Here is a 72,089-nt window from a genome sequence, read left to right as displayed (position 1 = left end):
TTCTTCCCACTACTTTTCTTCTCCACAGAGAAAACAATGGCACTAGTGTAACTCACTGTAGGTTATAATGAGTGAAACCTTTTTGTTAACTATTCTCTCACCCATCCATTTAAGGCCAGTGGTTTAATAAACTATATGACCTTACTGTATTAGCTGCTATCATCTTGAGGGATAATATGCCTGGCTCTTAACAAGATGTTAACAACTATATTCTCATTTTATCTATATCTTGCATGTCTAAACATTTCAATCTTGGCTTATGCATGAACTTGAATGGCAAGTTGTGAAATATCATGACAAGCTGTAAATGTTCCTTACCTGAAGAATACTGAGAGGAAATGCTGTATGAAGAGAAAAACAGGACAGAGAGTTAGAGAAGCATGAGCTATTATCCTGAATTGCAATGAAGCAGAAGTGCCAACCAAAAGGGAGAGTTGCTGATAAGAACGCTCCGATTACAATCTAATTACATCAACTTAGGGTGCATTAAGGTAGTTTGACACTACCACCATGGCTGAATGCTAGGGATCATGAGAGTTGTGATTTTACATGGATTTTAGCATTCTATTCCAAAGAATTCTGGAAACTCACCACATTACAAATACTGGGATACTATAGCATTGAGACATGGTAGTTAAAGTGATATCCAACCTCATAAATCCTACATAATAATAGTCAGAGTGCATTTCATAAAGCTCAGAAATAATAGAATGGGCGGATGGGACTAGGAGATTGCAATCTTGAACAAGAACTTGGCACTTCCAATGAGAAACATCGTCCCAAATATCTTTCAGAACACAAATCTTTATAATCGTGTAAACTTGATTTTTCAATAGTGATTCACTTTTACAGTTCCACCCACCCCAAACCCAGTGATCACTATAATTTACTTTCTTATTCACCAAAATTAACTAAAATAGCTGCTTTTATTTATTTTTAACAAAATAATCTGAGTGACTTCTATCCAGCAGCATGAGGATACCCTTCAAATTCGTGTGACCTCTACCACATGCCATAAATATATTATGGTGATGCTGCAAAAGGAGTGAAGGCATCCTTTGCTAGATGACATTTGCAATGTATTATAGTTGCACTTTCATCATTCATGGGAAATAAAATAATTCTAAAGAATTAGCTATTTCTAATTAATTATTTCTGAACTAAGAGATTTTCTCTTTTACAGACTTCTGCAACTCAACCTACTCCCTTACTACCCATTTCAGGACCAAGGATTCAACGCTCTCTACGTACTGGGCTTCCTCTCCCTCCAGCAGGCGGCGGTAGGTGGAAATCTCCTGTTCCAAGCGGGTCTTGACATCGAGAAGGATCTTGTATTCACTGTTCTGGCGCTCCATGTCACACCTAAGCTCAGCCAGCTGCTCTTCCACACTGGTGATCAGGGCCTGGAGTTGGTTGAGCTGGAGACCGTAGCGGGATTCTGTTTCAGCCAGGGTACCTTCCAATGATGATTTCTGGGAAACAAGAATTAGGTGGAGGGATCAAAATTAGTGGATTTTTTTAAGGGTGGAGGGATCTCATCCTCATTCTCTTTTTCTCTTCCTGCTGTGATCCCCCCAGTACTGGTAGTGTCAGCTCCAAAAGTGAGAACCAATGTGGTGTAGTGGTTTGAGGATTTGAGTAGAATGCTGGAGGCTAAGGTTTTATTCCAGCTGAGCCATTGGAAACCCATTGCGTGATCTTCAGAAAACCCTGTGATAGATTTGCCTTATGGTCACCATAAACTGAAAATGACCTTGAGACACTCAACAACAGAAGCATAGTAATCTGTCAGTTTTGCTTACTCAAAAATATTGTGGATCCTCGTCAATACTTAACAGAAACAAATGTATCACCCATCCCTGTGCTTGACTTGTGATGTCTCAAATCTGTTAGATTCAGAAGTCTCATGTCATTGCCATTAAAGAAAAAGAGCACTAGACCACGTATTTTCTTTCTGTCTGCCTGCCCTTCATCAGTAGGAAGGACCATTTTTCTTAAGGAAAGAAATGTTATCTTTTTCACAACAATGATATTTGATATGAAAAAACAAGGGTGATTCTGCAAAATAAATAGTTTGTACAATATGCAATGATTTTTGCATAAAATACCGGTTTTTGCACACACAAAAAACTTCGTGAAATTTTTGCAAAAATTCCCCAAACACAGAAAAAATGGAAAACTCCTGTACTCTTTCCCAGGGTAGAGAAATCTTTTGAAATGTTATATTCCTACATTCAAGAATGAGACAAGTGAAGACGTACATTCCCAAATGAAATCCTAGAAATACCCTTATTGTGTTGTGGTGCCCCTCTACAATGAGCAAATTAATTCCAGTGCCTGGATATATGTTATGCTATATTTTTACTTATTTGGTGGTAGAAGTCAGTAAAATTTGCCCTCCACATTTGCAGGTTTAACTTTTGCAGATTTAATTATTCATGGATTTGATTAAGATGCCCTTTCTATTTATTTATTTATTTATTTACTTACTTATTTTATTTTTATCCCAGCATTCTCCCAATATAGAGTTTCAAGGCTGTTTAGATCCTCCAGTGCACCTTTGTGCTCAACTTCCAACAGAAGATGACCATACAGTTGCACTGGAGGACCTATCCATTCCTAGAGAGAGGTTCTATTGGGTAAAAAAGAATATAGCATTCTAATTGCACATTTTTCCACTTAATGCAAGTCCGGTGCTCCTAGGCCCTATGAGGGCTTACTGTAATAGGAAGACTGTCAGAGTCCCATACCATGCTGAGCTGTGTCTGCAGCTCAATTTCCAAGCCTTGGAGGGTACGTCTCAGCTCTATAACTTCTGACTTTCCACTCTGCAATTGCTCCGTATTGATGGCAACTTCTTGGTTCAGCTCTTCGGTCTGTACAGAAATAAACACATGGTATCATAATGAGGCATAAAGCAAAAGATCTATCACTCTTCCCAGAAAGTGCATTCATCACAAGGAAGCCTCACCTTGCTGAAGAACCACTGTTCGGCATCTTTCCGGTTCTTCTCTGCCAAGTGCTCATACTGTTCACGCATCTCTGCCAGGATTTTGGTCAGATCCACCCCAGGAGCAGCATCCATTTCCACAGTGATTTCTCCACCCATCTGGCTTCGGAGAACTTTTAGTTCCTGTGATAAAGAGACAGGAAGGAAAGTAATCTAGTTTTCAGTAACTGTACCTTCTGTTTGGAATTTTTTGTTTTCTTTGTTCATCATTTTGATTTCTGAAAAACTGACCCATAAAAATTGCAACCTTTTTCTCATAATATATCTTCTATGAGGATCCCCACACCTTTTGCCTCCAATTTTCTCTTCTTTCTTTGAAACCATAAAATTCCTATTGTGAATGACTTGTAGTCTTGGATAAGTAAAAAATAAAACCAAAAATCCTTTGGAGAATGTTTATTTGACAAAAGAATAGTTGCTGTCCCTTCAGCTTCTACATCTAATCCTCAGACCTCAAGTTCTTTCATGGATTTGATGCTTCCCAATTTTCATCTAAGAAATGCTGGAAGGTATGCAGCACTCTCCTATTCACATTCCTCAGGCTCCCCAAATCCATTTGTTGATTCTGGGATCAGTATATAGCCCTCATAACTATCACCTATTGACAAGTCATCCTCCACGAATATGTCTAATTTACATAGCAAAGTATAAAGAATTACAGGTAGTGTGAAGAAAGTGGCTAGAATTATTTTCTTATATTTTTAGAATTTGAGATCTAGCACTAGATGGTGGGGCTTTCAGGATAACAAAAAGAGAAAAGAGAAAACTTCTTTGTACAGGCAGTCCCTAGGCTATGAACATCCAACTTACAAACAACCCATAGTTAAGAACTGGGATGAGACAACATGAAGTAAGAGAAATTATCCCTAGAAAAAGAAATGCATTCAAAAGAGTTATTATGGAGGAAAGGTGTCTCCATTGAAAAATGGCTATTGATGTGGTGCTAAACTGCTATAATTCTTCAATGTGGATATAGAAATGATTTGAAGGCACATAACAACATGTTAGCTATTCCAGTAAGTTTCTAAGAAATTATTCCAATGTCCATTCTGAACTCTTAAATATCATATCCTGTTGTGACTTACAAGTGTGAAAAAGCTGTGATAAAAATAGTGGACAAATACCTTTTTAGACATAGTACTTTTCAGTGAGATGGTCCACACACCAGAAAACTTATAATCAAGTACAGAATCTCAAGTGCAAACATGTCAAATGTTGAATATACATGGGAAAACTAGGCCCACATTTGTGATCTCATTTAGTATTAAATAAGTGCCAGGACTCCAATGCTAGAGATCTGTGTTAGGCTCAGTTCTCAAAGATATTTCAAAGACTGGTCATTTTGACATATAATAATCTGCCTTGTAAGCTATTTGTTTGATAAATAATACCAGAGAAAGTGATTGCTTGATGCATTCATCTTGACCTGCAAACTGGTTGCATGCTCATGTTCTCAATTTTAACAGTGTGCACCCATATGGGATGTAGACAGTTTGATGTCCTCACCTCCTCATGGTTCTTGTGCAGGTAAGCCAGTTCCTCCTTTAGATTTTCCAATTGCATTTCTAGGTCAGATCTGGTCAGAGTCAATTCATCCATGACTTTACGTAAGCCATGGATATCAGCCTCAACACTTGTACGAAGGGCATGTTCTGTTTCATATCTGGAAACACAAGAGAGAGGGTAAAGAAGTGAAATAGCAACTATTGGAACCATAATTGGCCATAATATTTCCATTTATGGTGTATTATATATATTTGGTCCATTATATACATTTGAGAGTGAAACTAAACTCACTTGGTTCTGAAGTCATCAGCAGTCAGCTTTGCATTATCAAGTTGCAGGAGGATGGTAGCATTCTGTACAGAGGCAGCTAGAATCTAGAAGGAAAATAGAAATTGGTGGCTTGAATATATTTTTACTCTCTTTTCTATGTTTAGCATGTAAGCTGGGATCTGCTTAAACTTGAGGTTTTGGCTGCTTCCTTTGAGCATACACAATGGGCTTTGATTTCATTGCTGTTAGAGTTATAATATGTCTTGCATTTCAGGATGTTCTTTCAGCACAGAGCTTGGAAATCAATACTCTTTTGTACTGCAACCACTCAATTTCAATATGGTCTCAAGTCAATGAATAGTGACTTTGGAATGACTTTGAAGTCATCACTGTTTTTGAACCTGCCTAAATAGCAGAGCTGAGCTGAGCAAATGTAGCCCTTCAGATATTCCTGGACTCCATCTCCCAGAAGTCCTATTCAGTAGAGCCAATGGTAAAGAATGTTGGAAGGTAGCAGTCTGGGAACATCTAGAGCAGTGGTTCTCAACCTGGGGTCCCCAGATGCTTTTGGCCTACAACTCCCATAAATCCCAACCAGTTTACCAGCTGTTAGGATTTCTGGGAGTTGAAAGCCAAAAACATCTGAGGACTACAGGTTGAAGACCACTGATCTAGAGGGTTGCTCTTTGCTCACATCTCCTCTAGAAAGTAGGGACAGTGATAATCCAATTGGATGAAAATGAATAAAAAATTATTACAAAGGATTGTACATACTGCCTGTGCTATAGTCGTGGAATAATGCACAAGCTGACTGTTTCCTGTATTTCTTATACCTTTAACGCTAGCTTGATCTGCAGATGATGACAGGTTTTTCTGGTTCATTTTAGCAAAATCTCTGAAGACTACTCTACTGTTAAAAGCTGAAGAGAAGATTACTTGTTTGTCTCTGATTCGTTGTCAGTGTTGACCAAAGAAGGATAAAGATGCAGAAGAGGTAACAGAACTGGGCAAATATAGACGTGTAATATTTAATGTCCATAATATTATATCATCTGTTTAAGATGCTGCTTAAAAAGCCTGCCATTTAGAAATTGACTATCTCTTATACACAGAAATAGTGGGACATTTCATTTTATTCTGGTCCATTTAACAAAAAGCTTTTAGAGATGTGGGGACTAATAGCAAGGAGGAAATGCATATTATTCCCCAGCCAACAATAATTCTCTGCTGTTAAATGCCAGCCCATGGCTTTTCTTAGCAAAAGAAATGAACCTGATGGCCCTTGTGGTCTTTCCACTTCTGTGATTCTATTAAATGGAAACATCGGGTCCTCTAGATGTTTTATTTTAGTTCCCAGAAAACCTAAGACAGCATTGCCAGGGTTTAGAGATCATGGGACTTGTGGTCCAAAAAATCTGAAGGTTCAAAATTCTCCCAGCCATATACCAGAACTTGTGCCCTTGATGATTATCATTAACTGTGCTGTGTCAGCTTTATACCCAAAGAGCTACGCTCTCCTTAGTTTCGAAGCCCACTGAGCAAGAAAAACTAGTTAGGGGAATTTCATATTGTTTCTGCATTCAAGAGGTTTTCTTTGGTTATTTGTCTTCTCCAGAGGTGGAAATCATGTGGTCGTCTAGACATTGATGGATTGCAACAGCTAACATTTCTCTCCAAGGGTGTTCTGATAGAGCTGCTAGGTCTTGCAGTCTGGTGGCAACTGGAGGACCCCCATATAATTCCCTCTGCTGGCCTACAGAATGGTTCTCACAGTATATAACATAATCTGGATTCATGCCCCCTGAATGGAAGGTGGCACTCTTCTCAGTTTGGTCTACTATACATGTTTTATTGATCTGCAAAGGAAGGTACTTGTAGCAAAAGTTCATATTGCAGTAGCTTCATGACTCAAGAAGTATTTTTTACTAAATATTCCCATTGCATTGTTTAAGCTGAAAGTGCTCATCTCACAACAATCCTATGATAAAGGCTAGACAAATGTGCTCAAAGCATTTCAGTAAACCAGATGAGATTAAACATCGATCAGTGATTTGCATTCCTAACCAGTGCTGGGAACAGTTATCTTTTGGATTACAGCTCCCAGAACCCCCCAGTTGGGATTCTTGGAGTTGCAGTCCAAAAAATAACTTTTCTGAGTTCAGTCCCTAAAATGTTTACTAAAGTGCACATGTGTGTATTATTCTGCCCTTTGTTTTATGATGCTTCACAGTCGGAATCAAATATCATCTTATATTTCTGAAGGCTGGTTGTTAAGAGAAAGAAACAAAAGAAAGCCAGTTTCACTGCTTTTGCTCACATTCACCTAGTTTGACCCTGCCTTCTCTCTCTCTTCATCTTCTCATCTCTCCTGCCATTGACTTTAATCTAAGGGTTTTTGGACACTGTTCAGTTTTACTGAATTTATCAGTTTTACTGATATTACAGTATGAAAAACTAGAGGTTTTATTTTTTTAAAAATCCCTGTGTTACATTAAAATGAGTAGTGTTTGTGGAAGTAGACATTTCATAGTATGGTGATGGTTATGGTAGTAGTAGCAATACTGGTAGTAATAATAGAATTAGTAACAACCTGTTCTGGAAACATAAATGCACAAGGAAGATAGCCCCATGAATCCAGAGGGAAAATAAAAACAGTGGACCCAAAAATATCCATAGTTTGCTTCCATTTCCATACAGGCCCAAAGCTTGAAGATGTTATTTTTTTTACACTGCAGCTTCCAAAATCCTCCAGCCAACCTAGCAACTATACATGCTGGTTGGAAGATTTGGGGAGCTATAGTCCAGAAAAGTAATTCTTCTGAGCTCCAGGGCCAAATTGTGTTCAATATTGGAATGGTGACTCCATGTATAAGACCAGTAATCATACATTTCTCAATAGCAATACTATGCTTGTATCAAACCTATGCCATCATAGGACAGAAACCCATATGGTTATTTCATTTAAGTCCACATAAAATAGAATAAATGTCTATGATAAATTTGAGTTCTGTGGTTTTCTGAGAGAGTTCTTCTTGAACTCTGGGTACTTTGAAGTCATGATTTGATCTTTATGGAATATGGGGATGATGAAAGAGCATGTTAGTTTAATGTCTGTTTATGAAATACTCTAGATCAAAATACAGGATGAACACTGCAATACATTCTTTTCTTTTTATGTGATTTAGGTGAGCCATAAATCTTGTTAAGAAAATATATTATCCCTCCATATTGTTCTCTTTTAGATCTGTCTCTGGACTTGTAACAGTCAAAGGATGAAAAATATATCTTTAGATTACAGCTTCCAAAATCCTTCTGTTGCCATGCTGGTGAAGGATTCTGGGAGTTGTGCTAAAAAACAAACCTAACTGTTCCAAGCTTAGCAGCTTCTGAAAGTCTCCCCACTGAGGTTGTCATCTCTTACCTTGCTTCTCAGATCCTCAATGGTCCTGAAGTATGAGCTGTAGTCACGTTGTGGACCAGGTCCTCTCTTCTGGTACCATTCCCTGATCTTAACCTCTAGCTCAGTGTTGGCATGCTCCAGGGCCCGCACCTTGTCCAGGTAGGTGGCCAAGCGGTCATTCAGGTTCTGCATGGTTTCCTTCTCACCCCCAGCCAGGAGGACATCACTGCCACCAGCAACAAAACTGCCACCACCAAAGCCACCACCAAAGCCTCCCCCAAAGCCACCACCATAGCTGCTGCAGTAGCTGCTACCCCCATAGCCACCACCCAAGGAACTGCCTACTCCAGATACATAGCGGGAAGAAGAAACAGAAATTCCCCCTAGCCCACCATGGATGCTGGAAGGTTGGTATCCTCCACCAACATGGACTGAAGAAGGCCGAGAAGAGCCCCCACCAAAGGACGACCCCTTCGCAGAGGAAGAAGAGGTGTATTGCCTGTAAGTGGTGGTAGTCATTTTGTTAGGCACCCCAGAGAAAAGTCCCTGCAATGTTCTAAGAAGCTGAGAAGGTTAACGGGCTCTCTCTTGCTCTGTGCTCCTTTTATTCCCTGAGGTTGGGGGCGTAGTTATGGTAAAGATCTTTTCTCTCCCTCGCATTCCCCCAGGCTTTCATCATCATGAACTTCAAAGACAACTTCCACAGTCCTCATTTGTCTACCCAGGTCTATTCACGCACTTGTCACATTCCAGCATATACACCTTGCCCTACAAAGGGCGGTTTTATGTTTCCTTTTCAGTTCCCATGTGAATAATTAGGTTTGATTCAGAAACAAGAAGGACTGTTGCTCAAGGGTAGAGTTTAAGATTGCCATATTTGCTGATGAAAAAAACACAACTAGGGAGAGACCATGAAACCTTGAGAGCATTAAAGTGGGAGGAGGGGCATTACATCACAAATGTGGAGATTATGCAAGAGTCTGGAGTCTGAAACACTGTAGATGTCTGCTTTGAGAAAAATATACGAGTGTGAAAGTTCTATGAGCTATTTCACAAACCATAAGTGTCAGCTTTCCATAAGCCTTTTCTCTGTAACTATATTACTGCTTCTTTTGTCCCCATTGTGGTGACTAGGCATTGGGACCTGTAGTACTATACAGTTAGAGGCTGCCTATTTGGAGAAGGCTATCCTGTTCCCATTGCATACATGTGCATGATGACACTTCATGTGTAATTTAGCTATTTGTCAATGGTGAGTAACATTCTGGGAAGTCAGAATTTGAATTCCTGCTTAGCCATAGAAATAAACTGGGTAACCTTGGGCAAGTCAACTACTCTCAAGCCCCATCTACGCTGCCATATAGTGCGGTGTAAGTCTCACATTAGGTTGGGGCATCTAAATAACATACCAAAGCTAATGTGGGTGAACCTTTTAATCTGGTTTACAAGTGTGTTTAAAAAACACCTGCAAAGATCCGGATCCTCCATAAAGATCTGAATCTCTACAGGTGCTAAGACAGTGAAGACTGCCATCTGGGATTGTCATCCACAATCCCAAGTGGCATCCCATAGCCATCCCATGCTCTCCAGGCTCAAGCAGCCTGGGGACACTCCCTGCCCACCCTCACCTCCCAAATTAAACAAAAGCCTCCCTACTCTTGCAAGAGGATCTCCATTCCTTGGATTGCACTCAATCCAGGGATTGAGTTGAATTGGTGATGCAATGGAGCTTTGGAGAGGGCACTACACTCAATAATAACATGACAGAGCTTTAGAGGGGGAAGTTCCCCTCCCCTCTCCAAAAATCTGGTGCATCATACTTAGCAAGGTCCAGGGAATGGAGAGCCTCCTGCAACAGTAAGGATGCTTTTGCTTCATTGGGGGGGGGGGGGGGGCAGGAGAATAGGAAGGCATTCCGCATGCCCAACTGTGCTTATCCAATGTTGTCACGGCTGGTCTGTATGGCCAGTCCCCCACTAATGAATTGGCTCTTTACCTGCCAAGATGTGGTGCCAAACTAGCATTTTTAATTCTGGTTCATCTCACATTTTGTGCCAGTGAACAAGGGCTCTCAGTCTCAGCCCAGAAAACCTTAGGGTAGAATTGCCATATGTTAGAGATGACTTGAAGGCACAAAGCAACAACAATGGCTGCCATTAAGAATTTGCTTCAAGCAGAAATAGTAGCACAAAAGATATTTTTATCGGGCCAGTACAAAACCTGGCCCAATAAAAATATTTAAATATTTTTAAAATAAAAATATTTAAATATTTAAATATTTGACCTGGTGGCGAAGTCGTTAAAGCACTGAGCTGGAGACCGAAGGGTCCCAGGTTCAAACCCCGGGAGTGGCCACTGTTAGCTCCAGCTCCTGCCAACCTAGCAGTTCGAAAACATGCCAATGTGAGTAGATCAATAGGTACCGCTCCGGCGAGAAGGTAACGGCGCTCAATGCAGTCATGCTGGCCATATGACCTTGGAGGTGTCTACGGACAACGCCGGCTCTTCAGCTTGGAAATGGAGCTGAGCACCAACCCTCAGAGTCAGGCATGACTGGACTTAACGTCAGGGGAAACCTTTACCTTTACCTTTACAAATCCTATATCTGCAGGACCAGTACTCATGGTTTCGCTTACCTACATCCAAAAATAGATGTTCGACATATTTTTGGTCCCCTGGTGTGATTCTATAGTATGCTTCCACCAGAAGTCATTTGTTTCAATAGGGTTTGCTATTGCTCATGGTTTGACATTTCCACTGTGAGTCCTGGAATGTATCCAGCACAGATATGAGGGACGTACTGTTTGGGATTCTACTCCCCTTCCTCATTTGCTGTGGTACTGCTTGCCCATCCCCCTGTGGCATTACCCCTTTGAAAAAATACACATAAAATGCAATAATGCTTGCAACATCAAGTCTAATTAGATTTACTTGGGGGTTTAATAACTATCTTCTGAATAGGTATGCTGCTCACTCCAGCAAGTTATTTATTCAAGTTAGACAGTCCCAAATTTAGAAGATCCTTCACTCTGGCCAGATTTAATGTGTTTCCATCAGCATTATTGCATGGTAGGTTTATGGGTACCCCATGCAAGGAGTGAGTATGTCCATGCAGTATGGAGAAAGTAGAAACTGCCAGACATGTCCTTCTATATTGTGACTTTTATAGAGATATTCAAGCTGTTTTTATTACTCCCATCATACAAAAGATACCTGGTAGAAATGACAACTGCTATCTAAAACAGTGGTTCCCAACCTTTGGGCCTCCAGGTGTTTTGGACTTCAGCTCCCACAGTTCCTAACAGCTGGTAAGCTGGCTGGGATTTCTGGGAGTTGAAGTCCAAAACACCTGGAGGCCCAAAGGTTGGGAACCACTGATCTAAAACATCTCATAGACAATAAAGAACCATCAATCATACTTAGGATGGCTAAGTCTTGTGCTGCCAACTCCACCAGTTTAGAGAATCCACTGATACAACCATCCCCGACTGTTGAGTTTCCAGATTCTGAAGGAATTTTCCAGATTCTTTCATGAAAGCAGCCACTATCTTCCAACTCCATTGTGAGACAGCTTGAACCATTCAGAAATTCTTCCTGATATTTAATCTAAATAATTTTTCTTGAAATCCTGCTCACTAGAATAACAGTATGTTATTCTATAATGGCGCTCCATGCAGTCGTGCTGGCCACCTGACCTTGGAGGTGTCTACGGACAACACCAGCTCTTCAGCTTAGAAATGGAGATGAGCACCAACCCTCAGAGTCAGACACGACTGGACTTAATGTCAGGGGAAACCTTTACCTTTACTTTTACTATTATAAGTATGTTCTTAACTATGTTCTTTCATCTTAAGTATGATAAGTATGTTCTTCCATCTTCAAATGTTTTGATAATGGCTATAATATTGCCATTATCCAAGTTAGATATTTAGAAGATCCTTCACCCTGGCCAAATTTAATGTGTTGACATGCTTCTTCTCTGGGCTAAAATTTGAAGTTTACCGAACTCCTTCAACCTTTTATCGAACTCCTCCAATGTTTCCTCACACGCATTGTTTTCTAGGCTTGCCACCATCTTTGTTTCAAGACACAGTGTACTGGATATGTTCCAGTTTTAACATCCCTTTCAAAGCTATGAGCTTCAAAATTAGCCACAGTATACAGTATTTTAACCACAGTAGAATAGAGTGGTTTTTCTTTTCTTTGTTTTTTTGGAATTGCCAGATTTAAAATGCTGGTCTGATTCATAAAACCGTAATAGTAGCCCTCGGGTTACCACTTGTTGGTGGTGCTCAAGAGCTGAACACGGAGAAAAATCCAAATAGTGAAAAAGAGTTTCAGTGAAAGGATTTGACAACTGCTAGAACCCCATGCTGATGAGGGATTTGGATATTTGTGGTCCAAAAGTAATCTTGCCAAGCTATAGGGAATCCACATTTGTGAAATGCCTGCTGATTGTGCAGCTCTTATGGCCCAAAGGAAGAAAAACTGCCAGACCAGGATTAATGATGCAAATTTATGAGAGCTTCCAGTAGCCACATGTATCAAGGGATTCCCATCATAATGATAATGAATTCTCATCTCAACCAGGTGAGTCACAACTGAAAGCTAAGGGGTTTCCTGACCTTGTTCACATCTTCCTTTCTATTATAGCAACATCTAGACTTCATGGTGCCTTTTTAGCAAGGAATGATTCAAGTCTCATTGAATCCTTATGTTCTCATTCCACTACAGTGGATTTGATCCTATGAACATGAAGGGGACTAAAAAAAGGTGTAGGTTTCTTTTCAAGGGCATAAAAGGTTTCATGGGAAAAATCCATGCATAATTGTCCTACATTGTTCAAAAGCTTTTCCAGATGATTTTTCCCTTCAATCCACCACGAGCGTAATAGTTTTTAAAAACAGGGAGTGTTTCATGAGGTGAACCCAATCAATCTAGAATTACATAAGCAGCATAATGGTACATTAAAATATAGCCAGTTTGGTCATGTTAAATAATTTTTCAAAGCTTTGCATTCAGCACAACAGATTTGGCAATATAAGTTTAGCACAAAGTCATATTAGAGTGAGGAAAGTGAATACTGCCCTTAATTTAATGGGATTTCCAGTTATGCCCAAGAACTAACTGTGCTGATAAAAAGACAGATTAGAATGATGGCAATGCAAGTATTCACAGTTGTTGTTTAAAAAACTAAAATGGCCTAGTCAGATAAAATATGTGAGACTGGGCTCTATCCGTTGAAGCAGAGTTTCATCATAGTTAAAACACCCAAATAAAACACATTACAATAAAATACATATATTAAAATATATTAAATATATAAAGAATATGAATATATTTAAATACATATTACAAAGATTAAAATATAATTCTAATAGAATGTAAGTTTAAGATTCAGAGTTTACAATTAATTTGGTAGGTCTTCTGGAAGAGATCGGTCTTTAATTGTGTTTTAATTCTGACAGCTCATTTAGCTGTCTGATCTGTTCCCAGCAGATAATTCCACAGTCTTGAAGCAACTGATGAAAAGCTCCTCTGGGTGACAGTCACCAGTTGGGTTCTGGGTAGTTGGAGTAAGTGTATCTCAGAGGATCTAAGTGTGGATTGTACAGGAAATGGTACTCCTTTAGGTAACATGGACCCAAATCATGTAACTGGAGTTTCTGAACATGGTACACAATTAGCCCAATGTATACCACATCGCAAATATGAGTAGATCAATAGGTACTGCTCCAGCGGAAGGGTAACGGCACTCCATGCAGTCATGCTGGCCGCATTACCTTGGAGGTGTCTATGGACTACACCAGCTTAGAAATGGATATGAGCACCAACCCCCAGAGTAGGACACGACTAGACTTAATGTCGGGGAAAACCCTTTACCTTTACCTATACCACATTGCAGAAGTCCAATCGAGCACATGCATTACCATCTTTATGTCCTACAGTTCTAAGAAGGGTGCAGGTGCAGTATCAACCAAAGCGGCTAGTAAGCACTTCTGACAGTTGCATCTATCTAAGTTGACCTTTGGAGAGATGGATTGAGAAGCACTTCCGATCTGCATACACAGAGTTTCATGGGGAGTGTAAACCCAACTGTTTGACACATCTCCTTTCTCAGGTTAGACCCTTAATGGCAAGCATCTCTGTCTTGGTTGGATTCAATTTCAATTTGGTTTTTTTCATCCACCCCATTACATCCTCCAGGCATGAGGAGACACATTATCCTTGGTGTTTGTAAAGTCATTTATTTGTGGAGGGAAACACCTCACCAGATCCGATCCCAGAGCTAGAATTTTATTTTGTTGTGTAATCTTTTCCAGAGCAAAAAAAAAAAACCCAAGCTTTTACTTTTTTGGAGAACAACCCCCGGAATCCTCCACTAGTATGGTCAGTGATCTTGATCTCTTACGATTTCATGTCAGTGATCTTGATATCTCAAAATTGTCCTTACAGTGAATGTAAGAGACCTACTTAATCAGACCAAAGGCCTAAACAGTCCAACATCCTGCTTGCTGCAGTAGCCAAAGGGATGTCTTGAGAAAACCTGCTAACATGGTGACTGATATTCAGAAGAATATTGCCTCAGATCCTGGATGTACTAGATAAAAATGGAAACGAATTTCATTTGGGTCTAGATTCTTGACAAAAGGATCCATTACATCTTCCTGTGATTTGTTGCAAGACAGTACCTGCCTTGCCTTGGAAATCTGCACATTGAAGTTTATGGCATGTTTCAGAGTAATAAAATATTTATAAGGCCATGTGTGCATTTATACATGCAAATGACTAAACAGACATACAATTGAAAAATAAGGGCACCCATTGCCTCATGAGAAGCAGCAGCAGCAAAGTTGAGTAAGCGGATCTAAAAGAATGGGGCAGGAATGGAGGTGAGAAACATGTTATCAAATCACAACTGAATGCTTTTCACTTTCTTAATAGCATGTAGTTATCACGTTATGTTATAACTTTATCCTTTGGAATTGTCTAATTGCCTTTCTAAAGCCACTAATTCTGGTGATTGTCATCACACCTTGTGATATTTCTCATAATTTAAATACAGAATGTTTAACTTTTATGGCTTTCACTGTTCACAGGTTTGAATAATATGTTCTCTGCAGAAATCTCTAGGTTCTTCATGAAGCCTCTATGGTCAACCTCTGGTTGAAGTAACAGTGGTACAAAAAAACAGTGGTTTGGGGGATGACACTATAAGTTACAGCACTGACACCAAGCCTAGTGATGCCATTGTCTTTAATATTATTTATTATTAGTAGGAAATGAAATGCTTATAAATACTATTAACACACACTGCTTTGGAGTTCTGAGAACCTGAGGAATGGCCTTCCTGGATCAGACCAGGGTACCATCTAGTTTCATATGATATTTTAAAAATCCACTGACCACTTACACCACTGAATGCTCAGAAACAAGCCCAGGTTTTTCAGGGAGCCATGTCTAAGCCCAGCCCTTGTTGAGGGAGGGCCAGGATGGGGGAAAGAAAATAAGCAGAAGAAAAAAGAGGAATAACTGAACTATAATGGAACAATATTGCACAAAACTATTATGTATTGCTGGGGTATAGGTAGACTGCAAGGTAGACTGCAACAATACATGGAGCGAGAGTTGCCAGATGTACAAGCTGGGTTTAGAAAAGGCAGAGGAACAAGAGACCAAACTGCCAATATCCGCTGGATGATGGAGGAAGCTAGGGAGTTTCAAAAAAAACATCTATTTCTGTTTTATTTACTATTCTAAAGCCTTCGACTGTGTGGATCATAATAAATTGTGGTAAGTTCTTGGTGGTATGGGGATACCAAGTCACTTTGTCTGTCTTCTGAGAAATCTGTATAACAACCAAGTAGCAGCGGTAAGAACAGACCACGGAGCAACAGATTGGTTCGAGATTGGGAAAGGAGTATGACAGGGCTGTATACTTTCACCCTCCCTATTTAACTTGTACGCAGAAAACATCATGCGACATGCGGGCTTGATGAACCCAAGGCTGGAGTTAAAATTGCTGGAAGAAACATTAACAACCTTAGATATGCAGATGATACCACTCTGATGGCTGAAAGCAAGGAGGAGCTGAGGAGCCTTATAACCAAGGTGAAAGAAGAAAGTACAAAAGCTGGGTTGCAGTTAAACATCAAGAAAACCAAGATTATGGCAACCAGACTGATTAATAACTGGCAAATAGAGGGAGAAAACATGGAGGCAGTGACAGACTTTATATTTCTAAGCACAAAGATTACTGCAGACACAGACTGCAGCCAGGAAATCAGAAGATGTTTACTTCTTGGGAAGAAAGCAATGACCCACCTCGATAAAATAGTGAAGGGTAGAGACATCACACTGGCAACGAAGGTCCGCAATATCAAGAGAAGGACTTGTGATGTGTGATTTGCTGCACACTTATTCCCAGAGGCAGGGGGTTCATTTGCCTCATCGGAGTTTGCCCCAAGGAGTCTCCCCCTTCCTATTCCATTTATAGAAACTGGTTATATTTGTTCGACAAATTGCCCTTGCTACACCAGAGGAAGACTGGCTCTTATTCTGTCAGCCTCTCTGAGAAACAACATACAGTCCTCTTTTTGAAAAACACAAATGGTAAAGTGAAGTCACTTCCACAATTTACTAGAGCTTTGTATGTGCCAAGGATCTTACAGGGTTCCATACCCTGCTCCTTCTTCTTGCATATGCTGGTGAAATCTAAAACATTGCCCTGTGCGAGCACAGTGTTGTCTGGCTGTCTTTGCTTTACCAGAAAGAAATTCATTTGCATCACAGACAAAGCCTGGGAGGTTATTACTTATGCAGGAAAACTGATCCTGATATACCCTGTTCCCACTTTTGATTGAAGCTTTCTTTCTCTTTAACTTAACATTTCCCACACATTCTCAGATTTGGCTTCCAACCAGACTCAGAGATCTGAAGTTTTTTTTTTCCTTTTCACAACACTTCATTAAGCTGGAAACAGCTCTGTTTACCCAATGTCCAATCTGACTTGCCTTGGCTCGACTCCTAGTGTTCACTTTGGCGCTCTTTCCTATATCATTATGTGACTTCTCCTTGAGTAATAACCTTGAGGCACCATTGCTCATTATGACTTGTACATTCTGGGCTGTGGTGCCTCTCTTTTCATCACTACTATCATCATAATTTATGATGACTCTTCGTACTTCTACTACCACATAGTTGTGCTGGGCTTTCACACGACAAGATATATCAACAGGTGGGTAACTCTACACTCAGGATCTACCTGACCATTTTTATACGGGTAAAAGGGATTATATTATTTAGGTACTGTTTCACCAGTCTTAACTAACACAGCCAATGGTGAGGCATGATGGGATTTGTAGATGAACACCAGAAGAAGCACATCTTTCAGCTGTTTTTACGTACTAGTCCAAATTGAGAGATGCTAATGAGACAGAAGGCTCTAGACCTGATTAGAACCATGAACAAAACAACAGTGAAAATATGTCCCATGTCCCATGTTAGTCAGTGCATATTTTGGGAGAATCACATTTCCATCCATTGTAGTAATCAAGTGATTTTGATCTTCGAATTGGAAGGGGACCACAGGTAGCAGTCCAACTCCTCTGTTCACTGTAGGATATACAACTCAGTCAATAAACTACCAGACTTTGCATAAATACATGGAAGAAAGAGGAGTTGGCCACTTCCTTAGATGGGACATTCCACAACTCAAACATGTTCAAGTCCCCAGGGCCGGATCAACTACATCCAAGAGTACTGAAGGAACTAGTGGAAGTCATTTCACAACCCTGGCAATCATCTTTGAGAGCTCTTTGAGAACAGGACAAGTTCCAGCAGATCGAAGGAGGGCAAATGTGATCCCTATCTTCAAAAAGGGAAAAATGGTTGACCCAAACAATTACTGTCTGGTCAGCCTCACGTCGATACCAGGCAAGATCCTGGAAAAGATAATTATGGAAGTGGCCAGTAAACACTTAGAAATGAATATAGTCATCACTAATAGTCCACATGGATTTATCAAAAACAAGTCATGCCAGACTAATCTGATCTCTTTTTTCGATAGAGGTACAAGCTGGGTTGATGCAGGGAATGCCGTGGATATAGTGTATCTGGATTTCAGTAAGACCTTCAACAAGGTCCCCCATGACCTTCTGGCAAACAAACAAGTCAAATGTGGGCTATGCAAAGCTATGGTTAAGTGGATCTGTAATTGGTTAAACGAATGAACCCAAAGGGTGCTCATCCTGGAAAGAAGTGACGAGTGGAGTGCCGTACACAGGGTTCCATCCTGGGCCCGGTTCTGTTCAACATCTTTATTAATGACTTAGATGAAGGGCTAGAAGGCATGCTCATCAAGTTTGCAGATGACACCAAATTGGGAGGGATAGCTAACACTCCAGAAGACAGGAGCCAAATTCAAAACAATTTAGAGAGATGGGCCAAAACTAACAAAATGACGTTCAACAGACACAAATGCAAGCTACTCCATTTAGGCAGAAAAAATGAAATGCAAATACAGTAGAGTCTCACTTATCCAACATAAACTGGCCGGCAGAATGTTGGATAAGCGAATATGTTGGATAATAAGGAGGCATTAAGGAAAAGCCTATTAAACATCAAATTAAGTTATGATTTTACAAATGAAGCACCAAAACATCATGTTAGAGAACAAATTTGGCAGAAAAAGTAGTTCAATACACAGTAATGCTATGTAGTAATTACTGTATTTATGAATTTAGCACCAAAATATCACGATATATTGAAAACATTGACTCCAAAAATGCGTTGGATAATCCAGAACGTTGGATAAGCGAGTGTTGGATAAGTGAGACTCTACTGTATACAGAAAGGGGGATGCCTGGCTTGACAGCAGTACATGTGAAAAAGATCTTGGAGTCCTTGTGGATAGCAAGTTAAACATGAGCCTAAAATGTCATGCGGCAACTAAAAAAGCTAATGGAATTTTGGCCTGCATCAATAGGAATATAGTGTCTAAATCCAGGAAAGTCATGGTCGCCCTCTATTCTGCCTTGGTCAGACCACACCTGAAATACTGTGTCAAATTCTGGGCACCACAATTGAAGGGAGATGTTGACAAGCTGGAAAGCATCCAGAGGTGGCTGACTAGGCTGATCAAGGGTCTGGAGAACAAGCTCTATGAAGAGTGGTTTCAAGAGCTGGGCATGTTTAGCCTGCAGAAGAGAAGGTTGAGAGGAGACATGATGAGAGCCATGTATAAATATGTGAGGGGAAGTCATAGGGATTAGGGAGCATACTTGTTTTCTGCTGCCCTGGAGTCTAGGACATGGAACAATGGCTTCAAACTACAGGAAAGGATATTCCACCTGAACATTACGAAGAACTTCCTCACTGTGAGAGCTGTTCAGCAGTGGAACTCTCTGCCCCATATTGTGGTGGAGGCTCCTTCTTTGGATGCTTTTAAGCAGAGGTTAGGTGGCCATCTATCAAGGGTGCTTTGAATATGGTTTTCCTGCTTCTTGGCAGGTTGTTGGACTGGATGGCCCACAAGGTCTCTTCCAACTCTATGATTCTATGATTCCAACTCATACTGAGACAAAGCTCCTAATGCTCAGTTGCTCCCCCCTCCTTTCCACCCACTGGTTCTAGTCATTCTCTCGGCACTAGAGGAAACATGTCTGCTCCATCTTCTGCATGACAGCCCATGAGATATTCTGCCACTATCAAAGATCAGACAGCTACCGCGTCTCCTCTTAATCTTCATTTTTCCAGACAAAACAATCCCAGCTCGCTCAACCACTACTGAATATTTTGATTGTGTGTGTGTGTGTTGAAAGAGAGCGAGAGAGAGAGAGAGAGAGAGAGAGAGAGAGAGAGGTGCCAAAGTAAGAAACTTTATGTTGCTATAAACAAATGAGATTATACACAATTACCCTCATTTTGTCTTCTGTATTATGATTCCTCACCAGAAGCATACTTTCCAAAAGAACAAGCATGTGTTTTTAGTTGTACCATCACAGATTGAAATGTTGTTCTTTTTTAATTGCACTTGTATCTAGTGTTTTTTATTATTCTCACTTTTTGCTTATTTTTCTGTTTTGTTCTTTATGCTGATTCGGTTAGCATTGAGGGAGCCAGAATAATGTAATGGTCTGAGGACTGGGCTGTGATTCTAGAGACCAGGGTTCAAATTTCTGCTGGGCTATGAGCAATCTTAGACCAGGCACACTCTCTCAACCTCAGAAGAAATCAAGGGCAAAACCACTCACAACAAATCTTGCCAAGAAAACATTGTGATGAGGTTGCCATGAGTTGGAAATGACTTTTTAAAAATCGTGTCAGAACCAACTTGAGAACATACTGCAAGTCGTTTCTGGTGTGAGAGTATTGGCTGTCTACAGAGACATTACCCAGGAGACGCCCAAATGTGTTACCATCCTGCTGGGAGGCTTCTCTCATGTTCCCACAAGCTAGAGCTGATAGACGGGAGCTCACCCTGCCTCGCAGATTCGAACAGGCAATCTTCAGGTTAGTATCCAACCTTCAGGTCAGCAGTCCTGCCGGCACAAAGGTTTAACCCATTGCGCCACCACAACTTGGAAATGACCTGAAAGCAAACAATAACAACAATGATATTAGCATTAAAGATGCCCAAAATATTAGATATAAATAACTTTTGCCTTTTTAATATGATGGAAATAACCTTTAAGACAGCATATCAACGAGACTGGGGAATCTTTAGCTGCCCGTATAATATTGACTACAACTCTCAAAATCCCTTACTACATTGGCTGGAGCTTCTGAGAGCTGAGCTCCAAACATCTGGAGGAGCAGCAGTTTAATTTACCCATTCTGGTGCATAAATTCCCCGAAGACACCGATCAGGCCCCAGCTCACATTACATTCACAAAGTTAACTTCATTCAGGAAGCATGACCTTATGTGCCAACTACAGCTGTTGACCAGAGTGCCCTTTTCCCTTATTGAACATGTCTGGATTACTGTAGTCTGACCCATATAGAAACCTTGGAAATGGGTACAAAATTTGAAAGTCGTTTTGTATGCTCTGAGAACAGGCTATAGAATGATCTCACATATAGAGCCCATGGTTCTGTTGTCAGGACAGCTCTATAAGCTTCCAGTTCACTTTAGGGACCAAGTCAAAGTGCTGATGATGGACTTCACTGTTTATATAATTAGGAAAGTTGATATACCGTCTTCCCCTGTAGTTCAAGTATGAATCTCCCCACCACTTGAGAAAATTGTCAGAAGACCATCTTGCAGCATCACCAAAAATATGCTTGTCTGAATTTAGGTAGAGTTTCCAAAACAAATTTTTTGAGAACGTTCCTCTTACTTGTTCCCTAGTCTTGGTTAAGCTCTTGATGCTCAAGGTTACACCTTTCCTTTTTCAAGAAGTATTTCTCGCCACACATGATCATTTTCTTTTTCAAATGGTAAAATTGCTGTGATAAAATTATTATTTCTCTTTTTCTGTGTGTATGAGTGCTGTTATAATATCTTTCTAGCTTTTTTCTTTTCTGGTGATGCCAAGATGTCAGGGATTTTTGCTATTGGCAACTTTGTTCTTATTTGGACATTGTAAAAACGCTATTTAATACCTCTTATCCAGTAGCTATACACACAGGTACACAGACAGTAGCTTTCAAGCATTGAAACATGCTGCCATGGTAATTTACAAATCAGAGGATGTCAGGAATTGCCTGGGAAGAATCTGGGTACATTTCTCAGTTGAAATTAAAAATCTGATGTCATCTTCTCAGGTATCCACAAATTTGCCTTTCAAGGGCAGTCATCTGATCATTATTTGCCCAGCTGAGGAGCCATAGGAGACAGGTACATTCCACAGACCAAGAGGGACACTCATCTGTGGGACAGTGAAATTGGTATTCTGCTCAGATATGTGGAAGTATGGATTCAGGTACTCTTGTTGGAGATCTTGGAGAGAGACTATGCAGTCACTATGTAGTAGTGTTAGCAGTTGCTGTCAAGTTAGCTCAATGTATGGCTATGAATGAGAGACCTCCAAGTATTTCTGTTATCAATAACACTGCAGTCTTGCAAACCCTAGGCTATGTATTCTTTGAGTCTATCCATTTGTAATGCAGCCTTCCTCTTTTCCTATTGCTCACCACGTTATCAAACATTTTTGACTTCCTAGTGAGTCATGATTTCTCATGAAATGTCCGAGATGGCAGTCTGAATCTAGTAATCCTGTAATATTTAAATATCCCTTCCCATCTGTTGCCCTCCAGCAAATGCTCCCTCCTACCTCTGCACTTGTGTTAACCAAGGACAAGGAAGTTGTTGCTGATACTCTATGTCTAGTTTCCAGGGGGATCCTTATTTATTTATAAGCATGACAGCAACCAGAAGCAAAGGAAGATGACTCCTCTACACTGTAAAGCATCGTGCATAAAGGGGAACTGGAAAAGGTTTACCATGTCATATAGAAGGATGACAAAAGCAATGGCTGATTCACAGAATATCACAGAAGAGATTGGCCTTTGCATGTGGTCCTTCCTGAAAGATTTGATATGTGCCATATATTAGCAGAGTGCAGAACGGAAAATAAGTTTATTCTATAAACTAAATACTTTATTACACAAGGATACCTTGCTTCTGTGCCAGTAGTAAAATGACTTCATTCACCATTCTGAAGGTGTCTGTTTTCTTTTTCTTTCAATATTTATGCTGAAATTATGCAACTGCGCTAAAAAATAAAATAATAAGGAACAGCAGCACATTTGGAAATGTACATGGGAAGATAGGGATATAAGAGTGGACATATGATCACAGGATCATGAATTGGCAAATCAGCACAATTGCACTACTGAACAAAGATGAAATACTGAAAATGCTTAATATGGCGTGTATCTGTTATCAGTGATAATGCAGCTGTAGTAGAATAGGTTCATGTGATAAATAACTCTGGATGCTCTTGTATGGTAAAATTAAAGGATTTATTATTTCAGGAAGTCTATTTTAGGATAGGGAAGGAGATGGGCAAAAGAAATTGACATAAACTAGGTTAGAAGATCCCCTAAAAATTGGCTCTCATGTGAGTGTAAGCATCCACTGCTGGGGTTGGCCCCCATGGATGCTCCTTCCAAAACAATGGAAAACAAAGAGACTAACTTCTTAAGAAAAGGGGAAAGTGATGACTTTGCAGGTAAAAGGGAAGCGAAAGATCTGAGTGCATAGACCAAAGAAAGATATAAAGAGGTGAAAACAAAGGAGCAACAGGGTTGTTGTATGTATTCCGGGCTGTATGGCCATGTTCTAGAAGTATTCTCTCCTGACGTTTCACCCACATCTATGGCAGGCATCCTCAGAGGTTGTGAGGCATGGAGAAACTAGGCAAGGAAGGTTAATATATATCTGTGGAGAGTCCAGGGTGTGAGAAGAGTTCTTTGTCAGTTGTAAGCCAGTGTGAATGTTGCAGTTAATCACCTTAATTAGCATTTGAAAGGTTCATTTCTTGCCTGGGGGGCATCCTTTGTTCAGAGTCATTAGCTGTCCCTGGAGCTCCTCTGCCCTCAGAGTGTTGCTTCCCATCTACTGTTCTGATTTTTGAGTTTTTTAATACTGGTAGCCAGATTTTGTTCATTTTCATGGTTTCCTCCTTTCTGTTGAAGTTGTCCACATGCTTGTGGAATTTCAATGGCTTCTAATTAATTAATTCTAATTTCCAATGCTAATTAAGGTGATTAACTGCAACATTCACGCTGGCTTACAACTGACAAAGAACTCTTCTCACAACCTGGACTCTCCACAGATATTAACCTTCCTTGTCTAGTTTCTCCATGCCTCACAACCTCTGAGGATGCCTTCCATAGATGTGGGCAAAAAGTCAGGAGAGAATACTTCTGGAATATGGCCATACAGCCCTGTGATCCCGGCCATGAAAGCCTTCGACAACACAAAGGAGCAACATTATATAGGTTCCCCTCTCTCATTAATCATTTTACAAGTGTTGATGCCTCATTGCTTTACCTGATATCTGGACACAGAGCAGTAGTAGATCAGCAACATCTTGGGTTTAGAGCTATGTGCTACATGGATAGGAGGGGCGACCTTCCTCACCATCCAGCACAGAAATCCAAAATGCTTGATATACAGAAACAGGAAATGGACCTAGGAAATGAAGTCATTCTTATCCTTCAACCCCAGATCTCTCATCTTATGTGTGACATCAGGCATCCTCAAGCTTTTTAAGCCAAGGGCCAATTCACAGATTGTTGGGGGGATGGGCTGCAGTTTGAAAAAAACAGGAACAATTCCTATGCACATTGCACATATCGTATTTGTAGGACAAAACACACACACCCAAAAGAACAATACAGTGTTTAAAATGAAGAACAATTTTAACTAACATAAACCTACCAGTGTTTCAATTGAAAGCATGGGCCTGTTTTTGCCTAATGAGACAGTCAAGTTAGGATTGTTGTCATTGTGTGCCTTCAAGTCGTTTCAGACTTAGGGCGACAAGTCTAACGTTTAGGATAGGGGTCGAGTAAATTACCTTGGAGGGCTATATTTGGCCCATAGTCTGAGGATCTCTGAAAGGTCGGGCAGCACTCTTCTAAATGCTAAACACAGAACTTTTCTCAGCCTTAGAATACCATCTCTTCTACCAGCTTTACATGCTGCTCACCTTTCAGTGGCAGTGGAGGTTGAAATGCACACAGTGGACTGCAAGGTAAAGGGTCTCAAGAAAGGGGTTATATCCAGCTTCAGAGCTCAATGGACCAAATCAGGAGGCCTGGTGAGGCAAATTCAGCCCATCCAATGGTGTTTGTCCATTACTGCTTGGGCAGAGGTGGAGAACCTTTGTCTCTCAAAGACTGCAATCCTTTGCATGCCCTGCTACATTTCACTGATGAAGGCCATGACATGTGTGATCAAGCAACATTAGAATTTGGTCAAGGTGGCAAAAGTTTGTAATGAAGAAGAACGCAGTTTCTAGAAGAAGCTGCAGCAGGTTGCTTTCTTTCAGAGTCGACAAGAAAGGGCAAGATTATGTCATCTCTCCACTTTGTCCTGCGGAAATAATTGGGCGTAAACTACTTTTGCACTTGGAACTCAGGCAGGATCTATACTACCACATAATCCAGATTATCAAAGCAGATATTCCACACTGTCTGCTTTGAACTGGATTATACAAGTCTACACGGCCATATAATCAAGTTCAAAGCAAATAATCTGGATTTTATATGGCAGTGTAGATCCAGCCTCAGTTAGCAGCCATGGAAATATATTGAGGACAAAGGGAGAAAACAAAAAGAGAAATAAACTGGAACATTTTAAAAGCATCAGAAGGGGTGGAGGTTGATGGAAGATTAATTGGAACTATCTGCAAAGTCAGAACAGTTGGAGAGTGTGTACTTCAGGGTGACCTGTGAAAGACTGCATGCCAGTGGTGGGTGGTGTCTGAACCAGTAGTGGGCAGAGGCAAAGCCAAGCTGGTAGAAGCAGAGTTGGCCCAGTTATGCATGATAGAAACAGACATTTGAGAAATAGTGGGGGAAATGGGACAGTTGAAGATTAATTGGAACTGTCCATATCAGTTAGGACAGTTGGAGGGTGTGCATAAGAACTGTTCTATGACCAAAGTATCTTTAGGTCTCTTCTTGATTTGGGAAGTTATGCCTACTCCAACTCCCAGCTAAATTTCCTAGTTACAGTGTTCCCTCACTATTTCGGGGTTAAGGAAGGGAGGAAGGAGAAGACAAAGGGAGAGAAAAGGAGCCCAAGCAGCAACGGGAGGAGAAGGAGGCGATTTATCAACGCACAATTGGTTGACTTAAAATAGTGTATAACTACTAACCCTGGTGGCATAGTGTGTTGAAGCACTGATCTGCTGAACTTGCGGGCCAAAAGGTCCTAGGTTCAAATCCCGGGAGCGGAATGAGCGCCTGCTGTTAGCCCCAGCTCCTGCCAACCTAGCAGTTCGAAAACATGCAAATGTGAGTAGATCAATAGGTACCGCTCTGGCAGTAAGGAAACGGCGCTCCATGCAGTCATGCTGGCCACATGACCTTGGAGGTGTCTACGGACAACGCCGGCTCTTCGGCTTAGAAATGGAGATGAGCACCAACCCCCAGAGTCAGTCATGACTGGACTTAACATCAGGGGGAAACCTTTACCTTTACTTATAACTACTAAAATAATGTATAAATATTAAAATAAATATAGCGTCCCTACTTTGCGGATTTTCATTTATTGTGGGTGGTCCTGGAACCTAACCCCCACGATAAGTGAGGGAACACTGTACAGCAGATCATTTTCAGTGACTGGGTCTTTATTTGGTGAAAGTATACCTGTAGCCTTGTATTATTTCAGCCTTGCCTTTTGACATCGGAAATGTTGTGTGCATGTCTTTAATGGTGGTAAATGTTAAACAACTGTGATCAGTACCAGGAAAACTAATGTGTGAAAGAAGGAAATCTCAGAAAGCTAAGAAGAGTTCTTAAAATAATAAAGTGCCAAACTTGTTTTGCCCTGTTCACATTTTGAAACCATCTTGGGGATTGGGGTGGGGATGCTGTAAAAAAAATGAACAGATAAATGTATTCAGAGCATTGCACGGTATACTCTGTAGACAATTATACATTGCAATACAATCTATATGTTCTTACTCAAGGAATGCTATATGAAAGCATTTCCGCAGATACAGCTTGCTGGCAACGAAAGAATATGTGAATGGGCGACAACCTTTGTGGGCCTGTGAAGAATATACTTATCTGCCTGAACTGTATGACATCAAATGTCTGGCAAAAGTGACACCCAGCCCAATCTATTATTCTTTTTTTCCTGCAGGCAACACTATGACATACATTGACATACCAGAATAGCAGGCATGGCATGTGTCATATTACCAGAGAAGGAGATATCTGTCTTTCCCACTTTGTGAAAATATGATGTCAGAAGGCCCCACCTTTGACACCCTTGAGGTGTGGCCCTTCCGAGATGCAATAGCATGAACATCCTGCAAAGCAGTCCCGGTGGAAATACATACAGTCTTTGTTCAAGGACAAAGTCAGCATTCCGCCTTTCTAAATGCAGGCATCACAGCTGGAAGACTGCAAGATTCAACTCTGCATGTTACAATTTTTCAAGAGGGAGAGAGAGAGAAAGAGAGGAGTAAACTTTTATTTAAAACATATAGTTGGTCTTCTTCTTTGCTACTTCAGTGTGTTTTGCCACCTACTTTCCGCTAACAGTAGACCTCATGAAGGCATGCTGCAATCCCATTTGTACTTGTATAACTCTCTGAAGTTACCAGCTGAGTTTTGGCTGACATGCAGACATCTCCCATTAAGGCAAAAGGCAATGTCAGAAAGTTGAACTGATGCCAACTTTTCCCCTGTAACGGCCAAGGTTTTCCAAATGTTTATCAACACTGCCCTCACCTGGCAACAAAGCAGTTCTACACGCAGCTCTCTGCAAACAAATTGTGCAATCGTTTCTCCACATCCTTGGAACCTGTATAGGTAAAATGTTTGGATCAATTTTAAATCAGTGGCATTTTATCAGACCTATAGGGTCATGCAATGGTTTGAGTGTTGGAGTATGGCTTCTGGAGACCAGGTTTCGATTCCGCATTCGGCCCTGGAAGCCACTGAAACATCTACACTGACAATTTAATACAGTTTAAAAGCAATATTGAAGAAAGTGATTTAACAATGCAGATAGGAAATCCTGGAATCAGTTTGAGGTCCAGCAGTGACAACACAAACCACAGAGCACTGGTGCATATCAAGGGCATTCTTTTGCATGCTTCTGTTGGAGATTGTTGTCTGGCTGCCATAGTTTACGTTAGCTTTGAATTGAATTAAATGGTCAGTTTAGGTGGGACCTAACTGACCTTGGGTGAGTCACACACTTTCAGCACCAGAAAACTTCATGATAGGTTTGTCTTAAGATTGCAATAAGTCAGAAATTACCCAAGCAGAGCTAGCAAAGAAAACCAGGAGAGGTCCTGCCAGGCAATGCTGACCAGGACTAGGCAGAACTCCTTCACCCTAGTACAACAGCCTTGTTTTTAAGATGGGTTTGAAGGGGTTGAATTGCAGAACAGAGTGTAGGTACAACCTCATAGCTACATGTCCCATACAAGATCTCCAATGTATTTTCAAGAATTTCATTTGACCACTTTGCAGTTTATTCTTTTACATGCAGGCACCAGATCCCAATTCATGATATCCCATAATCTAAGAAGCATTGTAGCTTATTTTATTTATCTGTTCATGGTTTTTTTTTTCAGTCCTCACAACAGCAAGAATTAATTAATTAATTAAGAATTAACTCTTAACAGAATGGTTGTGCATTCAAGTCCTCTGTCGTCATGAAGTTCATAGGGTTTTCTTAGGCATGGAACAGTTAGAGATAGTTTTGCCAGTACCTTCCACTGAAATATAGCCTATAGCACCTGGTATTCATTGGCAATTTTCCATCCAAGTTCAAACTAGAGCTGACCCTGCTTGAATTACAAGAATTTAAGCAAGGTCCACTCTAGTTTGAACTTGGACGGAAGACTGCCAATGAATATCAGGTGCTATAGGCTATATTTCAGTGTAATGCACCATCTGACTGTTCCATGCCTTTTTAATTTTTGTATTTTTAAAAATTCATTTTTATTTAGAATAAAGAGAGATAGAATAGAAAAGCTATTTTTTTACAATAAAAGTGCAGGAACAAATACAATTTAGAACAGTAGGGAAAAGATAGCAGAAATAGAAAAAGGGACAAAAAGAAAAAATGTAAATAAAAAAAACAAAACAAAAAGTAATTGTTGACTTCCAACCTCATCTTTTTGGGATTAGTCCTTGACAATTCTCTCTCTTTTTTTTTCATTCCTCTTTCTAATATGTCCTTACTCAAATACGCATTTTTCTATTGTCTTGTTTGATGTATTCCTTAAAACATGGCCAATCCATCTTTCTAATTAGATTTACTTGATAGTTTTTAGGTGGTAGGTTAAGATGTCCGTATTCATAATGTCTACAATTTTTGTTCCATGCCTAAGAAAACCCTATGAACTTCATGAAAACAGGGGACTTGAAAGCACAACCATTCTGTTAAGAGAATTCTTGTTGTTGGGGGATTAAAAAATGAACAGATAAATAAAATAAGGGCTAAGTCTTCTATGGCAATGCTTCTTAGATTACTGGATGTCATGAATTGACACCCACCCCCCACCCCAATGTGCCAAGAACCAATGCCTATTGGCTAAAACTTCCTTTCTTGGAAAGATTGGCAGTCAATGGGTAGTGGACTGGCCTATGTCCACAGACCAGACATCTTGAGTGGCACTACGTTAGAGGAACCAAATCTGCATGTCAGTAAAACAGGGATGAACAACTTTTTATCTGTCAAGGGATAAATTCCCTTTGGAGCTGTTAGGAGCCAGCTGGCAATGGCAGGCAAAACCAAAATAGAGGAGCCTATCTCTATTTTTTTTTCCTCCCTGACATCTTTTTCTCTCCTCCCTCTTCCTCACTCCTCAACAGAACACAGGAAAAGGGCCTATTGCCATTTCAGAGGCTTGAATTGATCTCTTTTTGAAATCATCCTAAGGGTCATATGCATCCTCAGGAATAAATTAATACTGAACTGAATCTGTGCCTTTCACATCATAATACCACACACCTTGCAAAGCAATCACCTAAACAAACAGCTCAGCACAGATTCACTAAGCTTCCTGTCTTGGCTGACTGCCTGGTCCTGAAAAAGGAAGGAAACACCTGGAAGGCCACAGTAGGTGGCCAATAGGCTGGCAGGCCCTGGGTTTTGGAGTCCAAAGGATTGACTATGTCACCATAGTAGTTATTCTGTGCTCTGTCACAGCCTATGTGTACCACTGCACATTCAAAACTTGGAAATAATACATTTATTGACTACATCTCCCAAATTAGGCTTCTCATTAGGTAGCATGAACCTTTCTTTCCAGTCCTAAGGAGGAAAGGAATCGCAGGGTGAGAGCAGTGTCTTAAAGATGAATAGGGTCACTGGGTGCCGTGCCAAAAGATCTCAGGCGGCATTTGGAAACAATAGACATTGACCCTATTGATAGTGCCAATTTGCCTATCGGGGCTAGAGAACCGGGCCACCTGCAGGGCATTCGTGGATTGTGGTTGCTCTAGGAACATTATAACTCCGGAACTAGCAGGAGCGCTGAAATGCCAGCAGATGTTGCTTGACTCCCCAATTGCATTTTCACAGCTAGATGGATCAGTTGCGGCTGGGGAAGTATCTACAAAGGAAATACGGGGGGTCCCTTGTAAAATAGGCAAATGGGAAGGAAGAATATCCTTTGTGATAGCCCCTATCGCCACATACCACGTAATATTAGGGATACCGTGGCTCGAACAGGCAAATCCTGAAGTAGATTGGAGAGGAAAGAGCCTAGCATTTAAAGAACAACAGACGCAATGGGAGATAAGCAAAATTGCAGGAGAGGAGGACGAGGGAGATGAAGCAGGGGAAATAGACCCACAGCTATTGCCTCCTGAATACAGAGACTTTGTGGATGTTTTCAATCAGAAAGAGGCAAGTAAATTACCTCCCAAGAGGAATATAGAAGTAGAAATTGAAATAACCCCAGGAGCAAACTTACCAAAACCAAAAGTGTATCCCATGTCTGTTCAGGAGAAGGAGGAATTGAGGAAATATATCGATAAGAACCTGGCGCGAGGCTTCATTAAGCCATCCAATTCTCCTCTCGGAGCCCCAGTGTTATTTAGGAGAAAGAAAGACAACTCCCTAAGATTGTGCATTGATTATCGAAATTTAAATGCAATTACTAAGGACAATAAATACCCTATGCCCTTAGTAAAGGATTTAATCACCGTATTGAAGAAAGGGAGCATATTTACTAAACTTGATTTAATTGAAGCATATCATAAATTAAGAATCAAACCTGAGGATACTTGGAAAACTGCATTTTCCTGCGCATTCGGCCATTTTGAATATAAAATTTTGCCATTTGGATTAAAAAATGGCGGGGGTTGCTTTATGCAGCTTATAAATGAAATACTACACCCATTGTTGTACCGAGGGGTATTCATATTCCTTGATGATATCTTGATCGTGAGCGAAGATAAAGAAAAGCACGCAAAACTGTCCAAATGTGAATTTAATAAAACTCAAATCGACTTTCTGGGGTATCGGATATCTCCAGAAGGGTTAGCTATGGATCCGTCTAAAGTATCAGACGTAAAAGAATGGGGAGTACCTCAAACGAGGAGGCAATTGCAATCATTTCTGGGGTTTGCAAATTTTTATAGATCCTTCATAAAAGGCTTCGCGCAAATAACCGCACCCCTTACTGAACTTTTAAAAACAAAAGGGAAAGGGGAGACAGCAAAAGTGAAAGCTCCTGGCGCCAAACTGAGTTGGACGCCAGAATGCCAAAAGGCATTTGAAACCCTAAAAGGATGCTTCACAAAAGAACCCATCCTAAAACACCCCGATATAAGGAGCCCTTTCATAATTCATTGCGATGCTTCAGACTGTGCATACGGGGCAGTACTATTGCAAAAGGATCAAAATGGGAACTTAAAACCTTGTGGATATTTGTCCCGGAAGTTCAGTGAAACTGAAAAATGTTGGCCCATATGGGAAAAGGAGGCATTAGCCATATTAAAAGCCTTAGAATGCTGGCGACACTTCCTCGAAGGAAGCGGAATCCCATTTGAAATTTGGTCTGACCATAAGAACCTCCAGTATTTAAAATCGCCTCGGAAATTGTCCCCCAAACAAATTAGATGGGCACAATACTTCAGCAGGTTCGATTTCCAATTAAAATTTTTCCAAGGGAAGCAGAATGTCTTGGCAGATGCTCTTTCACGCATGCCTCAACACGAAGGCGTAACCACAGCCAAAGAGGGAACAATATTCTCTGATAAACAATGGGGCTTAGTTGTCAGGACAAGAGCGCAAACCCAAAAAGAGAACACTGCTACTGTTGAAATCGACGGGGAAAATAGTTGGGGAAACGAACTGAAACAGTCTTATGAAGGAGATCAGTGGATCGAATCCAACGCAGAAAAGGGGGAGCAGAAGGGGGGATTTTGGTTTGTGAACAAGAAACTGTATATCCCAGCAACATTAAGGATTAAGATTTTGCATCGTTTTCACAATAACCAGAGCGCTGGTCATACAGGAATTACAAAAACAACAAAGGCAATAGCAAAACATTGTTGGTGGCCAGGAATGAGGAAGGACATAAAGAATCATGTTGTTCAATGTGACGATTGTGCCAGAAATAAATCGAGAGGAGGGAAGCCAATGGGATTATTACAAACAGTAGCGGAACCTAACAGACCTTGGGAATGTGTAGCTATGGATTTTGTGGGGGAACTGCCGGTTAGCAAAGGACATCGTTATATTTGGACAGTATTAGACCTGTTTTCTAAACAGGCCCACTTTATAGCACTGACGAAATTACCATCGGCAGAGAAACTAGCTGAATTATACATAAACCATATTTACAAACTTCACGGATGTCCCAGTAGAGTGGTCAGTGACAGAGGAGTTCAATTCACAGCAAAATTTTGGGAAAAATTCTTGGAAATGCTAGGAGCAGAAAGGAGTCTAAGTTCTGCTTTTCACCCCATGACAAACGGGGCAGTGGAACGTACTCAACAGACACTGGGGCAGTTCCTTCGAATGTACTCTAACATGAGACAAAATGACTGGTCTAGGTGGCTGGCTTTTGCGGAACTAGCTTTTAATTCGACTATACATTCAGCAACAAATAAAACTCCCTTTGAAGTAGTTTACGGGTATGAAATACAACCTTTGCCCCAGTTGCCAAGATGGACAGAGGATGAAGAAACAGGGGCAGGGAAATGGAAAGCTCAAATGCTAGAATGCTGGAGTCAAGTGACTGCATCCTTAAAGGAGGCACATAAAAAGTATAAAACGTTCGCAGACAGAAAAAGAGTGGAAGGCGATAAATTGGGGAAGGGAGATCTAGTGTGGTTAAGTACCCAAAACATCAAATTGGGGCTACCTTCGAGAAAATTGGGCCCCAAATATATTGGACCATTCAGAATACAGGGTGTTATCAATGAAGTAACTTTCCAGTTGGCATTGCCAAAGAGTTTAGGGAAAATACACCCAGTATTCCATCGCAACTTACTGAAAAAGTATATGGGGACTTTGGACAAAATGGATACATAGAGTTATTGTTTGATTTATTTCAGGATTGTGATGAAAGAAGAACCGAAGAGGAGGATGAAGAAAACAAGGGCGCCATGTCATGGAGCCAGATCCCAGGGCTGAATTTCCGAGCCCTGGACCTGGCGTCATAACATAAATAACCCTGACAGCACCTGGCGGGAGAAGATAGTATGAGCCTGGGAACTCAGGGTTGAAAGTGTAAACAATTATAATTGGTATAGTGTGTGGGAATAGTAGTAATGTGATCCAGAGGGTGGGGTTTGATGATGATATTTGCGTGTGGTGTTACGTTGCATCAGAGGTGATAAAAATGGATGTATGTAAACATTAGGTCATTCTCGACTTTTCCAAAGTCATGTATTCTTCAATAAAGATTGGATTTGAGAGCAGCTATCTTTGATCTGCGTTCAGACTGGTCCTTTGAAGTGAGCCTGACACTCTACTGTACTGTAAATAAAGAAATTTACCTTTTTAATGGATAGAGCTAGGAATCACTACGTCTTCCAACATGACTCTATGGTCACCTTCCCCTGGAAGATGACTAAAGAATTGCATCCAGAAGATCCTAGAAAGATACTGTCTCTAGAAATCTCGAAGTCCTCCAGCATAACTGAAGGAAGCTGACCATGGAGCCACACTGGAAGACCTAGAGATTCCTAGGCCCCTTCCACACAGCTGTATAAAATCCAGATTATCTGCTTTGAACTGGATTATCTGACAGTGTAGACTCAGATAATCCAGATCAAAGCAGAAAATGTGGAATATCTGCTTTAATATTCTGGATTACAGTGTTCCCTCACTACTTTGCAGTTCACTATTTGCGGATTCACTGTTTCGCAGTTTTTCAATAAACTCTAAAAGACTATTATAAATCATAAAAAACTAAATTTACAGCCTAAGGAAGGGAGGAAGGAGAAGCCAAAGGGAGAGAAAAGGAGCCCAAGCAGCAACGGGAGAGAAGGAGGTGATTTATCAACACACGATTGGTTGATAAAGACTTAAAATAGTGTATAACTACTAAAATAATGTATAAATATTAAAATAAATATAGCGTCCCTACTTCGCTATATTTTCGCTTATTGCGGGTGGTCCTGGAACCTAACCTCAGCAATAAGTGAGGAAACACTGTATATGGAAGCGTAGAACAGTCCCAAGAGGAAACATTTTTAGTCAAATCTGTAAATATTTGAATCCACAAGTCAAAACCACAAATGTGGAGAGACGACTGCATAAAATGTTCTCCTGTGCTAAAATAGTCCTTTCAAACAATTATAATATATTCTTACACTCTTTCCAACCATGGTCAATGCTTACTTTATAATGCTTAATTGCATCATTGCGCCCTGTTCCTGTGAGATCATCAAGTCACGACCCTAAATCTCGGGCTTTGGCCTTGAAATCAAAAGGCCTGGTATGTTAGACACCTGGCAACTCTACCCAGAATCACCACGCGCAGTAGACAATCTGGGAGTTGCAGTCCAAAAGTTATTCTTTCCCTCCTATACTCCAAGCTCCTTTATCTGTATGGTATGAAAAAGACCCAGGGGATAACTTGAGATATCTGAAATGGAGATTTAATAGGACTCTGTCCTTAAATGTGTTTATCTAAACAATCAGACTTTCCCAGAGTTTACCCATTTTATCTTTCTTGTCATCTTCCCATGTGTTTCATAATGACTTCCTTGAAACATGCATTCATTGTTTTCTGTTGTAGTTTATAAGAATGTATAGATTCAGGATATTGACATATTGTAACTTCAATACCTACCCACAGGTGGTGCCAAACTGCTGTTTTGTAGCCCATACAAGGCAGACAAGGTTCATTCATAAAGGAGGTGTTGCACACATCCTTGTATTTTAAAGCAATAGCAACAGATTGTACATGAGGAATGCTTTCTAAGCATTATGGCCACTCTAAATGCCTTTGCAAGTTGGCCTCTCACTGAACATTGAGAAAACCAAAGTGCTCTTCCAGCAGGCACCAGCCAACCCCCCCTGCAATGCCAGGAATACAACTTAATGGTAGAACATTAGAAAATGTTGACCATTTCTGCTACCTTAGCAGCCATATCTCCACGAAAATCAACATCAATACTGAAATACAATACTGCCTGAGCTCTGCAAGTGCAGCATTCTTCCGAATTAAGCAGAGTGTTTGAGGATCAAGACATTCGTAGGGAGACCAAGATGCTTGTTTATAAAGCTATTTTCCTCCCAACCCTGTTATATGCCTGCAAAACATGGACCGTCTACAGACGTCACTTTCAACTCCTGGAATGATTCCATCAGCGTTGCCTCCAAAAAATCCTGCAAATTTATTTGGAAGACAGGCAAGCAAACATCAGCGTGCTTGGAGAAGCAAACATCACTAGCACTGAAGCAATGCTCCTATGCCATCAACTCTGCTGGACTGGCCATGTTGCCTGAATGCCCGATCACAGTCTCACAAAGCAGTTACTTTACTCTCAACTGAAGAATGGAAAACAGAAGGTTTGTGGACAGGAAAAGAGATTTAAAGATAGGCTTAAAGCCAACCTTAAAAACTGTGGCATAGATAAAGAACTGGGAAGCTCTGGTCCATGAACATTCTAACTGGAGATCAGCTGTTACTAAACAGTGCTGTGGAATTCAAAGAGGCATGAATGGAGGGTGAAAGGGGCAAATGTGCCAAGAGGAAAGTGACTTCCATCTGTAAACCGATGCCCTCACTGTGGAAGAACATGTGGGTCAAGAATAGGTCTTCACAGTCACCTACAGACCCACCGCCAAGACCCTACACAAGGAAGGCAATCATACGCGGAAACAAGTGATCACCGATGATGATGATGATGAAGAATTATAGCACTGAATTTATTTTATTTTATATGACTTTGCATCCAACTGCTTAAAGACTGAGTATACATGGGCATCATGTCCAACTCTGCTGTTCCATGTCACATTCAGACACACAGAAGTCTTTCCTTCTCCCTTATTCATATACATTTAAAACACAGAGTTCCACAAGCAAGATGTTTGAATGGCCACAGAGCAATTGCCTGAACCAATATGCAAACTGGAACACGATTGTTTATCGGACGGTATTCAAGCTTCTCCAGACATTCTGATCCAGCTCATCAGAAATAGAAAAGATTCAGAAATGCATGTGTCAGTGGTGTGCAGAAAGACATGTAATAATGAAAAATATCAACAAAAGTGATTTATATAAAGGAAAACCACTTTGGTAAAAGTTCTTTCCAAAACAAGTACATAAATCGAGCAAGGTATGTACAAAATTGTGTATATTAGTAGGGATGTGTACAGATATACATATGAATTTCCATCTGAACCTTAGAAAGCAAATCGCAAACAAGTGTAGAAATGGAATGGATTGGGGGGGAAAGGCTTGGAAAATGAGAAACGGGGAGAAACCAAAATTAGGTCATGGTCATCACACTAACTGTGGCTGGATCTATACTGCTATATTATACAGTTTGAAAGGCATTATATGGCCAGTGCAGACCCATATAATGCAGTTCAGCACAGTTTAAATTGCATTATTTGGCAGTGTAGATCCAGCCTTCATATAACACATGTATCCCAGATGCTGACTTTTAGAAAAACTGTACTGTAGTAAGTAATATCTTAACTTCTACTTTTGTGTAGCTGTAATTTTACTTTTGCAGTTATTGTAAAGGGAGGTCATGGTGGTCCTTTGCATCCAGGCAGCAGTCTGTAGTTGATTTTTAAGAAATCAAAAATAAATATTTTGCTTCTTTTGAATGAAGCACTGCTTTTAAAATATGTTAGCAATGATGGCAGGTAGATATTGATGTTAGGGAGCCTTGGAAATGTAGCTGTCCCTAATTTCTTTTGTAAAGTGACTTTCCAAGTCACTTTAGATAGATCAAAGATTTACTTTGGTAGTCTTTTCCCCCTAAAGGCATTGAAAGTGGGGTCAAAGGAAAGCAGAAATGCAAGAAAGCATTTGGATGGCAATGCTTCAGGGCATATTGAAAAAGCTTTACAACTTGCTGAGAATTTATTATGAGGGATTTGAAGAAGAGAAGAAGATGGCTTCAGATATAGAAAAAATGTGTTGCCCATGTGAACTGGTTTGGTGAGGGACAAAAACTGGCATCCTTTTGCTGTAATCTAGTTGCCTGGGTCATGCTTTTTCTTGGCCCACCAATGGATAGTTTCAGTCTGGAAAGGGCTTCGTCTGGTCAGGAAGAAACAACATTAAAGGTACAACTGGTCTGCGCTTAGGAAAAAAGAAACATTAACACTAGTTAGTTACATAGGACATAAGCTATACCCATGATTTTGAAATGCCAAATGAACTCCTTGTAATTATTTGTTCGATTGTATTAATCTTTTCCAGATGAACCCATGGGTCAGTGTAATATGGCTTTCCCCCTTCATTAGTTCGATTTACATAAGAAATACATGGTTCTTCTGTTTACCTTAACTACCTTGCTCTGTACTTCACCCGCGGCTGGGGAGGGGCCGGTTTAGCCTTGCTGAAACTTGCAAGAAACTTAATTACAGGATGGGAAAGGATTTTGAGGCTTCTGCATTCCTTCCCACCAAAAGCCGCACCCAGGGCAAGACGGTTTCTCAGAAAAGCCGCCCTTGCTTCATGAGTGTGCGGTTGCTTTCAACACCTATTTGGGAACTGAGCTTGGAACATATATGTTCATGGGAGACAAATGTGCCAACACCATCGTGTTCCCATGGTTCTCTAAGATATGGGAATCCTATTGATAGCCCTAACCATATGGCCTATCAATTGGATTCCCATATCTTAGAGAACCATGGGAACACAATGGTGTTGGCACATTTGTCTCTCATGAACATATATGTTCCAAGCTCAGTTCCCAAATATACTGTCCAACTGTCCTGATAAGGCAGGTAAAGTCTCAATCCTCTGTTGTTTTTCCACCTCTTCTTAAAATATCCCAGTTTCTTTCTTTGCCTGCCACTTTCCGCCTTTGCCCTTAATATAATTAAATTACTGCAAACGGAATTCAAAATGCAAAAGTATCTTGTTCTCACTTAACCGGGGGGGGGGGGGGGGGGGGGGGAGAGAAGAAGAGGCTAATCTTCCCCTCCCCGTAGGCTCAGGTAAAAGCAAGCTTCTGCAACATCTTCTAACTTGGGTGCTTTTCTTCATTAATAACTTTTGCCATATTGACCACAATCTGATGTTGATTGGTCACTGGCATCCCAGATTTCAGCATTGAAATGTTGAAGGATGTGCAGCATCCTGTTTTCCAAGTTCCCAAGCTGGCTATGCCAGCTGGTATTTTTCATCTGAGATCTGCCTGTTCAAATAGGAAGCAATATGTTGACAATTGAAGAAGCTATCCAAGCATAAGTTCGCACTACATTATCACCTAGTTTTGACATGTCAGTGATATACTTGGAATAAAAATGCATTTCTGGCCAGTATACAAGATATACAAAAACCAAGACTATGTGACAGTACTGTCATAGGGTGGTCTCAAGTCTCTGGACGGATCAGCTGAGATTATTCAGAACCCTTTCCTTCCCACCAATTCACTAATAGGGTTGGAAGAAAGGGACAGAGAAGGAGGTGGCAGAAAGAGAGCAGATGAGCTTACCTACAATTGCCTCTGACCCTTTTTATCTTTGACTTTGGTTCTGATATTGTCAACATGTCGCCCGCCCCCAAGACAGGTTAACCTTGAGAAAAAGTGACCCTTTGCTTAAAAAAAAAGGTTGTCAGCATATTGCAAAATTACTTATTTCCATTAGTGGTGGGACAGCCCATTGAATCTGTAATGGCTGTTTAGCACTATCATCATTTCATCATCTATTTATGTGCCCCAGCTTTCAGATATCTCTGTGTCTTTGAGTGAAAACATCAATCAAAAAGTGTTAACTTCAGTAGGGAAATGATCACATAATATTCTGGCCATCTGTATTGTTCTAAGAACTGGTAAGGGGGGGGGGGGAACCTATAGCCAATTAAAAATACAGGAAAATATCAAAATGCTAAGATTTTCCATTCCATATTTCAATGTGGATGGTTTCCCAAATGGCTAAAGACATGCAATGCTTAAGCCATTGGTTGCTAAATAATTACCTGTAAACCTTTGCACTTTTTACTTCTACTTCATAGCAATTGCTATGACCAGAGCTAGAGTTTAGGACTTTAGATTATGAGCAACCTCTAAATACTACACATGAACACAATGAGGTTTGGAAGTGTTCGGGGGGTATTTTTAAACATGACATCCAAAATCCACAAAAGAGTAATGCTTTTAGTGGGCCAAACAAAATACATAGAGACACATACAAACGCAAAATATCATATGGGAGATGGGGAAAATGGTGATGTTAGCGTCATAGGCATACATTTTATTAAGATGTTGTTTTTGTTGTTATCGAAAAAATCTGGAGCGACGTCAAATTCAAGCAGATGCCCCGCATTTATTTGGCCATGTGAGTTCTGGAAGACAGAGAGTTGTAGAATCCAGGCAATAAAATTTCAACTTCATTAACAACAGAAAAAAGTAACATGATATATCTTAGTACATTTTAATACTAGTTAAAAATGTTTGCTGCATGGAAGGATACCAAGCGTACCCTCACATAATACTCCATTCCCATTTGATCAAGGTCTTGCAGTCCTTTCTTCAAAAGCCACAGGAAAACCAGAACAAATGTAGTACTTATGAGAACTAAATTCTGTTCTGCACAAGAATAGAGGTGTCCAGAAACCGTATGTTGGAAAATGAGATTTGAAAGGGAAATAAACTATACTAAACCCCTATCAAGTGCTGCAAATGATTAACAAGTGTCCCTTGTTGTGAGGAAATTGAGCCTAGCTTCACTGGCCCTTTTGCCAAGCCCTTTGCTGGGCCACAATGCCAAGAATTTTCAAAGCTTTTGTGTGACTCACACAATGAATCTGGGAACCTGGCAGCAAACCTATGGGAGCTCCCTTACTCTTTATCTTTTGTGGAGCTAAAACTCACGATCAGACATGTGAAAGAGTTTTACCCTCACATTTTCGTGCAGATACTTTCTATTATGTCAAAAGAATATGCAAGCAATTGGTCTCTAGAATGGAGTAATAATGATCTGCCTGACCAGGGCAAGAATAACTAGGGAAAGAAAGGTCTGCTCCGTCTGGCTGGCTGTGCATTCACTGTGTGCTAATGTCAAGTTCTTGCCCTTCCTTCTGATGCTTCTTCGTCTTTGACTAGGACATGAACGAGCAGCCTTTCAAATGAGACTGAGCAGCCCTTTGAAGGATACCTTCAAATAGGGTTGTCTAAACTGGGACACATGGCAGAGCTACTTGGTTGATCACTTTTTCCATGGTAGGCCACGGTTCAGTGGTAGAGTAACTCCCTTTGTCCCAGGTTCCCCAGCATCACCAGGTAAAGCCAGGAAAGGCCTGTACTTGAAACCATGGAAAGTCACTGCTGGTTGGTATAAATCAAGGTGGGCAACTGTGGTCCTCCAGGTGTTTTTGGAGAGCTACTTCCATTTGCACTTCATCTTTACCTATGTTAGATGCTGCAAGCCAAAAATATCCATTAAGGCGCAGTTGGCCATTCCTGCAACCTCATCGCACTAGAACTTGGTACCACTTCAAATCCATTTTAAATCCACTTTAGGGAGGGGGTTTAAACAGCCCAGACAGACAGGTCCTGGGCCTCACCAAACTACCAACCCCAGAATTCTGCAGGAAGCAGAAACCGGATTTAAAGTGGATTCATGCTCTGGTATAGACAGTAGTGAGTTACATAAGAGCAACTTTCCGTCTAAGATAACCATTTGGTGTGGTTCATTTCTTGCATCTTCTTCCAGAAAGCCAACTCAGGTTGCAGAAGAACAGACTAGCCCCACCACCATCACCATTGTTTTTAAATTCTCACAGCATTTCAGAGCACCCAATGTAACTTTGTTCTGAAGAATTGGGTAAAACTAGACAGTGGACATTTTCTCAGACTATGTTGTGGCTGCCAGCAAGCTTGCAACTGGGGGCTCTTCTCAGCCAGGGAGCCATCTTGTCAAGGCCACTCTCAAACCTGGGAATCATTTAGCTATCCCAGACCTTTGAACCCACTTCCCACCACACACATGTATATTGTCACTCTAACAGACTAAGTTAGATGGCCACTGTATGAGCCTGGATAGCCATTTACCATACCGGCTTTAGCAGAAATGTCCATGCTTTAATTTTGCTTCCTTATATGGTGAAAAAGCATTGCCTGTTCCCTGGTAGGGTGCAGCAGACGGCTCAGGTTATACAAACATACCTTTCTACCTGCCTAACCACTTTGGCAAGACCTGAAAGAAAAGGAACGCCCTGGGCAGGGCTCCAGAATCCTGTTGAGAGACAGAGCGAGAGAACCCAGCTCTTCCCATTAATCAGTGACTAAGCTGGGTGTGTGCCGCAAAAACAGAAGCATCAGCTAAAACTAGAGATGGCCTGTTCCGAGACAAATCTACCATCAACTAAAATGTGTTGCCCTTGTTTGGGAAAGTGACCTTCCACACTGATGAGGAAGATGGCTTGATGGTCACTACTGGATTGCATTGCAACTCTGGCTTTGCCACAGGACTGGTGACATGTGTCTATCTGCATGTGCATGTCTTTTTGCATGAATGCATATGAGATTTGCATAGAAAAATAGCCGATCAGGAAGAAACCTGGGCTAGAACCTTTCTCCTTGAACATGCTATATACATGAATTTACAGTATAACCCTTTCATCCACAAAACGGTTATCTGCAGTTTCATTTACCCACATCTTCCCAAAATATGTTCTTTCTAGGCACTTTCTAAGTCCTCCAACATGATTCTATTGTATGCATCAACCACATGGGTCATTTCAATCATTTTCCACTTCCATAGTAAGACCGACAATGTATCCCCTTTCAATATGGGGGGGGGGGGGCATACTGTATATGCTTATTTTTATAGGAAAGAGATTGCAAGTGAGCCTTTCCCTCATTCTGAAATGGTTCAGCCAAGACAAAAGTTCCTTGCCTTAGTGAGCCTATGAACACAGCCATTCTTAGGACATCATCACATTAGTAAAATTATCCATCCTAGAATACTTTGCCCACTAAAGCAACACACACGGAGCCTGACAGATCACATCACATGATGCACATCTACTTCCAGTGGGGCTGTGTGCCAGCTGCAGTATCAAAGTGATCTAAGAGAGGAAAATCTGAACACAACAGACTACCTGTGTCCAGATTAGATAGAAATCATGGGGACAGCATGGAAGCATGACAGAAAGGTATGGTTTCTGATGTGTGATGGGAAAGCAGGTGGTGTGGGAAATGCAGGGTACAGGAAAACAGATTTGCCCCACTATTCTATGGATCCTCCTGCTGTTCCCCGCATCAAGGACCTCCATGTCATGAGATCCTTAGACTCTATGACTCCTTTTCTCATAGCGTGGTAAGCAAATGCATGATTGCAGTCAAAATAGAACCTGGCCTTGTCTTTTTTTCTGGACCTCATTTGTCCAGTTCTCAGCATAATTTAGCCTTAAAGCATCACCATAGAGAGGATTTCATCAAATCTAACCTACTGTTTGATTCTTCATTTTCAGGAAACTTCACCCACCTTAAGGACTTCTAATTCTGCTGTGTAGCTCATTTTTCATTCTCCGTTTTTCAGCCTGAGATAACACAAGATAATAACACCACCCCCTTCATTCCTGATGGCATTATATCCATACACAGTACACACGTCATTCCAGAATACTTTGCAATACACTGTCCTGCTGCAGAATCACAATGGGCTATTGGGAGTGCCAATGTAAGACACCATTTATAACTGCCAATTCACCTTTGCTAGTCCACTATGGCCAACTAGAAAAATAGTTGGCTGCATTGCACAGGCAAGTCCCAACAGAGAGTTGGCTGCACAATCCACAGTGGAATCAGTGGACTGTTGTTGATCATCTGAGGCAGCTGATGTACTCTAAAAACAGCACAAGGCATTTTGTTCCTCATGGCCTCCTCATTTGACTAGTTTTGTTGACTTTTCTAGATAAACAGTCTGGAAAAAGCAGCAGAATGTGAAAATTACTTATGCCTGCTGAAAAGACAAATGGATCACCAATGGATTTAAGAGTGGTTTCCAACCTGTGGTCCATGGACCATCAGTGGTCCACAAGAAATAAAATATGATCCACGTCATCACCGTTACTATACCATTGCAATGAGAGTGACTGGTCTCACAGAACCTTTTTATAGTGCTGAGGCTTATTAAATATGGTTTTCTGTGGACAAGAAGATGGTGACTGCTGGATGGCATATGTTCTGTATCAGAAACTAGAACTAATGTTGTCTATCCAATGCAAATAACCAAGCTGAATCTAAGTTGACCAAAAACTGATTTGTAACCCTTTTGGTACCAATGTTGGAGAGTGGTCCCTGGTCAAGTGGTCCCTGATCATAAAAAGGTTTGGAACCACTGACCTAAGGCCAAATTAAGTTTTAAGTCTCACTAGGAGCAACACTGAGGCTACCATATTTTGAACATAGTGTGAGATTATGTAAAATATGATCATCCTGGTTAAAGTGGAAGGCAGCAGGAAAAGAGGAAGACTGAATTTCAGATGGATTGACTGAAATGACTCCGAGTTTGAAATAACTAAGCTGTTGATGACCACAGCATATGGAAATCTATCATTCACAAGGTCATTGTAGGTCAGTATTGCTTTGTTGGCAAAGAATAACGGAGTTTCCAGGGGGCTTTTAGCCTTTTCAGAAGGTGCTCATTCCAGGCTCCTTTTCCTTACTCACTTTGAGCATTTCCCTGATGTTGCAGAAACAAAACGATTGCCTGCTGCAACCTGCCACCTTGGTTGAGTACTTTGTTGATTTCCGCAAGGCTTGGCAAGGACAGGGAGAGAATATTTTTCCCACCCACACAGCTTTTCTCCCTCAGGGCTCAATAGTGGCAGTTTGCCAAACACACCCAGTTGTGTGAGCTGTGTGCAAACAGCAACCCTGCCCAGCTTTGAAGAGGAACTTATGTTTTCAAGGTCTCCTGCTGTCTTTCCTCCTCTTTCTTAAAAACCTGAAATGGGGGGGTGAAGTTCCCTGGAAGTCCTCCAAGGAGGCCCTCTTGCCTTTTGCACAGGCACACACACACACACAATATTTTTGTAAATGTACTTGATTTGGCTTGTTTGAGAATGACACATACTGAGCTATAATGAGATCCCAATAGAAGGTGGCCCTTACTAAGGAGTTTAGGAAACCATTATCATATACACCATATATCCTAATATTTAAGACCTTCATGTTTCTCTGGGACCTTTACATCCCTGCTAGGAATCGTATCTAATATTAGCAGCGGTGGTGCCAATAGAAAATGTTCAATTACTCGTGTTTCATTCACTCAAACAATATTGGGTGATAACCCATATTATTTCAAAGGTTGCCAGAGTAAAAGCTAGAGACAGTTCCTTCCTATACTTTTAATGGTTGTGTAGAAGAAGGGATCTCTGCAGATATTGCCTGGCATGCATCCATCTAGCAAGCAAATCCATCTACTTGTTGTTGATGTTATTATATGCCTTCAAGTCAATCCCAGTCTATGAGGATCCTAAGGCGAACCTATCACTGGGTTTACTGAGGCTGAGAGTGTGTCAAGGTCACCCAGTTGGTTTCCACAGCCAAGCAAGGAATCAAACCCTGGTCTCCAGAATTGTAGTGAACACTCAAACTATTATATTATGCTCGTGTCTTCCTACGCAACCAATAAATATACAGGAGCTGTCTCTAGTTTCAATCTGGAAATCTCTGTTCTTTGATTTATCAGATATGGTCTTATGGTGGGGATGTAAAGGCTCTTGAAACAACAATGTGCATTGTACATATGTATGTGCCTTCAAGACACCTGTCTACTTATGGTGACCCCATTAATTTTATAGGGTTTTCTTAGGCAACAATATTCAGGGATAGTGTTGCCAATTCCTTTCTATGAAATAGAGCCTACAGCACCTGGTATTTGAGTCCAATATTCAAACCACTGCACCGTGCTGGCTCACTTCAACAAGAATTAATAAATAATCGGCTGCTAAGGTTCAGTACGTTGCAGCTATTAACCTTTGTCCAGGTCTGCTTTCCTTATTCGATATTTACATAACACAGATCACTGTGTATTTATTTGGGGTTTCAGTTTTTGTATATAAACCTATTGTTAAAATGTGTTAAATCCAAATTTTACATAAATGCATAACATGAAGCTTCTTGCATTCTCACCTGAATAGACTCCCTACCAGTGGAAAACTAGTGTTATAAGCAAGATTAATTCCAATCCTGCCTACTTTTTGATGTGCAAAGTTTTTATGTCCAAAATTATTTCAAATAGAGACCGTTCAATCTTTCAACAGCCTGTACATTTCACATGTACATTTTGTCTGTAGTGGTACAGCATTAGAAGAGTTATAAGCAACACATTCATTTCCAAATGTGTACATGTGTGGTGGAGGGGAGGCTCTTTCTTTGGAGGCTTTTAAGCAGAGGCTGGATGGCCATCTGTCAGCGGTGTTTGAATGCAATTTTCCTGGCAGGGGGTTGGACTGGATGGCCCATGAGGTCTCTTCCAACTCTATAATTCTATGATTCTATATAGCAACTCCATGGCTCCCATTCAGGCATGTATTGCATAGTTTGAAAAAGTGGCTTTTTTCTACAACTTGCTGATGTGGAATTCTCAGAGTTATATTCCCGAAAGTCACTTTGTCAAGCATTGCCTTGAAAAGTACACTCTAGCAAGATGAAAAAGAACCATCATGCAAATAATCCTGTTTGAAAGCCGGGTGGCAATTGAAATAACAAATGTTGCTCTACAACAATTAGTGGCTCCATTCTGTTCATGGGTTGTAAGTAGTCAATTTTCTCTGAAGCAATTGGGGCTACTTTCCTTGGCACCTGCAGACTGCCAAAGAAAAGCTTGCCAGACAGTGCAACTGCTTTGCAACTGCTTCATTTCTTTACTGCATTAGCTTTGATGCCAGGTTTCTGACTCAGGCACTGTTGATTAAATCTTGCATCCACAGCACTAACTCTTTCTAATTTTTTCCGATATTCAAAGAATTAGACTTCCCTGTGTATTTAGCAACAATAGTCATCAAACTTTCCTTTCAACGTCAGCCTCCAAATTTTGCTTCATCTCTGCATAAGCAATGCTTTGCAGAAGCATGTCTCCTCTTAAGTGTTTTCCACATTTTGCTGTGTTACTTGAATGCAAGTGGATTTAGTTAGCACTGGTATTACTCAGTGAGCATAAGATCCTGTACATGCATAAGAAGGTACAAAATATTTTTATTCTGGAACAAAGTGGCACATGTTGGTGGCATACATAGTCACACTCCTCCCAAATCAATATCTGATTAAAGTATTTCTTGAGTAAGTCTCTGCAACATTTGCAGATCAGGATACTACATTTTTTTCCATTTTTTGGCAAAATTTCTCAAGTTTTATTGGATAGGAAGAGGTGGTCAACGGCAACTTTCAAATCTTGCACAGATTCCCTTTGGATTAAGGTCTGAAATTTGATGGACCATTCTAAAACATTCAGGTTCTTCCTTTAAGAGCACTTCAGTGTTATATATGTTTTATGCTTGGTGAACTTCTCTGCCACATTTTCCTCCAGAATTGCCCTGTCCATCTACTCACAATCCAGACCACATTCCCAGTCCTCACCGAGGGAAAGCATCACCATAACACCATGCTACCACCACCATGCTTCACTTTGGGGATGGTCTTTTCAGAGTAATGAGCACTCAAGACTTTGGCCCTATCTCTACACTGCCATATAATGCAATTTGAGCCTGCATTATATGACTAGAATGTAGTTCAACCATGGGGGTGATATTCTCAGGATGATGACCACTCTAGAATTTGGCCCTATCTACACTTCCATATAATGGTGTTTCAAATGGCATTATATGGTAGTGTAAATGGGGCCATTGTGCTAGTCATAGCATTTTGGAGAATGCCACAAAGTCCCATTTGGGCCTCATCAGATCAAAGAACATTTCATGTTCAACTGTGTCTCCCTTGTGCCTCCAAATGGGCTTTACATATATGGGTTGGTTTCAGCTATTGCTTTCTTTTCCCCACACTTTGATAAACTCCACAGTAAAAAAATGTTAACAGTATTGATAATCCCATATATATGAAGTGATAATAATGCCAACCAAATCCATTACTGTTCCAGATTGAAGCACAACACAATGTGGATGCATATGTCTGCAAGATAGTATGGGATACTCTGGAGAAAATTTTTCCTGAAGAAAATACATTATATTTTCTGTTATTGGGAGTTCCAGACATCCTGTTTCAAAACAGTTGTTGATTTCAAACATGTCATTAAAAAACTCCACCACTATACCGATTCTAAATCTTTTTAGTGCAATAGACTTCTGAATTTTGGGTAGGAAGTTCTCTTTTTGTACCCTTTTGTCTTTCATGTCCTTTATAGTCTCTTTCACCCAAGTCTCCCTGGCTCAAAAGAATTAATTAGAACATACTGTGTTTAAGTGTTGTTACTGTTGTTACTGCTTCAAGCTGTTTCTGATTTATGGATAAATCTTTGGAATGATTTATTCAAAGGAGGTTAGCAATTGTCTTCTTCTGAGGTTAAGAGAGTGACAAGCTGAAGGTCACTCAGTAGGTTTCCATGACTGAGCAGGATTTGGACCCTGAGCCTTGGAGTCCTGGTCCAACATGCAAACCACTATATGACACTGGCTTTCAGTGGGGCTCACTCCCAAGTAGGAGTGAAAAAGATTGCAGCTTTAGTCGATATCACTCATTCTTAGAACCACAGAATCATCAAGTTGGAAAGAGGCTCATGGAACATGGAGTCCATCCCTAGCAGGTAGCTGTCCACCCTTTTTTGGAAAACATTCAGAAAAGGGGATCCACCATCTCTCTAGGTAACTGGTTTATCAAGGATTTCTTTCCCATCTTCAATTGGAATCTACCCTCTGTAACTTAAAACCACTAAACCTGGTCTCACCCTCTAGGGCAGCTGAAAACAAACTGTATCAGCTCTTGAGCAATGACCTTTCGAAGACTTGCTGGTACCTTTGATCTGGAGAAACTGCATTCTTGAAATCTACAGCCACTTGCATGCATTATATACTGTCCTGTCACCTTTCTATGCTTACAGTCACATACTTGCCTTTGGTCTCCTATGGTAAGGGTGAGAATGTTGGACTGAGATTTTCTAAAAACAAGTATAGTGTACAGTTGTGCCATTACTGCTTCAAATGTAGTCCCTTTATTGAATATGTCTGTATCTTCTTTTTTTTAAAATGTTCTAATCACATGATTATTTTCTGTATTTTTAAAATGTTGATTAGGTTCACAATGTGAAGAAGAGAAAGGCAAAATCCTTAGAGAAGAGTGTAACAGAAGGGGGATCTAGCAGCTTTGGAAAGCTTTGGACTTTGAGTTAATTCACTTACTTGAATTGTGTCAGTTGTGTTTTATTACTTGTAAAATTTCTTGTCTTATTGCATCCCCAACTGGTGAGCTGTCTGTGGTACAGCTTTCATTTCTTATGGCTTTACATCTTCTTTTCTCCTTCCTTCTAACATGCAGGCTGCACTGTCCCCTTGTGACCATACAAAGAAGAACATGTGGATTTCTAATGATAACAAAACTTCCTTCCCCTCCCTATCCCTTTCCACTTCTCCTTCCTTCCTTCCTTCCTTCCTTCCTTCCTTCCTTCCTTCCTTCCTTCCTTCCTTCCTTCCTTCCTTCCTTCCTTCCTTCCTTCCTTCTTTTCTTCTTCCCTCCCTCACACCCTCTTTCTTTCTTTCTTTCTTTCTTTCTTTCTTTCTTTCTTTCTTTCTTTCTTTCTTTCTTTCTTTCTTTCTTTCTTTCTTTCTTTCTTTCTCTTTCTTTCTTTCTTTCTTTCTTTCTCTTTCTTTCTTTCTGGATGCAGCATCAGACATTGATAAACACTGGAGCAAATGGCAATAGAGTGGTCAGTTCTCTGCATCCACTCAATTAGGTAATTTTGTAATGAAATCAAGCAAATCTGTCAGCCCAGTGGTTCACAACCCACTTTGATCAGGTTCCACTTTGACCACGGACCACTCTCCAACATTAGTACCAAAAGGGTTACAAATCTGGTTTTGGCCAACTTTAGATTTGGTTTGGTTATTTGGGGTGCTGATTTAGAAAATTGCATTGGAGAGACCATATCAGTTCTAGTTTCTGATACAAAACATATGCCATCCAGTAGTCGCCATATGCTCGCCCACAGAAAACCATATTTAATAATCTAGAGCTGATGTGGTCTATCCAATGCAATGGTTAGTTCTGTAGAAAGGAGTGGAAATAAAATAAAATAAATAAATAGGAAGGTTTGCGGACCAGATTTTCGTTCTTTCAGCCCACAGGTTGAGAACTACTGTGTTAGCCTGTTAGGGTGAGGAAGTTTTAATACAGTATATTGTATTTTGTTTTATAAACGCATACCTGCTTGCAGATTTATATATATGATTTTGAGTTAACAAAAAAAGGGATGCTGCCAGCAATAATCCAAATAGGCTGCGATAACTGTATTATTATCTCCTATATTGATGAGTTCATTAATGTAGCTTCTGTTGCCACCTAGTGGCAAAAAGAGCTCATGACTAGAAGGCCACACATTATAGGTAAGATAAAGGTTTCCCCTGACGTTAAGTCCAGTCATGTCTGACTCTGGGGGTTGGTGCTCATCTCCATTTCTAAGCCGAAGAGCCAGCGTTGTCCATAGACATCTCCAAGGTCATGTGGCTGGCATGACTGCATGGAGCGCCGTTACCTTCCCGCCGGAGCGGTATATATTTATCTACTCACATGTTTTCAAACTGCTAGGTTGGCAGAAGCTGGAGCTACAGCAGGTGCTCACTCCGCTCCCGGGATTTGAACCTGGGACCTTTCGGTCTGCAAGTTCAGCAGCTCAGTGCTTTAACACACTTCGCCACCGGGGCTCCTATAGAAAAGCAATATTATTCACCTGTTTGACCCATGGATATGCCACAAGTATATGCCTGAGTGAAGACACACGGTGACTATGATGTGGAAGATATTCAAGCATGGTGGTGTCCAATGGGGAAACTGGGTGTGTAAAATTTCACAGAAGAACGTCAAAGGCATCTAGAAGGTCTCCGTATGTGATGCTGTGGTAGTGGTGTTGTTGAGCCACAAACCCCCCCCCCCCTCCCCAAAGGTTTATGGACATTAAAGAGTCTTCAAGCAAGAGATATGATTTGTTACTTTCTTTTTAAAACATTTTCTACTGCTCCGAAGTTGCACAATGTCAAACCTGCTAGAGACTCCAGGGTGGATCTAGCAGCAGCTGTACCATAAAACTCTATCAAATCTAACCCTTTAAGAAATGTATCGACTTGATATTTTATGTGTAACTTATATCATTTGTATATTATATCAATTCTTATATGTATAAAACATATCAAAAAGTATCTTGGAGGAGCTCTCTTCCTGTGCCCTCAGTTTGCCTAATCCTTTGGGAATGGATATCATGGCCAGGGTCCCTCCAGCTATTTCCCAAGGCAGATAATATCAAAACCTTTGTGTATGTATGCAAGACTGAAGATCCCTTTTGTCACCAAGATGAGCTCAGGATGTTTGTCTATTCGATTGAGACTGACATTGAGAAGGCCACACATTATAGGTAAGGTAAAGGTTTCCCCTGACATTAAGTCCAGTCGTGACCAACTCTGGGGGTTGGTGCTTATCTTCATTTCTAAGCCAAAGAGCCGGTGTTGTCCATAGACACCAAGGTCATGTGGCCGGCATGACTGCATGGAGTGCTGTTACCTTCCCACCGGAGCGGTACCTATTGATCTACTCACATTCGCATGTTTTCGAACTGCTAGGTTGGCAGGAGCTGGGGCTAACAGCGGGCGCTCATTCCGTTCCCGGGATATGAACCTGGCACCTTTTGGTCCGCAAGTTCAGCAGCTCAGCGCTTTAGCACACTGTGCCACCAAGGGGCCCCATTTTGGAGCATACTTGCATCTTATTTGACCAAATCATAATAAACCTCTGTATTTTTGCCTTCAACCCAAAATGCTTGCTCTGAATCAAAGCTTATCTAATTTAACGGAAGCTTGCTAGGCACAGACCTTCTTATCCACAGTCCTAGCTGAAATCTATACAGTGGGACAAGTAGGCCGTCCTCACATTTAGTGACAGAGATGAGGATAGGTAGACACCTTCACAGTGGCTTTTCAGGATTTGGGGCACAGAGCTGTCTCCCTTGCTTTTCGATCTTTTTAGAGAGGTAATGGCCCGACCTCAATACCTTCTGTGAGAAAAAGCCATGTGCTCTGCCAGTTTGATTGTCCTTTCCAAATAAAGAGCAAATAGCATGGAATGGGGAAATATTACCAATGGGGATCAAAGGATGTGTGGGTGGAGGGAAAATATGGTGTTTTATTACTTCAATTTCCCTAATCACAGGATTGTGATCTCAAAAAGAAAAACAAAACAAAAGTAAATCTCCTTTCAAAGACATGGACAATTTTGCTTTATTTTCACATGTCAATTCAATGGAAAATATTTCACTTTATTTGCAGGCTGTTGCCTGTAGCAGTGGAATAAACTCACTAGAAATAAGCTATGCAGAACTGAGCTCACCTCCACCAGCACCACCACCATCACCACAATTGCTCTGCCACTAATTTGGATGCCATATCAACATCATTTAGAGTGGTTGCTCCACCTCCTCCACGCGAGAGGACACCACCTGGCCATCAACCAGTTCTTCAATGAGAGTCTTCACCCGACGACTTGTGGTGTGCTCTGTGGGGAAGGGGTGACATAAGGTGCTGAGTCTGAGAAGCCAATTTGGAAGAAACAAGATGTTAAGAAAGAAGTAGTCACAGGAGAGGCGACTGGGGCAGGTGTTCTCAAAAATATCTTATGACTGTTTAAAAGAATAAATATAAGGGCATGTTCAAGCCAATCAAAGCTAAGCAGTGAGATCCAGAGCACTGCTCAGTTTGGGATGCCCTCATAGTAAATTGTCTTTAAAGTAATTTTTCAAACACTGTAACTTACCTGGGGGAGATGGTGGCTCAGTATCCAACCTAAAGGAGCAAATGAACACAAGTTCAATTTGGTCAACTGAATAAGTAAAATTACTTATTATTATAAGTACACCTTCAAGAGTGGTGCTTGGGGAGGACACAACCCCCGGATATATGGACAACATGATAGCCACAGCTAAACTTCAAGCTCCCTCGAATTTCAAACAGAAAGGATACTTGCTCCTTACTAAGATCTTCTGAATCCTCCTACATGTCAGTCTAAGACTATATCCACATAACAAACATAAAACTCCTTTTCTAAAAGTGTGTCTCCACCCCCACCCCCCCACCCCCAGTCTTTTCACTGAATGTATGCAGAATGCTTTACTGTATGGGACAACTGGGTTTCATTCATCAAGCAGACCATTCCAAGTGATTTAATAATGAGATCTGAGCTCCCTTTCACAGGGAAGATAATAAGTCTTTAATGCCCTTAGAAATCTGCTTCTCCGTGGTCTACATGTTGTGAAGAAGCATTTCAAGAGGCTCATGGTCCAAATCTGACCTCAACCATACTCATCTGAATGGCATTAGCCAAACCACTGTTTCCCCAACATCAACCCACCTCCCTTTTGCAAAATGATCCATGCTTGCTTCTGACATTTGGGAAAAAAGAGGGATTGGTTAGCTGGCAGGCCAGTTGTACATATCATGCCTACCTTTCCTAGAGGCTCTTACCCTTCCAGAAGACGCCGGTAAGTGGCAATCTCCTGCTCCAGTTTGTTTTTGATGTCCATCAACCGCTTGTAATCCTCAGCTTGGCGCTGGGCCTCAGATCTCAGCTGGAACAGCTCTGATTCCCTGGCAGAGATCAGTTCACGCAGCCGTGACAGCTCCATCCCATAGCGGGATTCAGTCTCCACCAGGGTACCCTCCAGGGCGATTTTCTGGAAACAGATATTTTGTGAAAGTCTCATATAGACCATAACTTTTTCCCCCAAAGCAGAAAGCAGATAAAGAACCATAGTAAGTTTAGGACAACCTTACAAGGCTTGGAGAAAATGTTAAAATTTGTATTCTCACAATGTGGAGGCTGATGAGGAATTGTGATCATTTTAACCTTCCTATGACCAAGCTACAGGATCTTATGACATTGACACTGGTCTCTATGCAAGGATTGTGGCATTTGGAACAAATTTTTTCAAAAGGACCTCATTGTGCTATCTATGACACCAGCTCCCATTAGGTTGTCAACAGTGCCATTCCTAGACACACACTTGTAACATGTTGTGTCATTTATTATGAACGCATTGTGTTGCCACTATACTCATTTGTATGGAAGGCCACATGAGACATACATGGTTTCTTTAAACAAATCCTACAAGCACTTCAGAAAACTGTATAGAAGTGCTGGTGTGGCACCTAGAGTATTAGACTGCATCTGGAATTTACAATAGCAGCATTTCTATGTGATTTTCTAGGACACTCTTAACTTTTAAAATAAGCTGGATAAGTATCATGTAACCTAAAGTCTGGTTTCACAAAATCCAGAGGGATTGGTTGCGGTGATAGATACAGGTTGCCTTCTGGAACAAGCAAGATGGAGTCCAAAGCCTTATTAAAAGGAAAGAGAAAGGAAGGTCCTTGGTTCCTTGGCTGCTGGTCATTGACAACCAAATAAATGTAGTCCAAATAATATATTATAAAGTAACTTGTTACTTCCATGCTTTCCGGGATCAACCTTCACATCAGAACCTAGGATGTTGACAAAAGGCTAGAATATATGACTTTTTCAAACCCCATAGAATTCATCAAATTGCATTTCAAGCAGTTGGTTAGAATAACATGCTAAGGATCAAACCTGTGAAATTCCAAATGTAAAGAATTTATTTTTTATTTTGTAATATTATTTTAGGCTGTCTTCCTTTGGCTGATATAGGCCTTTTTTCTTTAAAGAAGTGGACCAAATAAAAAACCTCGCACTTATCTGATAAGTATGGAACTGGGGCACTTTCAAAAAGTAGAAACAATTGAAAAGTGAAACTCAGGTATGTTTTAGCATGCAAATGTAAGACCAAACATTAGATTGTGCTTGGCTGACCAAGAGAAAGAAAAGCAGTGGGTGGTCAAAGCGGTGGACCAGGAGTAGAAAATGCAGTGCATAGCTAACAGTTTAGATCTGTTGAAACAGCAGAATGTTGAAAAATATCTTGCTAAATAATCTGGGGATGTCTGAATGGCCAGTCACAATCTCCCCCAGGTTTGAGGATGCTGTCGACTATATTAGGACACCCTTCCCATGGAAAGTACAGCCCACAAGGGCCCCAAATTCCTACAGTTTCCCACCCTTGATTTAGCATATCAAGACACATTGAAAATCCCTATTACTGACCGTGCTCCGGAGAGACTGTAGCTCAATCTCCAAAGCCTGAGCCAATCGTCTCAACTCGGTGATCTTCAGCTGTGCAGCCTGGAGGGCTTCACTGCTGTCAGCAACCTGCTGGTTGATCGCATCACACTATAGGAAAGAAGAAGCCATCACTGGTGGGTTTCCCATATTAACATCTTATTATATCAAATCAAAACCCCAAAGTTCTGCAACCGAAACACACAATGCAAACTAAATATATTTGTTTGTTTTCTTGTCTTACTGTTGATAGCCACAAGGAGAGGCACAAAACAATAGAGACAAACTCAAAACATCTCCCTCCCTACAGAGGCAGTCCAACCATAAGGCGAAATAGGCATTTGCCTGTGGCGCCATCGTCCCGGGGGCACCATCGTCCTGGGAGGAGAGCACCACTCTCCACCTCCTTCTCTTTCGGGCCTTCCAGCGGCCGCGCTGGGCCTTCCGGCCAGCGCAGACCCACCTTCGCACCACACAAGCCCACCTTTGGGGCCTTCAGACATTGTGAGGTCTGTAGGAACTTGGAAGCTAGGTACGTGGGGTTTATATATCTGTAGAAGGTCCAGGGTGGGAGAAAGAACTTTTCTTTGAAGCAGGTGTGAATGTTGCAATTAATCACCTTGATTAGCATTTAATGGCCCTGTGGCTTCAAGGCCTGGCTTCTTCTTGCCTGGGAGAATCTTTTTTTGGGAGGAGTTAGCTGTCCCTGATTGTTTACTGTCTGGATTTCTTCTGTTTTCAGAGTGTTGTTCTTTATTTATTGTCCTGATTTTAGAGGGTTTTTTTTAATACTGAGGGCTATCTGGGTTATCTAAGTCCACACTGCCCTATATCCCTGTTCAATGTTTAGTGCTAAATTTGCAAATATAGTAATTCCTACATAACATTACCATGTATTGAACTGCTTTTTCTATTGATTTGTTGTAAAACATGATGTTTTGGTGCTTAATTTTTAAAATCATAATGTAATTTGATGTTTTATAGGCTTTTCCTTTATACTTCCTTATTATCCAACATTTTCGCTTATCCAACGCTTTTATTTTTCAGTGATTGGTTTGGGGGGGGGGGGGGGGGCGCCAAAATTCTGTTCGCCTACACTTGAAAAATACCTAGGGCCGGCTCTGCCTCCCTACACACTTGTGCTTCCATCATTTGTCTTCATAAAGCCATGATAGCTGCCTAAAAGTTCTTAAGCTCCATCTTCATTGACATAAGGACCAAACATTTAAGATTTTGAAAGGAAGGGAAAGTTATTTGAGCCTATTTTCTGAGAAGGTAAAGGTAAATGTTTTCCCCTGACATTAAGTCTAGTCGTGTCCGACTCAGAGGGTTGGTGCTCATCTCCATTTCTAAGCCAAAGAGCCAGCGTTGTCCGTAGACACCTCCAAGGTCATGCGGCTGGCATGACTGCATGGAGCACCATTACCTTCCCTCCAGTGCAGTACCTATTGATCTACTCACATTTGCATGTTTTTGAATTGCTAGGTTGGCAGAAGCTGGAGCTAACACTCCCCGGATTCAAACTGCCAACCTTTCAGTCCACAAGTTCAGCAGCTCAGCAGTTTAACCCACTGTGCCACCAGAGGCTCTTGCTGAGAAGGTACTTGAAGGCATATACACACAGTGCAGATTGCCTTCAAGAGCCTTTGCCTTCTTACGATAAGGCCACCTCATCCCTTCATTTCTATGCAGTGATAGCTTCCAATGTGAACTTCAATGAAGTTATCCAGGTTGCTGAACAATATGCCTCACACAGGTTGGTCACCATGGATAATTCCTTTAAAGGGGACCCACAGGTTGAGAACCACTGCTTTAAAGTTTAGTCTTAATACTGGAGTGAATTAACCATCCCACTAAAATGGAAGTCTTTATCCATTGCTGTTTTGGGAGGCTGCAACAGACAGCAGTTCAGATGATAAAGCTGGATTTTGGAAATCCCATTCAGACATGAAAATCACTGTTGAAGCATTCTCTCAGGTTAAAAAAGCATTTAAAAATATTTTGTTTTTTCAACTTTCACAGATTTCTTGCAACCCTACTGTCAGTCCTAGGTAAGCAAGGCATATATAAAATCCAAGAATAAAAACCTCAAAACCTATTTTTATATCCTACCTCTTTTCTGCTCCTATGTGCTCTAGTCTCTTTGTCTGTGTGACCCCCTCATGCTGGCAACAGCCACCACCCTTGAAATGAGCCCTTTTAACTTCTCTTTCCAAACCTGGGCTTTGTGAAGGGCCTCAGCTTCCTGGCGGTTCTTCTCCATAACATCCTCATACTGGTCACGGATCTCAGCCAGAACTTTCTGAAGATCAACACCAGGCATGGAGTCCACTTCCACATTGACAGTGCCCCCAAGTCGTCCCTGGAGAGAAGCCACTTCCTGTGTGAATTGAAAATGCAGTTTATTATTAAATAATCAACAAATAATCAACCACACATTACAAGGCCCGGACTGTGGCGCAAGCTGGTGAGCAGCCAGCTGCAGCCAGCTGAGACCAATCTCTCTGACCAAGAGGTCATGAGTTCGAGGCCAGCTCGGAGCCTACGTTTGTCTTCTGTCTTTGTTCTACATCAAGGCATTGAATGTTTGCCTTATATGTGTAATGTGATCCGCCCTGAGTCCCCTTCGGGGTGAGAAGGGCGGAGTATAAATACTGTAAATAAATAAGGGACAACATTTGGATGGATATAATCGCAGGTCATTAGCCCCATGCTGCAGTCATATATTCTTTTAAATTAATCAGAACTGTTACCAAAAAGACTCACAACCAAATCCTGCAGAGAGGAGTTGCCTGTACAGCATCACATGTAGTCTGGACAGTTTTTGGGATCCTCCCGTCCTCTCTATACACATGTTATTGTATTCCTGTAGTTCTCAGAGTTCTACCAAGTCTGCTAATACTTCCATTTAATAAGGACATAATTCAAGTTTGGCAATCCATGAGCTACCTCTTGCTTCTGATCCGCCACAGGCTACACAATATGCACATCTCTTATAATGTCCAAGTAGTGGGAGTTGGCTATATAAAAGCAACAGTATTCATGCTTGATCACTAAGCACAGAGAAAATTATATTCAGTTGTATGCCAACTAGGAAATGTGTAAAAACCACTTTCTTATGGTTATGCTGATCAATAAACACCATGGAAGGATTCCAAGGGTAGATTTCCTACAAAGGAAATACTTTTTTCTAAAGCATTGCTACATTTTCTTTATTATTTAGCTTTCTAGCTTTCATTTTACCAAATTGCCTGTGATAGGCACCAATTAAATTGAAACATCCATATACCTGAGTATATCATTACTTCGACTGCTACAGACAATTTACCAAGGAATAAACTATGAAAAGGGCATATAAGCAATTCCTTGGAAACTGCAGCTATCCACATTATCCTGCCAAATGAGAAAGAGAATGTTATATTTTGTGACCATTAAAATGGTAATCTGCTCTCTTTCTTAGTTTGTTCTTAATGGTGTTCCATACTAGTATCAGTTTTCAGTGAGAACAGAATGACTGCTATTTCTCGCAGAATTGAAACCATGGTGAGATAAAATAGTAGAGAAAGAACCTTGAGAAGCTGCTTCTTTAGACCACAACTTGTTACATTCCTGAAGCCAGGACAAAATTCTGAAAGTTTAAAATGATTAATTTTTCCAGTCCCTAATTCAACTTGTGTGCTATGCTCTGCTTTAAAGAAAGAAAAATCATATCAGAAGCAACTTGAGAACATACTGCAAGTTGAGTCTGGTGTGAGAGAATTAGCAGTCTACAGAGACGTTACCCAGGGGACACCCAGATGTGTTACCATCCTGCTGGGAGGTTTCTCTCAGCTCCCCGCAAGCTAGAGCTGACAGATGGGAGCTCACCCCATCTCACGGATTTGAACCGGCAACCTTCAGGTCAGCAAATCAACCTTCAGGTCAGCAGTCCAGCCAGCACAAGTGTTTAACCGATTGCGTCACCATGGCTCCTTTTTAAAAAAATGATCAATCAGTAGAAAGTTCAGAATTTGCAGTTTGAAAAAGTAATTCTGGGACAAACATTCGAACCATAGGTCACTGGTAAAGCTATATGGCGGTAAGGTCCTAGCTTCAATCTCAGCACCAGCAGATAAAGGATTTGCAAAGACCATTCAGTTCTGTGCAAAGGTTTCAAGTTGTATTTGCTGCTTATCTTCACCAATGGACCAGAGACAACAGCAGAAGTTTACAAAAGAATGGAAAACCTCTTCAGTTGCTAGATGGGAAGTTACTGCATTAAGTTTTCATCACTCAGGCAGTAAACAATAGTCTGTAGTTCTGCCTTCATTACCTCCAGGACACTTGAAAGTAGGGGTGGGCAATGATGGAAGGTTAGGAGACCACATTGGCCCACTGGAGATTTTGTGGAGCCACATTCCCACTACAAATCCCACTGTAGGAAACCTCCCAGGCTTTTGTCTCCTAAGAACCCCAATGCTGTGGGAAGTGGATATATATTTGCCATAGTTTGAGCCCCCACCTTAAGCAATTTCCGGACTAGTAGATACCTTTTTCAAAATAGGACACGACCAGGATTTCCCCATTTTTAAAAAAATAGCTTTTCCGAGTCTGAAACAGCCCATGGTCACTTGAGGGCAAAAAACTGAATCTTGGAGAAGCTTCAACAACTTCCGATAGAGTCACACTTTGCCCATCCTTGCTTTAAAGTATCCAAATATTTTCTTATCCATCTTAAAGAAGGACAAGAGAAGTAAATGATCACTAAGTCTTCCAGTAGTTACTTAATACCAATGTGATCATATCGGTCAAGTGTTGCAGATCAGACTAGATCCCACAAGTATCTCCTTTGGTGTTAAGGCCTCTTATGCCTGCAGGTCAACACCCTTACCTCCTCATGGTTTCTCTTAAGGTAGACCAGTTCCTCTTGTAGATTGTCTACTTGGACTTGCAAGCTAGCCCGGCTTGCATTTACATCGTCCAGGACTTTGCGTAGTCCATTGACGTCCCCCTCCAGGGACAAACGTATGGCTACCTCAGATTCCAACCTGTAGAAGTAAAAGGAGAGCCAGTATGGTATAGTAGTTAGCTATGATGTTAAACTAAGACTCCAGGTGATAGAATGCCTATCTATTTCTATAAATATCAGCATAGAAAATATCACATTTATTACTTTGAAAATATAACAAGGTGAGAGCCATTGTGGTATACAGGTTTAAGCACTGGACTATGATTCTGGAGACCAGGTTTCGAATTCCCATTGAGCCATGGAACCCCATTAGATTACCTTAGACCCAGTGTCAGAGGAAGGCAATGGCAAACCTCCTCTGAATAAATCTTGTCTTTAAAAAAAAAACCTTACGGTGGGGTTGCCATAAGTTAGAGTCAACTGGAAGGTCCATAACAATAACTACAACGTAAATTTATAGCCATGGCAGCCCAAGAGTATGTAATTGGGAAATCCACTGGATGGTAACGTAAGCTTGGATAATGTCAGCAGCAACACAGAAGTGATTGATTAGAAAATTAAATGCATGCTCCAAGTCTCAGAGCAGTCCATTACTATTTCTAGAGTAGGTTTTCCTCCACATAAAATTGATCACTTGGTTGTAGTTCATTCGATATTAAATCCAAGGATAATTAACAGGGGCAGGGAGGAAAATAAATCATGCAATTTGAGTCTACTCACATTCTCTTTGTGTTTCTTTAAAGCAGTGTTTCTCAACCTGGGAGTCAGGATCCCTGGGGGTTGAGAGGGGTTGCCAAAGACTAGTATTTTCTGTTGGTCATGGGGGTTCTGTGCGGAACGTTTGGCCCAATTCAATCATTGGTGGGGTTTAAGGGGCTCTTTGATTGTAGGTGAACTATAAATCCCAGCAACTACAACTCCCAAATGTCAAGATCTCTTTTCCCCAAAATCCACCAGTGTTCAAATTTGGTCAAGTGAATGAAAATATATCCTGCATATCAGATATTTACATTACAATTCCTAACAGTAGCAAAATCACAGTTATGAAGTAGCAATGGAAATAAATTTTATGGTTGGGGGTCACCACAACATGAGGAACTGTATTAAGGGGTCGCGGCATTAGAAAGGTTGAGAACCACTGCTCTAAAGGTAGGCCAGTCTCCAAAATTATAATCCAACACTCAAACCACTACACCATGTTGGTTCTCTCCATGTCATACTTATGACTCTTCCCACCAAGTTTCTGAATGTCAGGATACTGATAAGTACAGAAACAGATACAAAGACATGCAGACAAACATTTTCAAAGCAGTAAACCAATGAGTTTTATTTTAAAATATATTTGCATTTCTATAATGATTAAGAAGAAACAAAAATATAATGGAAATTATATGCAAAAGAACTATATAAAAGAGACCCATGGATCAAAGGTTCCTTCAAGTTTTACTCATTTGAAGAAGAATCCAAAATTTTAGAAAGAGAATTGGATGGTACACTCAGATCATTCCAGAGTATTAAATAATCAGGAACAGATAGCAGACAAATACAGTTATCTCAAGACCTGGACAGGGCTGACAATAGCAGGGTAACTTGCCCGTCTCTCATTCTCAAGGTTATAATAAAGAAAAATTGACTTGAAAACAATTAACAACAAAAAAATTAATAATATCGAATGCATGAAATATGGAGGGGGGTGAGCAATGGTAATGAAGAAGTCTTACTTCACTTTGAAATCATCAGCAGCAAGTTTGGCATTGTCAATTCTTAAGAGCAGCCCAGCATTATTCAAGGTCTCCTGTTCAATCTGGAGAAAGACCAAAGAGGTTAGTGAGTCTCTAAAATGAAACTATAGAGAACAAGTAACCTAGCAAGGGAAGACCAAACAAGTAGCCACTTTTAGCCAATGGCAGGCATTCAACTTGATAATCCTTTTAGTCAAACCCCCAAAGAAATGAACATGAAAATGAACAAAATCTGGCTACCAGTATCAAAAAACTCTAAAATCAGGACAGTAAATAAAGAACAATACTAAAAAACCCAGGGGAATTCCAGACATAAAACAATCAGGACCAGCTAATCACGTCCCAACAAAGGATTCCCCCAAGCGAGAAACAACCAGATCTTAAAGCTGCAAGGCTATTCAATTCTAATTAAGGTGGTAAATTGCACTATCCACACTTGCCTCAAACAGACAAGAGTTCTTTCTCCCACCCTGGACCTTCCACAGATATGTAAAACCCCTCTTGCCTAGTTTCCAACAGCTCCCACAACCTCTGAGTATGCCTGCCATAGACGTGGGTGAAACATCAGGAGAGAATGCTTCTGGAACATGGCCATACAGCCCGGAAAACTCACAGCAACTCAGTGATTCTGGCCATGAAAGCCTTTGACAACACATATGTTGTTGAGACTTTATGAGATATTCATTGAAAAACTATTGCAAAGTATGCTGCAGGATGTCCCGCAAAAACAAAGTTTTTGCAGTTTAATAAACTTTTTCCATGGTTTTTTTATATAAACAATTAGGAAATGACATTTATAAACCAGCAACAAAAATCATGTTACATAGTGTAATCTACAAACACCATGTAGTCTAAAATTTTCTATGGTACTGTTACATTATCAGGGCAGAGGCCACTAGGGGGGGTGATAGAGAGAGAAGGATAGTCCATCTTATGGTGGGACATTGAAGTAGGATGTCAGGGATTCCTCTTCTTCAGAAGAGGAAGGGGAGCAGGAAAGTGTTCATGAATCTGAGGGCGACTTGGAGTCTGAGGAGGAAACTTTGCTAGTACCCTCATTCCAGGAGAGGCAAAAGGAAACAGAGCAGAGATGTCGTTCAGCTAGATTAGCTGCCAGAAATGCAGCCGAGTGATTAGGAACTGCCCTAGCAGCCATGTGGGGACCCAGGGCTATAAAAGCCGAAGCAGGTGCAGCCAGCTCTTGCTGGTAACAAACTGAATCTAATGCCTTCACTCTCTGTGTGCCTGCTCCAAGTCTGCATCTGGATTTATGCCTGTTTCTTTGTCTGAAGTAAGACTTCCTGGCTTTCTTTTGCATTATTTCACTGAGTGTACTGTACTTTATGTTTTGCTGCAATAAAGCAGTTTTCATTTACTTACCACAGTGTCTTAAGGCTGTTCTTGAAAGACAAAACAGGACATAGGAAAACCATTTCACCTATTTTTGCTGGTTATTTCCCCTCCCCACTTCCCATATCATAAATAAGGGTTATTTCTATAAGGTGATCATAGGTTGTGGGAATAACAGGAAAACAAGGGGAAATGGTTTTACTCCTTTAAACCCCCTCCCCTCCATAAAATGGACTATGCTTCTCTCTTTCTCTCTCTAGCACCCCCTAGTGGCCTCCACCCAGATAATGGAACAGTACCCTTTCTATTTTAAGAGCCTGCCTGGAAACAAACCGGCAACCAATGGAGTTCTATCAAAAAGGGGTTGTGTACTCCCTGTAGCTAGCCACCATCACCATTTTCTTACCTTAGCCTTCAGCTCTGAAAGGGTGTTGAAATAACCACTCAGATCCGGGCCACCAGCTGATGCCCGCTTCGCATAGTATTCCCTGATATTCTGCTCCAGTTGTGCATTAGATTCCTCCAAGGAGTGCACCTGGTGCAAAGGCAAAGAAAAAGTAAAATGATGTGATGATGATGAATCCTCCAAATGAAAGTGCTATCCTTGGTTTCGCCACGAGAGGGAGCCCTTGATAGCTCAGACAGAAAGACAATTCATATTAACAAGCTGAAATATGTTCAGAGATGGCAAAAGATCTGAAAGCCAAGCTTTACAAGGAGTGGCTTAGGGATCTGGGTATGTTTTAACGTGGAGAAGAGAGAGTTAAAGGTTACATGAAAGCTATTTGAAAGAACGGCACACTGAAAGTGGAACCAGTTTGTTTTCTGCTGCTCCTAGACTAGAAATGTAGCAATGGATTCAAACTATAGGAAAAGAGCTTCCATCTAAAAATTAGAAAGAGCTTCATGGCGGCAAGAGCTATTCGACAGTGGAATATGCTGCCTGGGAGTACAAAGGAGTCTCCTTTTCTGGAGGTTTTTAAACAGACCCTGGATGGCCATCTGTTGGGAGTGCTTTGATGGTGTATTTGTGTATGGCAGAGGATTGAACTGGATTGTTGCTTACACTCTATGATTACACTCTATGATTCTACGAGCACACAAACAAAGATATAATAAATAATTCACACAGGCCGGACCTGAGTATAGTAGAACATATGGCTTAGAAAAGCCTAAGCAGGATTTCTGATTTTGTAAACCATTCATAACCCGGCAATCCACTAACATTGACTAGTGAAACCTTGTCCAACCAGATGTCCTCTGGATACGTTGGACCACAATTCCTTTAATCCCCACAGTAGAAGATTTTCATAAACCATATACACTATACTCACAAGTCAACCAAAATGCAAACAACTGGCAAAAACCAGAAAAAAATTCAAAACTTAAAAAAAATTATATAGTAAAATTGTGTTACATTAAGTTAATTTGTCTTCATTTGTCTGAATTTGCTTTTAATTATTGCATTGCAATATTAATATTAAAACAATACAGGAGAACTTTCCAAACATTTCATTTAGACGTGCATTATTTCCCAATACAGTAATTCAGATTTTCTAGCAAACCAGAAGATGAACCAACCCCTTATAAGAGATATAAACACATGCATAATCGTAATAATAAAATATTTGGGGACATAACAAATCCCATGAAAACCTTTCATTTATATTCAATATATTAGGTAAAGTATTGTTTTTTGTTGAACTTCCTAATTCTGTATCAAAAATTCTGTTCAGATTCATTGTGTATTTTCTTAAGGCATTGCAATAACATTAAGACACAAAATTTATTTTTTTTTTAAATTTGAAATAAATAAATGAAATAGTATTTTAAAAATTATAAATGACATTAAAACTAGAAAGTCAATCAGTCAAACAAAGATGTTTGCTAAATCCAGGGTTACCAAGTTCAAATGAAATTGAAGGTTTACTTATACCAGTTCCTAGATTTAGATTTCATGGGGGATGTTTAGCTTTTGCAGGATGTTGTTAACTGCAACCAAAAATAAAAACATACAAGAAGTAAGTTGCTTGTTAAAGGGTTTATGTGCAAATCAGGGTTATGTGGCAATCACCATGACTACTTGTCCCACCTATGAATTAGGAGTTCGAGTTTTATCTCTCTGGGGATTGTATGTTTAACATTGGAATCTAGTGCTTGGAATTCAGTAGTAAAAGAAGAGTATCTCTGAGCATGTGCCGAGTGTCTCTGCACAACTGAGCTTTAAAGGAAGCTTTGCCAGAAGAGAAGGCAGGTAATGTTTGAGAAATGCTATCAAGCTGAAAGAAATCATGCATAGCTATATAAAATGCATCCTTTTAGTAAGTGTTTCTGTTTAGTTTATATTGGTAAGCATTATATACAGAAGTATGATGGAATTGAGTGTGTAAGGTTTATTGTTGGGCTGTGTTGTTAAACCTTGAACATAGACAAATGGGGTGGGGAGAAACATATAAATTGAAACATATAATGCACGTACCCAACAACAACAACAAAACAGATGCACAGTATGGCTCTCTGAGTTCAATTGAATAACAAGTCCCAGCCAGCACAGCCAGTTGTGGGATATAATAGGAGTTATTGTTAACATCTGGAGAGCCAGAGGTTCCCCTGAGCTTTTCAAATATGGAGAGAACAGTTCAAGCCCCCTCTTCTCATACGTCTAAGCACAAAAAACCATGGCACACAGTTAACATAGTGTGTAATTTAACCCTAAGCTACACAATACAACCTGTTTTGAATAACCAACAATTCCAGCAAAGGATAGGAATCCCTACTTGCTCACATCTCCAGCCAAGTTCAAAATTATCTGTTCTCACCCATCCAGCTATCAGTAGAGGCCCAACCTGACAAATAAACTCTTTCAAATTACCAAAACAAGAACACAAAAAGCTACACACACCTTTTCGCTCTGCATATCTCTTCATATTAATGAGAGAATGTGTTCATCCATTGTACATATACTGTTGATCGAAGGTATCTTGTCCCATCCACATTGCCACTCATATCTGTTCATATGGTAACCTGTTACTTTTTGCCGCTATAATAGTTATTATTACTACAGTATTATTAAGATGCACCCCACTTTTCTCTCTGGATTAAAACCCAAACAAGTATACTTTAGCCAGCAAGAAATCTTCCTCCTATTCAAAGTCTTTCCCTATGAAGAAATCCTGGCCACACAGAAGACTCATTCATCAACATTCTTCCTAAAGCTTTTTCAACAAAGCTCCCAACATCACCAATCATAAATCATCAAAAACATCATTATAAATAGCAAACCCAGGGCTTATCTGAAGTTCAAATAAAGCAAGTTCAAATAAAGGTTGTTTTTGACACAACTTGAAAAATAACTTACTTTTTTGAACTACATGCACAGCTATAGCACAGCGGGTTAAACCGCCAGTTACAAAAGATCTTGCCAACCAGAAGGTTGACAGTTCAAGCCGTCGGTGGGGTAAGCTCCCACTGTCAGCCTAGCTTCTGCCTACCTAGCAGTTGGAAAACAGCAATGTGAGTAGATAAATAGGTACCACTTTAGCGGGGAGGTAAAAGGCCCCACTGAAAAACATGCCAGTGGTTTGATTGGCAGGCTCCTTGGTGTGGAAGAATGGAACAACAGCACCTCCCCATGGCCGAGTTGAGAAATGACTTTGAAAAGCAGCCTCCAGATGCCAGAAATGAAAGAAGGAAGCCTACCTCTGTTTATGTATTGTCTGTCTTTGTCAATTATGTAATGGCGTTGAATGTTTGCCATATATATGTACCTGTAATCCGCTCTGAGTCCCTTCGGGGAGATAGAGTGGAATATAAATAAAGTATATTATTATTATTTTATTGTATGACACAGCAAACAAGATAGATATGCTGGATTTCGTTTCACAAAACCACAAGTCGAACACTTTCCTATTATTATTATTATTATTATTATTATTATTATTATTATTATTATTATTATTATTACAAATCTCAGAGCCCTACAGACTATTTGCAAAGACTTCATCTGAATAGCACCTAATATTTGGAATGTCTCATTCACAGAGTTACCATATTCAAAGTTGACTAGATGACAAATAACAGCAAACTATATATTTCAAACTACATTACTGCATTTTGGAGCTTCTTGGTAAACTGGTAGAAACTTGTATGTTCTTACAGTAGCCAAATGATTCATGTGCCAAGTGTGGAAACATTTACCATTGATGATTCAATGGTTAGAAGATCTTACTACTTAAACGTCCAGTTTTACAGTTGCCAGCTCCACGTTTCTTCACCACTGAGCAAAGGTAAACTGGTTCAATATACTTTGGATATCTTCTGCCAGAGGTGGGGAATATGTGGTCCTTCAGAAGTTGTTCAACTAAAGCCCTAGTCAATACAGAGAGTGGTGGTGAATCATGGAAGTCGCTATTCAAAAAATACAAATGGGCATACATTTCCTAGCCCTGTTCTGCCAGGACAGGTGACAATGCTTCCAACTTAGGAGGGGAAATGTCATCCATAAAAATAAGGCACTAGTGCCATTTTGCTCAGCTGCATCACACAACCTCTGAGAGTTCATGCACACTGTAGAATTAATGCAGTTTGACACCACTTATCTGCCATGGCTGAATACTATGGAATTATGAGAGTTGTAGTTTCACAAAGTCTTTAGTCTTCTCTGCAGAAGAGTGCTAGTGTCTCATAAAACCAAAACTCCCAGTATTCCATAGCATTAAGCCATAGCTGTTAAAGTTGTGTCGAACTACATTATTTCTACAATCTAAATGCACCTTGAGAGCTCTAGAATCATAGAGTTGGAAGAGACGTCGTTGGCCATCCAGTCCAACCCCCTGCCAAGAAGCAGGAAAATCTCATTCAAAGCACCCCCGATAGACGGCCATCCAGCCTCTGTTTAAAAGTTTCCAAAGAAGGAGCCTCCACCACACTCCAGGGCAAAGAGTTCCACAGCTGAACAGCTCTCACAGTTGGGAAGTTGTTTCTAATGTTCAGGTGGAATCTCTTTTTCCGTAGTTTGAAGCCATTGTTCTATGCCCTAGTCTCCAGGGAGGCAGAAAACATAGGATCTTTACTGTATCTTGATATCCTTGCCCTGTAGCTAATTCTTTTACTGGGAGACTATCTTTGGTTACTCACCCTTCCTAGGTATGCAGCCAGGCGATCGTTCAAATTCTGCATGGTGCCTTTTTGGTTGATGTCAAGGATGTCTGTCTCCGGCCCATAACGCCGTGCCATAGTATCTTTGGCTGAGGGTGGAAGGCTACTCATGACCCCATAGATATTTGAGGCTGTTTGAGGCCTGGCTATGCTCAGTGTGCTCCCCGATCTGGGTCCACGTACACTGCCAGAGAAAGACAGGCTGCGGCTCGAAAATGTAGTAGACATGGTTCTGGTGGTGGAAGGCAAAGCAAAGCAAAGGTCCGAGTTGCAGAAACTTTGGAGAGATTCCCCTTTATATAGGCAAGCCAGAAGGGCAGGACTAAGCCACAGCCTTTCTCCTACTGGATCAGCTGGTCATTCTTCATTGGGGGGGGGGGGAGTGAGCAAGAATGGCATCTATTTTTGAAACTAAGCTTGAGGGTCATGGGTTTTTTTTTCCTCCTCCCCCGAAGCAAATTCTCAAGGCCATTGCAAAATCCACACCTTAGCTCTGGATCCGACACTCTGTCAATGTCAGATGGAGATCACATCACGATAATATGTCCAACATACCATTTCTCATCCCCTTGTAATCCTCAGACCAGATATGATGGGTGGATCAATAAAATACCTCTTTAATCTATGTGTTGTTGCAATGGATGGGGAAGGGGGGAAATGCAAGTTTCATCCTGCTAGAACAGGCTGGAGACAGCAGTCGGGACACAGTGTCCAGAGACTGTGAAGCAGCCTTTTCAAAAGTAATCACTTGTGCAACTAATTATGAAGCCAGTCACGATCACTGCTAAACTTGATCCTTTTAATGTTATCCGTTATTAAAACAAACCTCCCAAATTGCTCATTATACTACAGTAGAGTCTCACTTATCCAACATAAAAGGGCCAGCAGAACGTTGGATAAGCAAATACGTTGGATAATAAGGAGGGATTAAGGAAAAGCCTATTAAACATCAAATTAGGTTATGATTTTACAAATTAAGCACCCAAACATCATGCTATACAACAAATTTGACAGAAAAAGTAGTTCAATATGAAATAATGCTATGTAGTAATTACTGTATTTAGGAAATTAGCACCAAAATATCACAATTTATTGAAAACATTGACTACAAAAATGCGTTGGATAATCCAGAACATTGGATAAGCGAGTATTGGATAAGTGAGACTCTACTGTATTTGTATCTGTTAAGATGCTTTTTTAAAAAAATAAATCTATAAGAAAGAATTAAAAAAAAAAACATTTGGAACGCACCCACCCCCTTCCAAAGCCTCCCAAAGATGTTGTAGGCCTTCCCCTAAAAATCAAGAAAAAGGAGGGGGAAATGGACATTACTTGCTGCTCTTACATGTAGAAATGATATTACTACTCATATAGTCTTCTTTATTGTTGCATTTACAGGAGATTAATGGTTACTTTGGAGCCCCTGGTGACGCAATGGGTTAAACCCTTGTGCCAGCAGGACTGCTGACCGAAAAGTCGGTGGTTTGAATCCAGGGAGCAGATTGAGCTCCCTTCTGTCAGCATACGAGGACATGCAAGAAGCCTCCCAAAGGATGGTAAAACGTCCTTGCAGACAGCCAATTCTCTCACACCAGAAGCGACTTGCAGTTTCTCAAGTCATTCCTGACACAAAAAGAGTGGTTACTTTGTGTTAATGCAACATCACAGTACCTGCTGTTCACCATCATGGCCTGGAAAAAGGAACTTTTTGAGGGTAGAGTTAAAAACTGATGAGGGGGATCCTGGAGCTATAGGTCAAAAAGTGTTCAATGTCCAATATGAAATATAAACATGTCATTCTGATTTAGCCTATGAACACAATGCCCTTCCTCAAACATGACATTCCCCTTTTCACCCGCACTTCTTTTGCAATGAAAAAAGAAGATAGCTATTAGTTTCTTCATAGCAGCCGACAAAGCAGAGAAAACAATGGCAGCTTCATTCTCATCAACAAGATTACAAAAATAAACATTGCTTTAGTCCCATAGTCTTTTGGGTGGCAATTACGCTTTTGATGTTCAAAATCTTAAAAACAGAAGTGCTCCTACTTTTTTAAAGTCACAAATTTTCAACATGCAATGCGTGCTGTTCAGTAATGCTCTAGGAAATACAACAGCTCCAAGCTATTGTGTACCTTCAAGTCTTCCCCACTTATGGTCACCCTAATGTGGCCGTATCACAGGGTTTTCTGGGTCTGAAAGTGTGTGACTTGCCCAAAATCACCATGGCTAAGTGGAGAATCAGACTCTTGTTTCCAGAGTCTTAGTTCCATGCTCAAACCATTCATGATATAATGGTTCCAATCTAGGAGGGAAAATGTCATTCATAAAAATCAAGCAAAACTCAATAATTATATCATGATGTATTCGATCAGAAAGTACAATCCATGTACATCGTTTCTCCTGTCCTTCCAAGCTGAATGTATATTTATCTTGTCAGAAGCAAACCGAGGGTACAGTTGTAATATATTTGAAAACACAAAGTTAAAAACTTGGCATATTAAATGTGCTTTGACCAGTAGCTGGCCACTTGGAGTGACTCTAGTGTTGCTATTACAAAGTCCTCCATTGTGCATGTGGCAGGGCTTAGACTGCATTGTAATAGGTGGTCTGTAGTTTGCTCTTCTCTACACTTACGTGTCATGGACTCCACTTTGTGACCCATTTCTTAAGGTTGGCTCTGCATCTCATTATGCCAGAGCGAAGTCTGTTCAGTACCTTCCAAGCCGCCCAGTCTTCTGTGTGCCCAGGAGGGAGTCTCTCATTTGGAATCACAGCCATGGGTTGAGGTTCCAGGTTTTAGCCTGCCACTTTTGGACTCTCCCTTGCTGAGGTGTTCCTGCAAGTATCTCCGTAGATCTTAGAAAACTATTTCTTGATTTAAGGCATTGGCATGCTGGTTGATATCCGAACAGGAGATGGCCAGAGATGTCACTGCCTTGATCTTTTCATTGCTGGCTGCTACTTCCCGGCAGATTTCAGGTGGTGCAATGCCAGCTAAACAATATAATTTCTCCAGTGGTGTGGGGTGTAGACATCCCGTGATAATGCGGCATGTCTCATTAAGAGCCAGATCCACTGTTCTAACGTGGTGAGATGCATTCCACACTGTGCATGCATATTCAGCAGTAGAGTAGCAAAGCGCAAAGACAGATGTCTTCACTGTGTCTGGTTGTGCCAGTCAGCTTTCAAATGATATTGTTTCTAGTGCCCACTTTTTGCTTGATATTCAAGCAGTGCTTCTTATAAGTCAGAGCACAGTCCAGGGTAACTCCCAAATATTTTGGTGTGCTGCAATTCTCCAGTGGGATTTCTTCCGATTTAATCCTCAGAGCTCGATATGCTTGTCGGTTCTCAGGATGAGAAGCACACGTCTGCATTTTAGATAGATTAGGAATCAGCTGCTTTTTTTCTGTAATATGCAGTGAGAGCACCTAAAGCTTTGGAGAGCTTCTGTTCAACCATTTCAAAGCTCCCTGCTTGGGCAGTGATGGCATGATCATCAGCATATATGAAACTTTCTGTCCCTTCTGGCAGTGGCTGATCATTTGTGTAAATTTTAAAAGTAATGGAGCAAGCATACTCCCCTGAAGCAAGCTGTTCTTCTGTTTACGGCATCTGCTTCTCTGGCCCTGGAATTCAACAAAAAAGCTCCTGTTTTGCAGCAGCTTTCCTATGAAGCAGGTGAGTTGGAGTCCTTTGTGATATTATACGTTTTTCTCAGGAGAAGGTGATGATTTACAGATGTAAGCTGCTGACAGGTTTATGAAGACCTGTGCATGGCCCACAAAGTCTCTTCCAACTTTATGATTATATGATTCTATGATTATGGTGGTAAATGTTATTAGTGAGAAAAGGACATAAATTAGGAGAGATTGCAGCAACTGTTTTTGCCTGAAACTATTGATATAAGCTGGGGTCAAAGGGAAAAAGGGGATGAAAAGAAAGAAACCATAATATTTTAGAAGCAACTGAAAAAAATAAGTTGACAGAGGATTAATCAAGACGGCCCTTGCCAAATCAGAACAATTGGAGAGTATACGAATGGAG

General features: G+C 40.7%; 2 protein-coding genes across 2 annotated transcripts in view; both read right to left on the bottom strand.

The window, feature by feature from the left end:
* Window positions 1-8,765, bottom strand: part of LOC100564396 (keratin, type I cytoskeletal 14) — a 9,986-nt gene extending 1,221 nt beyond the window's left edge. Inside the window, exons 1-7 of the mRNA XM_003222466.4 lie at window positions 8,208-8,765; window positions 4,808-4,890; window positions 4,517-4,673; window positions 2,972-3,133; window positions 2,751-2,876; window positions 1,252-1,472; window positions 319-341 (exon numbers count right to left, since the gene is read on the bottom strand). Coding sequence (XP_003222514.1) covers window positions 319-341; window positions 1,252-1,472; window positions 2,751-2,876; window positions 2,972-3,133; window positions 4,517-4,673; window positions 4,808-4,890; window positions 8,208-8,705 — 1,270 coding nt within the window. The 5' untranslated portion in view covers window positions 8,706-8,765. The remainder of the gene's footprint in view (window positions 1-318; window positions 342-1,251; window positions 1,473-2,750; window positions 2,877-2,971; window positions 3,134-4,516; window positions 4,674-4,807; window positions 4,891-8,207) is intronic.
* Window positions 8,766-51,910: 43,145 nt separating this feature from the next.
* On the bottom strand, window positions 51,911-68,649 carry LOC100554046 (keratin, type I cytoskeletal 17). The gene is made up of 9 exons (XM_008113394.3): window positions 68,020-68,649; window positions 63,290-63,418; window positions 61,513-61,595; window positions 59,714-59,870; window positions 57,062-57,223; window positions 54,829-54,954; window positions 53,175-53,383; window positions 52,468-52,496; window positions 51,911-52,209 (listed from the first exon to the last, which is right to left on the bottom strand). Exons 1-9 carry the CDS (start codon window positions 68,266-68,268, stop codon window positions 52,112-52,114), a joined length of 1,242 nt encoding a protein of 413 aa, XP_008111601.2. The 5' UTR covers window positions 68,269-68,649; the 3' UTR covers window positions 51,911-52,111.
* Between the last annotated feature and the right edge of the window lie 3,440 nt (window positions 68,650-72,089).

The sequence above is a fragment of the Anolis carolinensis genome, chromosome 6 (assembly GCF_035594765.1).
Source record: "Anolis carolinensis isolate JA03-04 chromosome 6, rAnoCar3.1.pri, whole genome shotgun sequence".
NCBI classification, from domain to species: Eukaryota; Metazoa; Chordata; class Lepidosauria; order Squamata; family Dactyloidae; genus Anolis; species Anolis carolinensis.
The sequence above is the reverse complement of the archived record's forward strand: the minus strand, read 5'-3'. Positions and strand labels throughout refer to the sequence as shown.

Excerpts from the sequence above, each read along its gene's own strand:
- LOC100554046 (XM_008113394.3), bottom strand. The coding sequence starts at position 68,268 with ATGTCTACTACATTTTCGAGCCGCAGCCTGTCTTTCTCTGGCAGTGTA. Across the intron at positions 59,871-61,512 it reads GCTGATGATTTCAAAGTGAA|GTTGGAATCTGAGGTAGCCA; the intron begins GTAAGACTTCTT and ends TTACTTCTACAG. Across the intron at positions 52,497-53,174 it reads TACCGGCGTCTTCTGGAAGG|GTTGGATACTGAGCCACCAT; the intron begins GTAAGAGCCTCT and ends TTGCTCCTTTAG.